The sequence below is a fragment of the Lycium barbarum genome, chromosome 11 (genome assembly GCF_019175385.1).
Source record: "Lycium barbarum isolate Lr01 chromosome 11, ASM1917538v2, whole genome shotgun sequence".
In the NCBI taxonomy this organism is placed as follows: Eukaryota; Viridiplantae; Streptophyta; class Magnoliopsida; order Solanales; family Solanaceae; genus Lycium; species Lycium barbarum.
The window spans coordinates 64,297,318-64,369,406 of record NC_083347.1 but is presented as its reverse complement, the minus strand read 5'-3'; the positions used below and the strand labels follow the sequence as shown (position 1 = coordinate 64,369,406).

At 38.6% G+C, this 72,089-nt stretch overlaps 1 protein-coding gene across 6 annotated transcripts; it reads right to left on the bottom strand.

Moving 5' to 3' along the window:
- Nucleotides 1–20,779: 20,779 nt before the first annotated feature.
- On the bottom strand, nt 20,780–42,305 carry LOC132616920 (ABC transporter B family member 26, chloroplastic). 6 transcript variants are annotated; one of them, XR_009573481.1, is made up of 19 exons: nt 41,537–42,303; nt 40,779–40,906; nt 40,050–40,092; nt 39,570–39,614; nt 39,313–39,435; nt 39,135–39,238; nt 37,556–37,610; nt 37,402–37,472; nt 37,159–37,261; nt 29,642–29,852; nt 28,350–28,423; nt 27,457–27,513; nt 22,968–23,042; nt 22,520–22,594; nt 22,160–22,441; nt 22,020–22,084; nt 21,887–21,947; nt 21,258–21,419; nt 20,780–21,164 (listed from the first exon to the last, which is right to left on the bottom strand). XR_009573481.1 is itself a non-coding variant. In XM_060331688.1 (18 exons), the coding sequence occupies exons 1-18, from the start codon at nt 41,942–41,944 to the stop codon at nt 21,339–21,341; spliced, it is 2,061 nt and encodes a 686-aa protein (XP_060187671.1). In that variant the 5' UTR covers nt 41,945–42,303; the 3' UTR covers nt 20,780–21,338. The 6 variants fall into 6 exon arrangements, 2 of the variants coding, with proteins under 2 accessions (XP_060187671.1, XP_060187672.1); XR_009573479.1 differs by having other exon boundaries at nt 20,780–21,123; XR_009573482.1 differs by having other exon boundaries at nt 21,262–21,419.
- Nucleotides 42,306–72,089: the final 29,784 nt, after the last annotated feature.

Here is a 72,089-nt window from a genome sequence, read left to right as displayed (position 1 = left end):
GAAACGTGCAGCCAGATCCATACATATATTATATTGCTGCGGAATGTGCAGCCCGATCCATATATTTATTATATTGCTGCGGAACGTGCAGCCCGATCCATATATATTATATTATTGCCGACATCATATATCAGAAGAAACACAGAGGGTAAGTAGCTTATCCAGAATATCAGAATGCTTACTTTTTGAAACACAAATGATGCATATCAAAGTCATGCATAGGGCACAGGAACATGGTCGCCACTCCTGTCTCTGGCGCCATAACACATCATACTCCAGAAGATTTCATATCTCCGAACATCTCCGTCACATACCACATCATAGCATATACACGGTACCCGGGACATACCATACTCCGGGGAACCGGACACATCATACTTCGTAACATATACACGGTACCCGGGAACCGGACATATATACACGGTACCCCGGAACCGGACACATCATACTCCGGAATATATATATGGAACCCGGCCCTCAAGCAAGGGACTCGGCGAACCATACGCACGATACATACCGGCCCAGGACTCGGTGAAGGAGGCAATGACACATGCACGAGCAGAGTAGTGAGAAACTATATGCATATAAATCAATTCTGAGACTCGATGGAGAAGTACACTTACCGACACCTGAAGGCTCAGAAACAGGTTTCGGATCAATCCGATTTAGTATAAGAAAGTTATGAGCGTTTGAAGTACAGAACCTTCTATGAACGTTTCAGAAGCCGTTTTTGGAAAATCAAAGCAACAACCATATCAAGTACCTTTCGGATATCGTTATGGATCAAATCAAATATAACTTTTGGAACCATATGTACGTGAAAGTTACGGACATTTTTACCACAGAACTTTTACGAACATTTCAAAGCAAATCCGAGATCTTTTACGAAAGTTAGGGACATTAAAACATACAGAACTCTTTTAGAAACACAATTCTTTATGCTTATCTCGTTATTCAATCATACAATAAGCTCGATCATATCAGACATACTTATATCAGAAGTGAATCAGAATCATAGACAACCTCGAAAACATATCAAACAGAGCTTCGGATTCATGGATACATATCAAAACCATATGAAGTAGCTTATTTATTTATTAATCATACAATAGACTCAACCATACGAAACATGCTCATGACAAAAGAGAATAAGCATCATAACCGAGCTCGGAATCAAAGAGTAGAGTTACCCCAAGGCGCGTGTCAGGTCATACCTTAATTAGCTCTAGGACATGCCAAAAGAAAGAAGGGGTAAGCCTTACATACCTGTTCGACCGCTTATAAGCTACGCTTATTCGTCCAAGCTTGTAAGTCTACATTTAAAAGGAATTTATGCTAATGTTAGCCTTTTCATCGCACATTTGTACCATATTTCAAATCATACTATTTTATATTCTGCCGAAAATCGGGCAGCATCTCCCCTGTTTATATGCCTAGCCCGAATTCTCAATTCAGCAACCAACAACAACAACAACAATACCAACACTAATCATAATATTTCCAATACCAACGTATGCCATAAAACAGCCCACACATTATTTTCTAAATTCCTCAACCAACCAAATTTGCGATATAACTATTTAATAATTTTATTTCCGTAAGGGAGTCGAAATTAATACTAACAACATCAATAACGACATCCTCCACATTCTACAAGTTGAATACATTTATTTTCATTCAAAATTCTCTTCAAATCTCATTCCATAATTCACAACGCCAACAAACGAATTTATCACACTATTTTCTCCGTTCTAGTTCGGTAGAACTCTAAATAAACTTATTAGCAATGAAAAGGAACCTTAATCTTACCTCAAGTGTGCATCCACCACGTCCACCCCCTTCTTTTTAGTTGATTTTTAGCTCAAATTGGAGGCAACGCAACGTAGAACACTTTTCTCTTCACGGACTTCGGGATTCGGGGCTCAGATTTTGGTCAAAATTGATCTTTTCTCTCTAAGCTCTCTTCTCTCTTTTTCTCCAGAATTTTCTGGGTGTTGTCCTGAAAAATGAGGAGAAAAGGCTGATATATCACTTAAATAAACATGGGTCATGGGTGTCACGACCCAACCCCGTAGGCCGTGACTAGTGCCCGATCTGGGCACCCAAACCCATCTATCAAACGTATTCAAATGTATAGCAGAAGCCGACAAGGCTATATTCCAATTACAGATAATTTCCAGAAAAATTTCGGCAGAGTTTCCTTTGTTTTTCGGACTAACCAGAGTAACCCTGTACACAGCAAACACCAACAGAGGCCACACAGGGCTAATCAAAGCAATGCACAAACATATGCGGACCGGCCACCTCGGCGTATGGGATCGCCCAAACAACATATACACATAAGCATACAGACTGATCATAACCCACAAACATGTCCACAGACCTCTAAACTGACCGACAGAATCATATGACGGGACAGGGCCCCGTCGTACCCAAATAGTCAGATATGCAGAAATATATACATGGCAGAAGATATATATATATACCAAAAGTGGACTCCGAATCAAGGGAGTACTCCGAAATAGCAGAAGTGGAGCCTACAGTGGTGGATCACCGGCGTCTGTACCTGCGGGCATGAAACGCAGCCCCCGAAGAAAGGGGGTCAGTACGAAAGATGTACTGAGTATGTAAAGCATGGAGTACAAAAATATAGGCCACAACTGAAAGCAAACAGAATGCAAAAGAGAGAAATGCCGAACAGTATATCAAAATGTTTATCAAAATCATATATACATAATGCAAACAGAATCATGCAAAGCTCAGGAACGTGGTCACCACTCCGACGCTGGTGCCACACACAGCATAACACCAGAAGGTTCAAATCTCCGTACATCCCCGAACACACACATATGAGCGTATCACACCACAGCCATATCACAGCATAACTCCAAACGGAACCCGACCCTATGGCGAGGCCTCGGGGAACCGTAACACAGCATACGGCCGAATCATCATAGAGCGCACGAATCCTAACCGGCCCGGGAACCGGTGAACGAAATCGTAATAAGGCACGAGCGGAGTCGTGAGCAAACAATGCAATTTGTATATCAAAATGGCCTTTCAAAACTTGATTACTTCATAAGTCAGTTCATTAACCAAAATAGTCAAATAATTAGTTGGTACGAAAGTTCATTTCACAAAATGTTTCCAAAGTGGTACGTATGGCTCAAAACATAGTTTGTTACATCATAGTGTTCCGAACATTATTTCATAGAGGACAATTTCAAAATCGAAGATTCTTTGTCGAAGCTTATCCAAAAAGAGAGCCTAGTAGGACAAATAAGGCATCTCGGGGTTAGCGGGCCCACCCCGGGTCAAGTCGAGGTGGCGAACATAATTTATGAACATTTCGGGTCTATAAGATCATACATAAAGATTTCAAAGTAATCCGATTGCATTTGCATAAGTTTCGGACGTTTGATTGCTTTCTAGCCAAAATAGGAACATTAGGCTTCAATTGAATTGAATGAATAGTAGCCATTTTCTAGATCGGATTTCGAGGAGCAGAATTGCTCCCGGGGTTCCGATATCAACCTAACATACTAAGACATGCCAAAGGAAGAAGTGGGAAGCATTACATACCTTAGAAACGTCTTATGCTCACCCCAAAATCAAATCCCGTTTCGTCCAGAATCTGCAAATGGTCAAAGTTACCTATTAGAGATTCTTAAGCTTAAAAATTCCATTAACTTCATTTCTGCCTACCGAAATTTCGGCAGCACTTCCACTATATATCTAACACCCCCGAGACTTAGCTCGGCTCAATAAACATCAACAACAACAACCCAAACGTCACAAACAACATAAACCACAACTAAATCATTCTAACTTCAATATTCTTCTTTACTATAAAAGTTGGCAACTTTCATTCAAACTTCACAATTCCAAACTTATGTCCACATTATTGTATTCATTCAATCATTCAAGATTATTCAATCACATCCCAATTATGTTCCAACATTATACATAAATTCAAGAAGTTCGTCACTTTCCATATTCCTTTCAAAACGTCAACAATTCCGACGAACATACTAACTTGCATTATTTCATTCCGAATTCATTAACAACGACCATAAGTCATATTTAAAGCCTTAATATCATGGATATACAATGATATACACAAATATACCAAAGGTATATACTTTCCCATAATGTTCCGAAATCATTTTCCAACACCAATTCGATTCATTAAACATTCATTTACGTTATAAAGGTCACAACAACGCAACAAACAACTACACAAGATTAAATTCACATGGCTTTGCACTTCCCATAGGTCACGGCTACAACACCAAACACACACACACACACGGCTTTGCACACACATCAAAACTACGGGATTCTCGTCTATTCTCCATCCTTAACACATTCATATCAATTCCATAACATTAGAATAGCAAAATTCATACCTTTACTTGAATTTCCGACTTGCCGCAAACGCGCTCCTTTCACCAAACTAATTGTATCCCGTCGGAGAGCGTCTTGAGGACTCTACAAATATGGGAAAACAAAGATCTTTGAGCCACAAACAAAAGCTAGGAAAAAAAAAATTTTGTTCTTGAAGAGGTTTCGGCCGAGAGGTTTTTGAGGTGCTTTCTTATATTTTTTTTTTTTTTGTTTTGATTCACTTTCTTGAAAATTCCAATGGAGTTATGGATATATATCATGATCAAGGGTCATGTGATAATCACATGACCACTTAAAATGGATCTTGGGCCAAGCCTTGGCCGGCTACCCTTTGACACTTGGGCTCAAATTTTTTGTTCCAATTTTTCTTGGCCCAATTCGTTAAAAATCCTGTTTTGTAATTCCCGAAACTAATTTCCGAAATTCCAAATTTACCCTCGGCCTTCCCCAATGTTTTAGCACCAATGATTTCATAACCAACATCGTCATATCAACTAGAATCAAAATATTTCCTCATAACACACAAGTCTTAATTATTTCTCGATTTCCAATTATGCGAAAACACGGGACATAACAATGGGCCTAACCCGGTTGGGCCCGGGTTGGGCCTAACCCACTGACCTTTCGGCCTTAAAACGTCCATATATCCTTATCCCGACGTATCCTGTGGACTCACGACCTATGGTTGGAAAGCTAATTCAATTATCTACAACTTCTATTTCTTGGTATGTTTCCAAATTCCAAACTTATAATACCGTTTTTTCCCCTCGAAGTCAGATCACCCGAAAACGTTACTTAAAAATATTTGTTTGGAGGACTTTCACGTTGATTTGGCTCAAGGGTCCTTCTTGAGTTGTGTTTGAATTCACATATGTGATTCATATAACTTGTCACGTGTTCCTAAAAAATCTCGATGTGTGGGCCCCACCTCCGCTTACGAATAATCCGACGTACAAAAAATACGAAATATAATACTATCAACGTGAGTTTAAATTATGTAGTAACAACGTGATTGTCAATGTTTGAGGAAGCACATGTCACGCTCAGGCTCTGAAAATGCAGGGTATAACATTAGTATCAGAGCTTAGGTTATTCCTGTGACTGATGGAGCACATGTTAGTAGTAGAATCCCATTGAGGGTTTTGTCGGAGATTCACATAATCGTAATTCTTTGAGGGTGTGATAGGATGTGTCTTTTCTTTCTTTCTTATTCCTCTTTACATGTGTGACGTTTAGGACCAACTAGATGAATCAAACATTATTTATCTTGGTAACCAAATGGCTAACACTCGATCATCTTCTAGCGAAGCTAGGACAGTTGTTCGCAAGAACCTAATGCCACCTCAGTTAGCTTCCACCGCAAGGAGAAGTGGCAGAGCTCACAGACGGGGCTAAGGTAGGAGCCACGGTACCACCACGAGGAATACAAGTGAGCCCACTCCTGAAATGAGTGCTAGCCCACCTCCACCATCGTATGAGGCCATCACTGCTGAGGCGTTTATCTCTACGCAGAGAGTTATAGAGGGCTTTGCAGACATAATGGATAGACAAGAGAGGGTTCAGCAGCAGAATACTACACCTGCACAGACACAAGTACATTCTCAGGCACCTTTATAGACTTAGACTTTTAGGAATAAAGAGGTATCCTTGCAAGAGTTCCTGAAGTTGAAATCACCAAAATTCACAGGTTCTGATAGTTCGATAGATCTTCAAGGATTCTTGGATGGCACACTCAAGGAGCTACGCGCTCTCAGATGTTATAGTGAGAGAGTTATGGAGCTTGCAGCATACAAACTAGAGGACATGGCCAATACCTGGTATGAAATTGTATTGCAGGCATGCAAGAGCAGCACCACCGATATGGTACGATTTCACTAAGTAGTTCACAGATCATTTTCTTCCTGACAATATGGGGCAGAAATAAGCTAGAGAGTTTGAGAGATTAATTAAGACTCCAGATATGGATGTGTCCAAATATAACACCCTGTTATAGCCCGTATTTTGTACGTTCGGATATTTCAAGGAAGTTGTGGTAAGTAAAGGGCAAGACCATTGTCCAAAATTATTTTAATGTACAAGTTGGTTATGAATATTATTTATGAACATTAGTAGTATGGAAATATTGAGAAAGGCTAAGGGCAAAAAGGGAAATTCGCAAAATGGTTCATGGTAATATTGTGGAAGGCTAGGGGCAAAGTGGGAATTTCACAAAAAGTTCAAGAGAGTTCTTGGAGAACCCCTTTGGCCGTGTATATATATATATATATATATATATATATATATATATATATATATATATATATATATAGAAAAAGTGATGACAAAAATAAAATAATTAGTCATCTTATTTTTAATATTAAGAAACTTCAAGAAAGAGACGTGTTTATATGGTATTGGAAGGAGCAATGTATATATATATGGGAGAGAGAGCTTACCAAACAAGACTTACTCTTCACAAAAAAATTCAAGAAACTTGAAAGAGAGAAGCACAAGGCATTCGGCCAAGGGTTGGCCGAATTTGGCCATGGAAAAATTTGGTCAAGAAAAATTATATCCTTCTAGAATTTCAACTAATTGGGAGGTCCTCTTTAACATGGAGTGGTGGTTGAAGCAAGCAAACCATGTATTTGTGCAACTTCAATCCTAGCCGAGAAAGGAGATGAGTTGAAAGAGGTATGTGTCCAATCTTCTTTTATATATGTTATGGATGGTTTATGTATGTTGTTGTATGTAGAAATGGATGGAATTCATGAAATATGTAAGTGTATGGTTGTGGCCGTGTAAGTGGTGGAGGTGTAGAAGTGATGAATTAATTTTATTTAGTAGTTTGATTGTTGTGTTGTGGATTCCATGATGTAAAATGAGGATTTAATGGCTTGAAATGAAGTTGTAATCGTTGTGGTGTCGTTGTGGAAGTTAATGTGACACTAGCATGAATTCTTATATTTGTATGAATGAAGTTGTTAATGTAAAATGTTGGTGGAATTCATTAATTTGGAAGTGAGACATTTGTTTGGAAGATTGTAAGTTGGGTTGTTGTGATTGAATTTGAAAGAAGGAAATGGGTTGTTATTGTTCTTGTTGGAATTGGAAGGTTTCGGGTGAAGTAGTATGTTGAATGAGTCGTTTTGAATGTTATGTGAATTGAATTGAATATAAATGAAATGTCGTTAAATTGTATGACAAAGGTTGTTAATGTTAGAATGCGTCTTGAATTGATTGTTGATGTTATTGGTGTGATTGATGGTATTGTTGTTGATAGTTTGGCCGAGTTGAATTCTCGGATTTTTGATTGATGATTTGGGCCGAGTTAGATTCTCGGGGATGGTGTATTTACAGGGGAGATGTTGCCGAAATTTCGGCAGATCATAAGTGAATTTATTTGAAAGATTAAGATAAGTGTGTGTGACGATGAACCTAATGACTATGTAAATCTTCTTGAATGTAGACTAGCTGTCACACCCTAATTCCGCTAGGGTGTGATGGGCACCCGACCCTTACCTAGGGCCGAGCGAACCCTCAGACTCTTGCTGCACATAAAATCACGTCAAACTTTTCAAATCAAATGAGATGAAATACATCGTAAATTTTTTTTTTCAGAAATATTCTTCCACGTAGCTTCCAAGCATAACAAATCTATAATCATACAAAATTCAGTACATAACGCAGACCGACATTTCGGCTGACGGAGCCGCTTACAGACTGACAACCAATACCCACGACGTTGTCTGCAAAGTCTCTAACGTAATCCAGAAAGCATAACATACCAACTCTGACTCGGCAGCACTCCGGGAACAAATGGAGCTTGCCATCTGCACTGGAACATCTTCTATACTGTCTTCAACTCACCTGGGAATACCTGCGCGGCATGAAACGCAGCCCCCGAAGAAAGGGGGTCAGTACGAAATATGTACTGAGTATGCAAAGCATGAAGTACAGAAAACGAAGTCATAACCGAAGTAAAATGTACAGAAGGTGAGCACAATAACCAGAATACCAAAGTGTTGCATTTGACGTACAAATCATACATAGGAGGTTCCGGAAGACAAATACGGCAATCAAAATGCCAAAATGCTTGCTTTCCTTTGAAAAACATTTCCATCTCATACACGCAGAAAACCAGACACACAATTACCGCGACCAAAAGTCCAGTGGTCACTGTCACATAGTGCTGCATACCGCGGTCAGGAGTCCAGCGGTCAATGTCGCACACACCGCAGTCAAGAATCCAGCGGTCAACATCACAAATGCGGCATACCGCGGTCAAGAATCCAGCGGCCAATGTCGCACACACCGCGGTCAAGAATCCAGCGGTCAACATCACAAATGCGGCATACCGCGGTCAAGAATCCAGCGGTCAATGTCGCACACACCGCAGTCAAGAATCCAGCGGTCAATAACCAAATTTATTACTTTCCAAACATAAATCACATATGTCAGAATCAGGCATTACACATACATACAACATGCCCCGGCCCTCGGTGAGGGACTCGGTGATTAGATTCATGTATGCCAAAATCGTATATCAGAAAAATACAGAAGGTAAGTAGCTTATCCAGAACATCAGAACACTTACTTTTCAATCACAAAGGATACATATCAAGGTCATGCAAAGGGCACAGGAACATGGTCGTCACTCCCGTCTCTGGCGCCATAACACACCATACTCCAGAAGATTCCATAACATGTACACGGTATCTCGGGAACCGGACATATAACACGAGAACCTGGGAACCAGTCACATCATAATCCATATACACAGTAACTGGGGACGGACATATACCACAGTACCCCAGAGCCGGATACATCATAGTTCGAAAATTACATACATGGAACCCGACTCCTAAACAAGGTACTCGGCGAACCATACGCACGATACATACCGGCCCGGAACTCGGTGAAAGGGATCATAGCATATATACGAGCGGAGTAGTAAGAAATTAGGTGCACATAAATCAAAACCCGGTAAAAGAATCGAATTTATTATCAGGATATTCACATTAAGGAGCTTTCCAATGACTTATGGAACGAATCAAACGGAGTCTTAGATTCATAGACGAAAGTCTTACTTTCATATCATACAAGGATAGCTCAAGTGAGACAAACGAAGGAAGTTTCGGAACTTGTGGGCCCACCTCGGGTCAAGTCGAGGTGGCGAATATAAATTACAAACATTGGACTCTATGGAGTCATCCAAGAAAGTTTCAAAGCAATCCGAATACGCTTGTGGAAGTTATGGATGTTTAGACACCTTTCCAACAAAACATAAGAATTATAGTTCAATTACATTGAACGAATAGTATTCAAAATCAAACTTGGGTTTCGATGGACAGAATTGTTCCCGAGGCTCAAGTCTTGACCTAGTATACATAGGACATGCCAAAAGAAGGAAATGGTGAGCTTTACATACCTCACTTGCGCCTTACGCTCGTCCGAACTCAATCCCCGTGTCGTCCAAAATCTACAATTGGTCATAGTTGCCAAATGTAAGTTTCAAGCTTAAATTCATATTGTCTACCGAAATTTCGGCAGCATTTCCCCTGTAAATTCAACGTCCCCGAGAATCATCTCGGCCCAAAATATCAACAACAACAACCCAACAACAATACCAATAACATCAACGATCGAATTGAAACACATTCTAACATATGTTGTCTTCTTTTCTACATAACATATCAACTTCCAATCCGACTTCACACTTTCAAATCGATATCAACATTTTTGCATTCATACACTAATTTAAGATTATTCAAACATAGGCCAAGAACATTTCAAGCAATCGATTCAATATTCAACAATTCCATCCCATATGCTATGCCACCCGAATTCTTCCAAATGGAATCACAACAACAACAACATATTTTCTTTCTCCAAGTTCATGAATTATGCTAACAATTCATACCTTAACAACATTATTGTCTATATGTATACAAGCAATAATACTCTAGTCACATAGGCTTCCATGACTACTCTCCAACACTTGTAACTTCAACTAAAACCATCACACTTTCATTATCAACATAGAACCCACAACAACAACAACTAAAACACTAAATAAACAATTAAATCATTGTTCTTGCAAACCACCCATACACACGGCCACATACACCTAACACACATTATCTTTCATGATTATCATGCATTTCTACACACCACAACATTCCCAAGCATCCATAACATAGAAAGGAAGGTTAAATTATTACCTTTTTCCTTAAACTTCCCTCTTGGCTAAGGTTGCTAAATTGATGAAACGAACGTCTTATCTTTCGAAATAACTACACCACGTTGTAGAGGGCCCTTGAATTAGTAGAAATACAACAAGAAAATAATTTTTGGGGCATGATTTCATGGGGGGAAAATCCCCCTACCTTGGCCGAAATATGCTTGTTTTTTTTTTTTTTGTTCTTCATCTTCTTTCTCTTTCTTTCTTTCTCCCACTTTCTTGAATGTTCCAAATGGCCATGTGATGAATTTTCATCCATGTGCCATATATTAAAAGATGACATGGGACATGGCCCACACCCATGTGCATGGCACATGCCCCTTAGTTTTTCATTTCCTTTCTTTCTTTTTTTTTTCATGAACAAATAATTCGCCAATTCCAATTTTGCCCTTGGCCTTTCACAATATTTCCTTGAGCCACTTTGTGAATTTTCTTCTTTTTTTTTCTACCCCTAACCTTTTCTCATATTTCCACATCCAAAATTTTCATAAACAATTTATGTATCAAACAAGATCAAAACGCAGCCTTGTCTTTAACTTGTCAGAATTATTTCAAATTTTCCGAATACGCAAAAATACGGGATATAACACTAGCGATAGCGAGCTTGGACAATTAAGCGTAGCTAATAGGACGTGGAACAAGTATGTTAAGGCTCGTCCCTTATCTTTCAAGGCATGATCCCGATGTTATGATCTCATAATTGTTTCCGTATCTTTCTTGTTTTCAAAAGTTAGATGTCTATGATTTCAAGGCATAATTCTCTTCCCGATAACTCGTAAATGTCTTTTTCCAAAAGTGCCCGTATTCTACCAAAACAGAGGTTTATGATTTTGTGAGATCTTATGACAATAAAGATGAATATGTTTTACAATGACGTGGATGATGTCAAAGATGAGAATGTTTCTATGAGTTCATGGTTAAAGGTACTTGGTGTGATTATTTCTTTGATTTTCCAAAAATAGCTTCTGAAACGTTCATAGAAGGTTTTGTACTTCAAACGCTCATAACTTTCTTATACTAAGTCGGATTGACCCAAAACTTGTTTCTGAGCCTTCAAGTGTCGATTTATGTACGTACCCATCGAGTCTTAAAAATTTGTTCTATGAGCATAGGTATATGAAGCGGCGCCTTACGAGATTTATGATCTTATCCCATGTTTTCTTAACGATGTTATTCGTTGCTAGTCTCATCTTATAATAATTGTTCCTTCAAGGTGAGACAAGCCATGATGATTATTCCATAATATAATCGGAGGTTACCGACCTTACGTCACTCCGATAGACTTATAGCTTTTCTTGGGCTCTCCTGCATGCTGCTTACATGATATATGTATATGATATATGTATATGTATATGGGGAATATGGGAAAAAGGGCCAGAGCGCTATAGACGTTGGTATATGTACATGATACATGCATATGTATATGGGGAAGATGGGAAAGAGGGCCAGAGCGCTATAGACGCTGGTATATGTACATGATACATGCATATGTATATGGGGAAGATGGGAAAGAGGGCCAGAGCGCTATAGACGCTGGTATTATATGACATGATGTCATCCCGGACGCGGGATATATGTGGTTAAATGGATCGGCTGCTGACGCCTCGGCAATATGATATGTTCTATTTTCTATATATATGAAAAGAAATGTTTTCAAAGAAAGTAAAGTATGATATATATATATGAAATGGGCTGCACGTTCCGCAGCACTAAGCATCCATGGTACCTGCCTAAAAGGCACTCATATGTACAGGTTGCTCTTCTATCTCATGATATGCTCTATATTTTCTTTATGTCGTTATTCATGCTATGTATCCCTCGTATGTTACTATTCATGCCTTACATACTCAGTACATTACTCGTACTGACCCTCTTTTCTTCGGGGGCTGCGTTTCATGCCGCAGGTACACCCAGATGAGTAGAAGCTATGATAGAAGACGTTCCAGCGGAGTTGGCAAGCTCCATTTGGCCCTGGAGTGTTGCCGAGTCAGAGTACTATGCTATGATGTCTTGGTTGAAGTTAGAGACTTTGCAGACAGAGTCGTAGGTGTAGTATGTCAGTCTTGAAAGCGGCTTCGCCAGCCGATGTGTTTTTATATATTATGTTACAGATCCCACATGGCCACAGATTTTGTTTGATTTGAGAACAAAGAAAAAGAATATTTCTGGAAGCCTTACTATGTATTTCATGTTTACATGATTTAAAGGTCCAAAGAGGTTACGTGTGTATTAAGAGTCAGAGGGTTCGCTCGGCTCTACGTAAGGGTCGGGTGCCCATCACACCCTAGTAAGATCAGGGTGTGACACACCCAGTCCTGTAAGTTGGCTAGATGTGCTCCTTACTTAGTGCTAGATGAAGTAGCTCGAGGTCAAAGGTTTGTTAATGAGTTGGTTAGTCGTCTGTAAAATGCGGTAGTCCTACAGATGAAGACGTTGATCTACTTTGATGATGTTGATCTTGCTAGAAAGATTGAAAACAAGGGACGTGATGAATGTGCATCCAATTATTTACATAAGAAGGCCAAGACATGGGATCATTAAGTGGTGGCTTTAGTGTTAATTGAAAAGCATAGAATCAGAGAAAGCAACAAGAGTGTTCTCAGACAGATTTGGCCCACATCATAGACAGGGTACCAAGGGGCCATCATAATCATCTGATATCATATTTTCAGGCAGATGTACACCACTACTCCATCCCGCTAGACCTGTGGCAGACCACATCTGGGCCACTGTCGTGTTTTGGCTGGAGGGTGTTATCGGTACAGTCAGTTGGGACATCACATGAGGGACTTCCCTCAACCTCTTCCAGCCAGGCTTTTGTTCTGTTAGTTACGCCTACTCAGGCTACTCGTAATATTTCAAGTACTGCTGGTAAGGGAAAGAAAGGTCGAGGTGCTGGAGATCATGCTACTAGGAATCAGGGACAGGGGAATGCTGGTAGAGGATAGGTGAGAGTTTTTGCACATAATAGACAGGATGTTCGGGCTTCAAATGTCGCGGTTACCAGTATTCTTTTGGTATGTTCATTTGATGCACCTGCCTTGATTGATTCGAGATCTACTCACTCCTACGTGTCCCCATACTTTGCTTTGAGGTTTAATAGATAGCCAGAGATGTTAAATGATCCTTTTCTTGTTGCTAATCCTATAGGAGATTCTCTATTAGTTGAATATGTGTTTGGTGCTTGTCAAATTCAAGTTAAGGGTAGGGATATTCTAGCTGACCTAATTGTACTTGATATGATTGAATTTAATGTGTTGATGGCCATGAGTTGGTTATCTCCTTGCTATGCTATTGTCGATTTCCATGCCAAAATAGTGAAGTTTGAGATACCCAATGAGCCGACCTTTTTATTAAAAGGGGGTCAAGTTCCAGAGGTTGGTAAAGTTATATCTTTTATGCAAGGCTCAACGATTACTGAAGAAAGGTTGCATAGCTATGATAAGGGATACAAGAGAGGAAACAGTTAGCTTGCAGAATGTACCAGCAATAAACAAATTTTCTGATGTATTTCCTGAGGATTTGCGAGGACTAACTCCAGTACGAGAAATAGACTTCGGTATTGATTTGACACCTGACACATTACCAATATCTAAACCCCCATATCGTATGGCGCCAGCGGAGCTGAGGGAGCTAAAACAACAGTTGCAGGACTTACCAGACAAGATTTTTATCAGACCGAGTGTATCACAATGGAGTGCACCAGTATTGTTCGTAAAGAAGAAAAACAGTTCTCTAAGAATGTGCATCGACTATAGGCAACTGAACAAGGTAATGATACGCAATAACTATCATTTGCCTCGTATAGATGACCTGTTTGATCAGTTACAGGGAGCTATCCACTTCTTAAAGATTGATCTTCGGTTTGGTTATCATCATCTTAGAATCAAAGAGGAAGATATTTCAAAGACAGCATTCAGAACTCAATACGGGCATTACGAATTCCTTGTGATGCCTTTCGGATTGACCAATGCTCCAACTGCATTCATGGACTTAATGAATAGGGTGTTCAAGTAGTTTCTGTTTAAATTTGTGATAGTCTTTATTGATGATAAAGACATTGAGGACCGTGTTACAGACATTGCAAGAACATAAGCTTTATGCTAAGTTCTGAAAGTGCAAATTTTGGTTAGACTTAAATGGACGTGAAAACAACCTTCTTAAATGGAGATTGGAGGAAGAAATCTACGTGGATCAACCCAAAGGGTTTGCAGTTCCCAAAAAAGAAAAGAAGGTGTGTCGACTTGTTAAGTCACTTTATGGACTTACACAAGCACCCAAACAACGGCATGTGAAACTTGACGAAACAATATTGGCAAATGAATTTAAAATTAATGAGTGTGATAAATGTGTTTACATTAAGAACAATCCAAATCACAGTCATTGTTTCCTTATATGCTGATGATATGTTCATAACAAGCAAAGACATAGCCGACATAAATGCTACTAAGTGTATGCTTGCTAAAAATTTTGATATGAAAAACTTAGGAGTTGCTGATTAAATATTATGAATTAAAATCCATAGGACTCCTCAAGGTCTAGCATTGTCTCAAACTCATTATGTTAAAATGGTACTTGAAAAATTCAAGTATTTGAATTTTAGAGTTGCAAAGACTCTGATTGCAGTAAACCTTGCTCTTACAAAGAACCAAGGTCAAATCAAGACTTAGTTGGCTATGCTCGAGTGCTGGAAAGTTTGATGTACATCATGAACTTTAAATGACCAGCTATAGCTTGTGCAATAAGAAAATTGAGTCGTTACACAAGTAATCCTGACCAAACTCATTGGATGGCGATGAAATGAGTTTTGGAGTATTTATAATACACCCAAGACTATGCTTTGAACTATAATAAATATCTTGCTGTAATTGAAGGATATAGAGATGCAAATTGGATCACTGGATCATTTGAAGTTAAATCCATAATCAGATACGTTTTCAGAATCGGAGGAGGAGAAGGGTCTTGGGAATCATCTAGACGGACATGCATCTCTCGCTATACAATGGAGTCTTAATTTATAGCTTTGGATAAAGTTGGTGAGGAAGCAGAATGGCTTCGGAATTTCTTGGAAGATATTCCCTTTTGGCCTAAACCAGCGGCACCTATATGCATATATTATGATAGTCAAGCTACAATAGGAAGGGCTAGAAGCTATGTATAATGAAAAATCTCGTCACATACGATGAACACATAATACTGTTAGACAGTCACTCTATTGTGGAATTATCACGATTGACTGAAAATTCAAAGAATAATGTGTCGGATCCACTTACAAAAGGTTGAACTAGAGAGGTGGTTGATAAATCATCAAAGGGAATAGGATTATGTGTCACGCCCCAAATCCAGGGAGGCGTGGCCGGCACCCGATGCCTTACTTGACCGAGCATACCAACCTGTAACACATGAACTTGAGCACATACAAGCAATCTAGACCGACGAGGCCGACCTGTACACCAATTAACAATATATCAGACCGACAAGGCCATACTAAGAATAATCTGTGAATAACAACTGTAGCAACTAAAATGGGATCACCCCAAAGATATAAACATATATATATATATATATATATATATATATATATATATATATATATACATATATATATGGGCCGACAAGGCCACCATGAGTGTCTACAATCAGATCCAAAAGAAACATATACAAGGGCCGACGAGGACACCAGGATACTATCTGAACAAGTGTGTGTGTGTGTCTATATATATAGATAGATAGATAGATAGATAGATAGATAGATAGATAGATAGATAATAATCTGAGAGTGTGCTTACCTATTTCTGAATCATATCATATAAGTAATACAATAGTATACTACCCGACCATATATAGGGCTCGGTATGTATCTACCCAATTATATTAGTCTTGGTATGTAACTATCTATCTGGCCCTTCTAGGCTCCGCGTGAATCTACCCGCCCACTTATGGCTCGGTAAGTATCTACTCGGCCTTATTAGGCTCAGTGACATATAGTAATACTGTAAATGGCACATGTATACTTTTTACTTCTCAACCAGAAATGGAAAAACACTAAGCTAAAACAAATGGATAGCTACCGCATAAACAAATGGAATACATAAACATGAGATTTCTATGTAGGACACTTCTTTTATACGCTTTGTCAGGAAACTTTCTTAATTATGGACTCATGCCATCAAAAGAAGGGAAATAGCTTTTACATATACCTTAACATCAAGATCTTACTACTAACGGGAACAATATCCCCTACGCTTCAATCTATAATGAATGATAAAAACACTAACCTCAAGCTATGATCGATACAACATTCTTATATCGAGCAACAAGCTCGATTTGTAAATAATCGGACAACACATCCCTTGTTTCTTTTACACTTCCCCAAGTTCATAGCATCACAAAAACACACAAAACATCATCAATATCCCATTTCCAGCACTACAACAACACAAGAACTATCCCAACAATCCAACACAACAATATCCAACACTAGTTACAACTTCTAGTTGCTATTCCATATATTTTCATACAACTAATATATCTATAACTTGTACAACCTCATATACATCAAGAATAGAAGATTCCTTACCTTAGATACAAGAATTATATCCTTCTACAACTTGAGACCAATCTTCAACTTCTCAACACACTAAAGAGACGAGTTTAACAAGCACCATTGACTTTCCCCAAGGTAGATTGGTATCAAGACCTTATTAATATTTACTTAACTGATTGTTAAATGCTTGGGGAGCCTTTAGGGGGCTTAGGGATATTTAGAAGTGAGAATGATGAAAAATGGGGCCTCAACCGATTTAAACACCTCTTGGACCGCCTTACCGCTTTCGGATGCGGTGGCACTTGCGGCCGCATTTTCCACTTGCTGCACCACAAAGTGCACGGCACCTGTGAACTAGAAACTTCCCAATTTACCACTCAAATTCAGCCAGGATGCGGCGGGGCATTCCCGTTATGCGGCCGCATCCTGCCCCTCACCGATGGACTTTGTCGAAACGTGTTTTCTTCAATTTGTCCAACCTCCAATCCTTCCAATATATCCTAAACCTTATTTTAAACACTTCAACCTTAAGAATGACATTTCTCGCCCAGCTTACGTCGACTTACTTGCGACACAACTTAATGTACGAAAATACGGGATATAACATTATGGCAAGAACAAGTCATCATAATGGTAACTCCACCTAGCTAACTGGAGATCCCAAGATCTAGGTTCAAGGAGATCAAAAAGAGTTATGAATGATGGTTCAACATTGTCATCAAACTCAATCAATTCTCATGATAAGACAATGTCAGGAACAAGGATGAATCACTAAGGATTTTTAATGATTTCTAAGTTTGACATGAAATGAGCAAACAGTGTATCTATGGGTTACATGTTTAAGAATCACCTATGTGAGTGTGAAGTGTAAACCACTACAAGAAGAATTAGTGTAAGGCAAGTTCTCTACACACTCATGATACTAGGTGGTGTTCATGGCTGAAACAAACACAACAATGAGAACCAAGAATGGTTAAGGGTTAATTGTGTGGCATATGTTGTCTAGATATACATCAGAGCTCGACGGTTCAAGGATATCAAATATATCGATTGATCAAGTATATCTGATGTATGTTCACTATGAAAAGTTCAAAGGAAAATCTATTTAACCAGTTATGATTAACTCTTACTTGTAACTCACACAGTTTTTTCATGCATTTTTTTTTTCAAGTATAGCCATCACCCATTCTTGTGGGGAATTGTTGGGATTTAAAGACATTAAGTGGTAGGTTTTAAAGATGAAATGTGAATTTTTTTATTTTTTTTTTTGCGCGGATTGCCCTTGATACAGACTGGTCTCTAATTTTTGCCCCTCAAGTCGCTGGTCTTTAAATTTTTTTTCTCATTTAATGAACACTTGTGGGCCAAAGTACCCTTATCCGCTAGTCTACAAAATCAGAGATTCTGGGTTCCATCCCTAATAAAGGCAATGAATTCAATTTTTTCTTACCAAAAAAATTTCGTAAGGCATAAGTTTAGAGAGCCTTTGCCTTGTCGGGCATAAGTTCTGTAGGAATTAAATTATCCGGCATAAGTTATGTAGTAACTAATTCACAAGGCATAAGTTTAGAGAACATTTTCCTTGTCCGGCATAAATTCTGTAGGAATTAAATTATACAACATAAGTTGTGTAGTAACTAATACGCTCGGTACTACACAACTTATGCCGAAAAATTTATTTCCGATAGTAAGTATCCTAGATAAGGAAGAGTTTCTATAAACTTATGCCTTGAGAAATTAGGTCATAGATAAGGGTAGAACGAATTTTTCTTTTTTGTTTTTTCGATGTCAGGGGTATTTTCGGTCACTTTTTTGTAAATTAAAGTGTCGAAGGGCAAAAATTAAAGACCGCGATTTGAGGGGTAAAAATTAAATACCACCCCAAGATAGGGGCATTCGTGCGAATGACCCGTGTGAATTGGGAAATGGAGGGAAATGAAATTTGAAAAATTACTTTTTCAATTGATCTTTCTCCCACATTGGTGGTGGAAACTAACATTGTGTGCTTATATGTAGACGCACGTCTTCCAGCTCATCAAGAGTTGAGAAGAGGATCTCCCCTCGCAATGTCGTCGCTCGTCTTGGCTTCGGGTTCGGATTAGGATTTGAATTTGGTCAAATCATTTGATTGATAGTCTTTTGAACCAAATTTATTTTCCATTTTCATTATTTAATTTCCTTGTCATTCACATGGAATTTAATTATTTTATTTAATTCACAGAATCATTTTTCCCAACGTGCATTTTACGAACTTAAAATTCGCGACCAAACAAACAGTCACCTTCTTTCCGAACAGGTACCTTTGCACCTGTTAGATGGTTATAAAAATTTTAGAGGCTTCGCCTCATTTCACACACTCAAATCACGAAATATTTACTCTCTGAAAATCAATCTTCTTCATCCCCTCTTCTTGCATCGTTTTCAGAGAGAAAAGTAAGGGTCGTGTGATTTACTGCAGTTTGTTGAGTTTGCTGAAGTCCTGCAATTTCGATTGTCAGTATTGCAGAATAGAGTTTCGTTCTATCCTGGAAGGAGTTAATCCAAACCTTGAGCAATTGTGAAGGGATTAAATTTCTTAAGGAAACACAGTCTTCTGTGGGCTCGAAACTACAATCTTGTTTTAGACGTTTTCTGTTTTACAGTCTATAGTTTGAATAAGAGATAACAAATGGAAATATAAACATAATCTTAAAGTACTAAGTTATGCTAACATAAGTATGACTGATAAGTACTATTAATTAGATGTAAAGAAAAAAATAAAACTAAGTTATACATTTTCATTGTCTAAATCAATGCAAAAATAAAATGTAGATATCCAACACTATTAATATTCCTACTGTTGAATTGAATTTCTTTTTTATAACATTACTGTTTATTTATTTTTAATGTGAGCTTTATATGAGTTACTAACATTTATGAGCTATAAGTTTATGCTTGCAATAATATCTTAAATGACAAAAATTATGAAAAAGTTTAATATTTGTAAATTACATTACAATAAATATTTTTATGTGTAAAATACTTTTAAAACTTGTATACATATAATGTCGAGTTGGTTTGATTTCGGTTTGACTTTATTTTTTAAAAAATCAAATCAAACCAAACCAATTTCAGTTTGGTGTGATTTCTCGGTTTTCTTTGTACACTCCTAAATTGAAGAACGAAGAAGCACTAGGAGAAGCAATGTCAGCCGAGAGCTCCAAGTTGTGCGAGGAACACTTTCGATGGAAGAGTATGTTGAAAGAGAAAGTAGGACAGTGTTTATTTTGAGAACAGTATCTTAATTATAAAATAGATATACGAATTAGATCAAACCAGGTAAATTGTGCATAATTGGACAAAAAATTGTGTTAGATGGAGATTTGGGACCAAACGGGTGTAAGTAGTGATCTACAAGCAGTAACCTGTTACTTTTTTGGTTCGTAACTGCATTTTCCTTGTGTTTTCTGAATAAAAAGCACCTAGTTAACAAAATTACTTTAATATGGTTCAAGAAATAGTTTCACAATCATGCTCAAACAGTTTCTTTCAAAAATGATGATTGGAACTTTGATTTGGAAACGGCAGAATATGCCAACATTTTTAGCTCTTGCACCAAAATGTGCAACACAGAGTAAATTGTTTTTTTTTTTTTTTTAATTTAACCAATAAACCATCCTCAAGTGTAATTAAGAATATCTAATACAATCATACAGTAAACAAATACGCTTCTCTATCATGAGAAGAGCTTGTATTTCCTTTCAGCTTCAGCTCAAGTAGATTGAACCAGACTGACATGGTTTTGAGTTATTTACATGGATCAACAGTATCTGCTCTTTGTCGAAAAAGTCCCTTTGAACAGGTTATAATCACTCGCACCCCTTGAATATGTTATACATCAATCTTTGTCAAAACTCAAAATGTTTATAGCTTTGGCCGGTGTTGCAGCAAGATCTTTGAAGCCAACCTGCTCACGTGAGGAAATTTGAGATGGTCGAACTGCAAGATCTGCAACTAATCTTATATTGCCTTCTTCATTCAAAAGCCTATATCTAATCTAGTGTATAGACATTGCTAAATTTTCTCTGGAAGAAAACATACCAACCTATCTGCAGTATCCAATCAGGAACTTAATAGGCCAAATAATCAATCAGTACCATTATGCCAGTCAACTGCAAGAGTTCATTCCACAGCATCAGCCTGTCTTCTGGTTAATCGAGCATACAAGCCATCCTTGAGGAGAAGATCTTTGTGGCTACCCATCTGAATGTAGCAAAAGTAAGATCAGAGGTTGATCATCCAAGTCAGATTACTAGAGTGATTAAAGCCAGAAGACATGCTATATGACCGAAACTTAATTGAGCGTTAGGGAGCTCTTTTTCTGATAAGATTAAGGTAGATATAAATAAGAATGCAAACCTCCAGATTGCAAGATTCCACGCTTCAGTTTCAACCTGATAGATACTATATGGACAACTATAGCCTAATAGCCCTTTTTGTTTACAAGTACACAAACTTTGGCGTTGTAAACCAAGCCCAGATTGGACCACTCCCATGATGGTAAATGCACTAGTCTTATTGGTGGCTTAATGTAATGATGTAATGCTGCTATGTTAGAACTGCACAGGTTGAATCAGACAGCATAGAACTATCGTAACAAGAAAGGAGACTGAATGACGATGTTTATTAGCTACTCTCCCTCTCATAAGTTTAAAAGCCATAATATCTACCTCAACAACTTTTCCGCTTTCCATCACAACTATTCTGTCAGCAGCTTGGATTGTCGAAAGCCTGTAGATAGCAGCTTGCCCATATTACAAGCTAGTACTTGGTTCTGTTGAGAAAAGAACAAAGGCCACTTACCGGTGTGCAATTACTATGACAGTTCTGTTTGAGTTCAGTTCTCTTCTGACAGCACGAAGCACACCCTATGGGGATTGAAAATGCATATTTATTGGCCAATACAACAATTCTATCCGTTAAATGACTTTTAGAAGACCTACCTTAACGTTTTGTTCACTCTCTGCATCTAGAGCACTAGTGGCTTCATCAAGTACTAAAATATCTGGATCCCTGAGAATGGCTCTAGCAATTGCGATTCGCTGCTTCTGGCCTCCACTGAGCAAATCATCATCAACAACTGTGTGGTAGCCATTGGGAAAAGATGAAATGAAGTCATGGGCAGCAGCCTCCTTGGCAGCCCATTCCACATCTTGTTGATTAACATTTCTACTACAGCCGTATCTTATGTTTGAGCTGATATCCATGCAGAAGAGTCTAGGTTCCTGTTCAAGATATCTTAGTGACATGATATAATAAAGCCATACCAAACTCAAATTAGGATAATAACGTATGCGCCTAACCTGTCCCACATATCCGATTCTTTCCCTCAACCACTTGATGTCCAAATCTCTAATCGGGTAGCCATCAATGAATATCTTCAGATCCAAAACAAGTTGTTAGGAAAAGAAGTTCTTTTTGTGAGAGAAAGCAAGGTGGAACCAAAGGTCACTCTGCTTTTCTCAAGGCTTCTTAAAGTATGATGTCAGTTTCTACAATTTCCTCAAGATGGGTTGTCTTTTAAGAAGGGCAGCCCGATGCACGAAGCATCCCGAGTTCATGCAGGGTATGGGAAAGGGTGTGACGTAGGCAGCCTACCCTGATACAAGCATCAATAGCTAATTCCACAACTCGAACCCATGACCAATAGGATACATGGAGACAACTTTACCATTGCTCCAAAGCTCCCCTTTTGTTTTATATTTTCATAATTCAACAATATATTATTATATTGAACATTACAAGAGTTACCTGCCCACTTGTTGGCTCATAAAGCCGAAGGAAAAGGTTCACCAGAGTGCTTTTCCCACTACCACTTAGACCAACCTAAACAACAGATGACAATCATTTCTCAGTCATTGTTTCAAATTGATGAACAATGAAATAAATATATACACAAATCTATATCCATAAAAAAGTTGGACAATATCAACAATTCTCTTTTATTTCTAAAGGCGAACATATTTGGGTCTATTCTAAATCCTATCCTTTACTTGTTTTTATTTGCTTCCGTTTATTCGATTGTGCATATGGAGAAGTACTTTAGAGAGTAAGGCTTTTAGGATAAGTAGAAGTAGAACTGAGCACATGTAATACACGTTTAGACATCACGGAAAGAGCAAAGTTGAGGTGAGACAAGAGAACATTGCGGTGCAAAAATGCAAACGAATTTAGATATCTAGACTCCTTGTTTCAAGAGAATGGAATGATAGAGGACGATGTTATCCATAGAATTAGAACATGACGAAAGAAATGGAGGAGAAGTGCTAATAGGGTGTTATGTGCTAGAAGGATACCTACCAAAGTGAAATATAAGTTCCACCGAACGGTTATAAGATCGACAATGTTATATGGTAGTGAATGTTGGACCGGTAAAGTCCAACATATCCATGAGATGAGTGTTGCATAGATGCGGATGCTAAGATGGATTTGTGGTCATACAGGATTCGTAAAAGGCGCAAGTAGCACAGATTGAGGATAAAATGAGAGTTCGCTTGACGTTTGGTCATATCTTGCATTGACCTATAGATGCACTGGTCTGTAGGTTTACACTATGGTAAGTGAAGGTGTTAAAAGAAGTTGAAGTAGACCTATAATTACATAGAAGTAAGTTGTCTTACAAGACCCACAATTTCTTGGCAATGGAGAATTAGCTAAAGATAAGGCACAATGAAAGAAAACGATTTGTATGGGTGATAATTTGTTATGGATCTTAGGCCTAACTGTAGCCAAAAGCTTACTCAAGGCATATAAAGACACCACTCATCCCTTTGTCATCAAATGAGGAACTTCTTCACCACGCACCCCCCACCCCCCGATTTGGGATAGGTCTTGCTCGGATACCATGTAAAGAAATAGATATTGTGCCTAACTCAACCTCAAATACTAGCTCAAGGGGTGAGGATTACCTAAGACATATAAAGAGACCACTCATTCCGTTTTCATCCGATGTGGGACTTCTTCACAATATCTACTAGTTGGGAAATAGGTTTGAGTTTTGTTAGTATGTTATTTTTAAACCTATTTCTTTTCTACAAGTATTTTGACCTTATCATACATTTATATGCCAGTAAAAATATGGAAAAACTTTAATATAATTGTTACAATTATTTACATATATTTAATTTAATTTTACTTTTTAGTTTTATTTGGTATGATGATATGAGTTGAATTTTAAATGGAAAAACATGATCAGTGAGGATTCATATAGCTAACTCCAACTTGTTTGGGATAGAGTGTAATTGTTGTTGTTGTTATTCTGTTGATGTAAGATAAACAATAAAAAAAAAAAAAAAAAAAGACTTCAGGACGCATGCTTGGACCCTTTTCCAAGATTAGTGATTTGAACTAGTAACTTCAAAGTTACTCTACAAACCGCAACCATTTCGTGCCACGCCCTTGTGGACATTTGTTACACCTCGGAAAAATTTCATGTCGTCATATGATAGATAGGCTAATGCAGGGTGAGACGAATACGATATTTCTATAAGTAAGAAAGGTTATTTAACGATCCTAGATAAGATTTCAAAGATGTTGGAAGTAAGAGGAGAAAGTTCTTTAAGAAGGGCAAAGTATATGTTGTGTTTTGGAAAAATTTCGTAAAGTACCGAGCTAATGTTGACTTAATGATGTCTTAAAGAAGAGTTGTAACTCTCCTTAGATTGGTAATGAAGTGTTAAACAAGTGTTAAGAAGGTTCCATAAGGATTGGAGATCAAACGAAACGACGGAAATCATTTCAGGGAAGTGGAGTTATACGACCGCTTATACGGTCCGTATAACTTTATACGGTCCATATAAGGGGTCCGGATAACCCCCAACAGGAAGATGTTTTTCATGATGGTGAACCACGGCCACTTATACGAACCGTACAATGTTATACGAACCATATAAGTGTCCGTATAACACCCAACGGGCTGAGTTATTTTCAAGTATATAAATGTGATCCCACTTCATTATTTTCATTTTTCACTTCTCCACTTCTCTCCAACTCTCTAGAACATTTCATATACAAGAATCCAAGGGAAATCAAAGGCTCTTATCATTAATCCAAGGGAATCAAGTATAAAGAAGCTCTTTGGGGTTGCTAGAGTCAAGAAAACTTTATGGATTGAAGCTAGGGTTTTTCTTCAAGTGAAGTATTTCCATCCAAAGGTTATTCCTACTCAATCAAAGGTAAGTTTTATGATCATTTGGACTATGGAGAGGTTGAAAGACTTGGGTAGAAGAAGAAAGTAGAAAATGAGGTCTAAATGTAACTTTTGTGATGTTTTTAAGTAGTGAGCTAACTTGAGTCATGATTTCTAGTATAATATGGATATAATCTTGTTATGGAAGGTAATAATGGTGATGAAGAAGCATTATATGAAAATGTGCTAAAATGGGTATGAAGTTGCTAGTACGAGTTGAACATGAGGGTGAATATTGAAGGCTTAGTGTAATGTGATTACTTGATTTGGATATTATGAGTGTATTATGGATGTTATTGTGGTTGTTGGGAGTTGTTTTGTGATATGGTGGAAGTTGACGAAATAGGGGAAATGCTGCCTAATTTTCATTAGACTATGAATTATTCTGGTTTGAATTTAAGAGTATCATTAAGGCTTAACCATGGTATGAATCCTTCTAAATGTAGATTATTCAAGCTTCAACAGTGAACGTTAGATAGTTAAGAAGACAAAGAGGTATGTAAGGCTAACCCTTCTTTTAATAAGGCATGGTTCCTTGGCTATATATATATCCTTTCATGAGTTCCATAATGTCCTCCAAATGATTCTATCTCTAAAGCTACTAAAGCTCATGATCCTCGATACTTTCATGATTCCATTGCATCCTTTATATGATAGTTGATCCTCCAAGGATAGACGTAACAAAAACGATAATGGTAATGATGTTGATGATGCTTACGGACTCTTAAGTGTACGTGTCTAAGTATGTATGACTATTATGTAACACCGAGCTTATATGGCCGGGTATGATACCTATTGCGCGCACACCACTGCAGTTGGGTACGGATACCACTGAGCCTTGGTAGGGCCAGGTATGTATAATCATCGAGCCTTGTCATGGTCGGGTATGCGAAACACCGAACCTTCATGGTCGGGTATGGTATGGATACGAATATGAATACGAACACGAATGTATATGTATGTATGTACACGAGCACGCTTTAGAAATGGAAGGTCCCTATGAAAGACAAGTAAGTAATGATGATGATGGCTTTACTATCTCCCGATTCTCCCATCTTATGCTGCTTTTCTTATGCTGTCTCTTATGCTCCTATTATGATGTTGATTATGCTTTACATACTCAGTACGATATTCGTACTGACGTCTTTTTGTTTGTGGACGCTGCGTCATGCTCGCAGGTGGCCATGAAGACAGGCTTGATCCATAGCTTTCCTATTCAGGGACTACTTAGAGGAGCTCCATTTCATCCGGAGCTACAGCTTTTGGTATTATTCTTTTGTGTACATACATGGGCACGGCGGGGTCCTGCCCCGCCTATATGATGTTACCTACTCTTCTTAGAGACTCGTAGACAGTTGTATATGGTTAGATGTCTTTAGCCTTGTCGGTTTATATTTTGTATATCATTTTGATAGCCACGTCAGCTTATGTACATTGATATGGGCATAGTGGTTGATGGTGATATAAATGTATTGTTGCCCAAGGAGATTAGTATGAATGATGGATAGAAAGTATGATTAAGATATGTGGCTCACCTAGATGTAAATGTGAATGTACGATAAGAGGTGCCCGGGTGGGTTAGCACCGGGTACCCATCACGGCCCTCCGGTCAGGTCGTGACAACATTATAGATAAAATACCTGCTTCTCGAGAAATTGTAAAGGAGCAATTTAATCATGAGGATCATAGAGGGAAGTAGTTCCATAACTCCAAAGGAAGGGCAAAAAATGATAATCCCTCCGTCCCATTTTGTGTGATGGTGTTTGAGTGAAAACAAAGTTTACAAAAGAAAGACTTTTGACACTTGTAGCCTTAAACATGTCATAAAAAAATTGCGGCCATTAAATCTCATTAATAAGCATAAAATGAGAAGTTTAAAGCTAAATTATTTTTAAATATAGAATTTTCTGTTTTCTGGAACAGATTATAATGGAAAGTGTGTCACATAAAATGAGACATAGAGAGTACGTCATTTAGAAGTTGCATGCATAAATATGGAATCTAGTAGCTAGAATAAATTTTAGATTGGCAGCTCGAAATTAAAGAACTCACAAGTGCTACTACTTCACCAGGATGCACCACGAAGTTAATATGCTGAAGTACCGGCACCTGTTCAGTAGGTCAAGTGTAAGCTTTTCTAATTGTAGCCTCAAAATTCTGTTTTCTAGAATAACTAAAAAGTATATAGATGAAATCAACAAGAAAATGAAACTATAAAGAAGATTGTTCCACAATCAAAATATCAACAGCTTCATACTCCAAATCTTCAAGTGATCATAGTATAGTCTGAGTCAAGGCAATCGCGTATACAAACATTCTTAGATAGGGTAGGCAGTGTCAACATAACTCCATATCAGCACCGAAATTCTTTAAGTTCATGTGTGCATGCATGATGACAACCTATATAAGAACTGCTGGATGAAAAATCAACTTCTCTTTTTTTTTTTTTTTTTTTTGATGAAATAATTGTTAATGAAAAATCAACTTCAATGGGCTATAAAAGATGCTTCACAAGATAGAAATGAATAAAGGAATGGGAGATTTATGGGTAATCATACACTTCCAATACCAGTAAGCATTAAGTGACCAACAGTGTAAACCTTACATAGCATCACTAATCTCTCAGAAAAGATGATGGTTTTGTGGTCCTTTACAAATTTTTGTTTTTAGTTTTGTGTTCTTTTTACAAGAGATCTTCATTTTTACACATAAGAGATCTGAAAAAGGTCATTTTCCTCTATTCAAATTTGTAAATGGCCATAGGAGACCATTTCCTCCTTATAGAGTCAAAGACGGAAAACGGGAACATTTTAACCTATTAGCATATAAAAAGTTCTACTAATCAGAAAAGGTTTAAAGTGTTAGAACGGTGTATTTGAGTCTCATCAAGAGGAATAGTTGCAGATAATGAACCACATGCTGTGAGATCAAAAAGATAAGTATACCTTCACTCTTGAAGGATAGTAGAAACTAACATTCACAAATTCAATGCGTCCTGCTAATCCTTCCAACTTGGCTCCTACAACAATCCGCAGGGCAGGATGAGAATTTGCAGCATTTGGGAAACATTTCTTTTCAGAGTATGTGTCAAACAAATGGAGCTATTCCAGCTGATATAAGTTTACTCCATGCTGCACTTGAAAGGCAATATACATTTCCCATCAAAAGTTCTTTATTTTAGGTCCGCAGTACGCTAAACGGTCAGCAATAATGTTTGATGGAACTTTGCATCAAAGAGCAACTAAAGTCCTTTATGAGCAGAAATAAAGTGATTGTACACCCTCTCCATCTGTAGTTGCGAACATTTGCTCTTATGAACACCGAAACATGCCTCCCCCTTCACCACCGATAATATACACACCATCTTGTACCATTTAAATTTCAACTAAACAACAAACAATTGAGCCACCTTTTGCAAAACATCTTCCATAAAGTCGAGTCTCAAAAAGATGGACAATTTCATAAAGCTTCTCTAAGAAACTTAAGCATAGAGAGAGGGAACTTATGGTATCTGTTAGGACTGATACCTCAAAAGTATTCCCTTTGCAGGATTGGAAAAAATTTCCTATAACTGAATCATAAAATCGTTCTTTGACATGAATGGACCCTTTGGAGAAAGCCAAAGTATGAATGCACACCGACACTGGTGAATCTACTTTGTGCCTAGTTTCAGTTTAACATATAATTCGGGCATTAGAAGATTCAGTTCGCCTGAGGGATATGCAGTACACAAAAAGTACAGATAAAACCAAGTAATAGCTAAATTTTGTAACTGAGACAATATAGCCAACAGATTATCAGCAACCAAAGGAGTAAAAAGGGCAAGCATAACAAATGAATAACAAACATTGGAAATTCCAATCCAAGTGTGCGAAAGTGACTTGTTTTACAATAACCATAGTAAAAAAATTCATTTTCAAATTGCACATCGTAGTTCATCTTTTGAACCATCTCAAGATAATGTCCCTTTGACTGAACGGAATCAATTATTACTTTCTTTTTAATGCTATATCAACTGAAAAGTAAAATTCTCATCACGCCTATTTGTTCAAACATACAGGGCTTTCCAAAATCTGAACAACTAAGTACAAAAAGGATTGTACATTTCTTTCTTGCAAACATTAAAAAATGCATTTAAACTCTTATTGGGTGAATATGCCATGTCCCACCAAGATACTCGATATAAACACAGGGAGTAGATAAGTGAAACAAGAGGCTAGTTGGAAAATGCTTTTACCTTTGTCAATGAATTGACCGCTAGGACTGAGATCCATTAATTGAAAGACCTTCTCACTTGCCCCAATAGATTGCATCAATGATGATAAATTGTCCCCCACCCACCATGTAGAATAAATCAGCCATTCACTGTATAATATGAATTTTGTAAGTTGTTCTGCTGTAATATGACCAGCCAGGATAGATATTCCTCCTAGCAGCACAGCAATAACCTATAAAATTCAAAGCATGAAATTGGAGTTCACTTTAAATGATTAAATGAAAAACCTTCTTTCGTGTTTCAAAACAATTAGCATTGAAGACTATTATATCTTGTCCTGATCTAAAGATCAAGAGCGGAATCTGCAGATGATGAGTAAGTTTCTAATTGAAAATTAGAAGGATCTATCTCTTTCTATCCAAAACCATTGAGATGAAATGGTTGTGTATGCTTCATTAGATGACTTTGTAAATTCCAGAAGCTTCTGAAGGGAAGGTCGTGGAAGTGCTAAAGGATTTAAGGATGTATTTTCATGGAGTACTTGAGATGCTGTTAGCATTAGCAATATATGTCATTTACGAGGTTGCACAGATAAGAATATGAGTGTCATACACAGCAGGGTTGTATTTGACAATCCACACACTGACAATTCACCAACCCCTTATTTTTGGTGAAAACGCTCAATTATGTAATTGAAACTTTCTACAGATCATATTGACAATTTAGGATTTGCTTGGGTGGTTTTGGCTCGGCCCCAAGGGGTTCGGATAGGGTTTGAGTAGCAAAAATCAGATCTAGATTGTGTAGGATTTTATTTTTTCTGGGCGCAGAAGGAATTTTCGCGCCATTGGAGAACCATCGCCCTAGAGTGAGGCAGGCCCGCGCTATCGCGTACGGCTGCGCATTCACACACAACGCATGCCAGGCACAAGAGGCGCAATTGCGCTGGTGTCATAACACAGAGTAATTTGTCCCGCGCCCAGCGCTATCGTGCACATTGAGCGCGATAGCGCTAATACCTATGTCATGTACGAATATGATCAGAAACGTGATTTTAAGCTTATTTCAACATTGTTGGATATTGGGCGCTCAGCATAGCTTGAATCAAAGTAGGATTTCATTTACAAGCTTGGGTAAGTGATCTAAACTCGTCCTTGGTTAAATAGTGTAGTTACCCGCTTGAATTTAAACTTAAATCATGAGACTTTAAGGTAGAAAGTGGGGATTTTGCCTAAGATTTAAGAGAGTAAAAGTTAAGAATTTGAGGATCGATTTGCTGTCGGATTTATAATTTTATAATGGTAGATTTGGACACGCAGGGTTACGGGTAACCCAGAAGCATACTCAATTTTGGATTTTAATCACAGTGCTCGGGTTTGACTTTTTCGTTGACTTCAACTTAGTCTAGAATTCAATATGGGTATCATTGGGCTCATTTAACCTTTAAAGTATTCTTTTTAATAGATTGAGCTTGTGTGATCAATTTGAAGCGAGGAAAGGCGGTTCAAGAGGACTAGAGTTGCCTCATAACTGAAGTAAGTTAAGGTTTTGAGCTTAACAAGGGAATTTTTCCCAAATTGACTTGTTTGCTGTACGTATATGGAGATAGCGTATATGCAAAGTGATGAGGGTATATGCGAATACCGGGGTTACATGTTGGGGTTACTACGATATCCCATGTCTTTTTCCTGTGCATTACTTGTTGCATGACTATCTGAGCATCTTTTCAAGCTAGATATAATGTTATAGGCATCAATCCCATACTAGAGTAACACTATGAACTACATATTGATTACTTGTTAGTTGTTGTCACGCATGATACATATGCATATAATTTGCTTATTAGATTTCACATGTAGTTGTGTTTGAGGCACGTGAGTTGTCCGTGCGGATTATGATACGGGAGCTGTCAATGTGGCGTGTGGATATGGAGTTGTCTCTCTAGAGTCAGTGTACTTTCTTGGGCACCCCAGGCAGTGTGCGCGCAAATATGTTGGAGCACCGATTATGGATAAAAGTGGAATATTAGTGCATTTGATTCTGACCGTGTTACGTGCTTGTATATACTGATTAAGGACTCTCACTCATCATGTAATCTTAAAGGCTAAGGTTTATGTCCTCCTCCGAGCCTACTTTTGGATCGATAAATAAACAGGTAGCGGTCATGCCAAACCCCACATCAGCGTTGGTTAGGTGAACCAAACGATGGATTAAAATAAGAAAACATCTAGATATTATGTTATCTGTACAGGCTGAGTAAGTAAGTATTTTGAGCCAACCCTTGCCACTACTTTGTTGGGGACAAGCTGTTACACCTCGGAAATTTCCCCGTGAACGTACAACGAATAGACTAACGAAGAATACGGGTATAGGATGTTTTAATAGGAAGGGAACGATGTTTGACGACCCCGAGTAAGATTTCAAAGGTAATTGCAATAAGAGATAGGTTATGCCCCACAATGACTAATCATAGATTTTGAAAATGTGAAAAGTTGCAGATTTGCATTTTGGCCCAGTTGGTCGTAAAATGAAATACGGACCGTAAAGTGGTATACGGCCCGTAAACTCCCATGTCGTATTTCAACTTACAAACTTCAACTTTCTGCCAAATGTTCAAATGGTTAATTACGACTTGGAATACGGACCGTAAATTGAAATACGACCCCGTAAACTGCGATCGTAAATCACCATGACCTCCAGCATACCTTTCTGGTTCTGTTATGCTTAAATACGACCACGAAATACGGCCCGTAAACTGGAATACGGACCGTAAACTGGGTTTACGACCACTGTACACTTCAACTACTGTTCATTCCGGATCAGATTTTAAGTTATTAAAAAGGAGACCCAAGCTCATTAATTCATTTCATTTCCACGATACTTCTCTCTAGAAACCTCTAGAATACTCACCACTCTTCACCTACAAGAAAACAAAGGAAATCAAAGATCAATATCAAGAACCCAAGTGAACCAAGTGTATGAAACGCATCAAAGCTCATACAAGTTAAGGAATTTCAAGAGAAGTAAGCTAGGGTTTTGGGTGCAAGAAGAACAATACCACTCGGGGCTTGTTCCTACAACATCTAAGGTAAGTTTTATGGTATTTACATGTTATTTAGGGTACGGGGGAGTTGAAACACTTGAATTATAGAAGGATGTAAGAAATGGGTCATGAAAGTGTGAATAGTAGCATTGTTGAGTAAAAGGTTGAATTGAGCCATGATCATTGATAAGTTGTGATTATAAAAATGTTATGAATGACATTTAGAACATGAGATGAGTATTATACACGAGGAAAACGCGATAGTAAACTATAACCATAAATGTGGAGAAATAGAAGAGAAATGGTGGATTGTGGCCAATGTATATAAATGATGATTGTTGATTGCAGTATTGTGGATGTTATTGTGAGCGTTTGGGAGTTGATATAGAATATGGGAAAAGTGGTATAAATAAAGGAAGCGCTGCCCAATTTTCCCTAGAATTAGTAACGCGTTCTTATAGTCGATTAACTAACGATAGTGCGAATTCTCTCTTGAAGGTAGAAACGTGATATCGAAGGAGAACAAGCAAGCGCTAGCTTAGTTAAACGTCAAAGTTATGTAAGGCTTATCCCTTCCTTCAAAGGCATGAATCTTTCAAGCTTTCCATGATCCTCCTATACGATGGAACTTATGAGTCCTTAAATATACTGAACTACATTCGAGCATGATAATGATGATGAGCTAGAGTATAGAGATCCGATGGTTCATGATACAACGCTAATGATGTCATTATTGTTAACACTCACCTTATGTACTATTTCCTTCGAGGTGAGGCAGGATACTCATAAATGTTCATTATATAATCGGGGGTTTACGACCTTACGTCACCCCGACGTAGTTATGGTTGTCTTCAAAGCCTAATCTATGCTTCTAACGATGAATGTGAAATAATGCTAAGTCATGATATGTCTATAAGATAATGAATAGTGCTAGCTTATAATATGCCTATGTTATGTATGGAAGTTGTCGAGCTATGATAAGATTATGATACGTTCATGAGATGTGTAATAGTGATGGGTTATGATTGATTATGTGATGATATGATTCCACCGCGCCAAAATGGCCGGGCATGTCACCGCTAAGGCGGGCTGCATACGGTTCCACCGAGCCAAAATGGTCGGGCATGTCACCGCTAAGGCGGGCTGTGATGTTACACCGAGCCTAGAGGGTCGGGCATGATCACCACTAGTGGACGGCATATGATGGTTACCCGGACGCGGGTTAACGATGGGGATTGTGATGTGACGAGACATGTGATGTGATGACATATGTACCATGATGATGTAAAATGTGATATATGTACAAAATGCATTTGCTTATGACACTCTTGCAGGTTGTATCTTTCTCTTATGGCTCACGATCCTTCTATTATATTTATTTCACTCTTGTCTTACATACTCAGTACAATGTTCGTACTGACGTCCGTTTTCTTTGGACGCTGTGTTCATGCCCACAAGTAGACAGGGAGGCGAGCTTGAGCCAGACTCGTAGGAGCTGTTAGCTGATTGAAAGCACTCCTTTGTTCCGGAGGTGCTAGATTATTCTTTTGTGTATATTTGTATATGTTGGGCATAACGGGGTCCTGTCCCGTCTACATGTCTAGTACTCCAGTAGAGGCTCGTAGATACACAGTGTGGGTTATGTGGTGTCACGAGGTTGCCGTTATGTATATGTATACATCTATTATTTTGATAGCCTAATGACTTATGTATGTAAAAGAGTGTTTTTATGTTCCCAAATGAAAAGATGATTTTCTTACGTCCTCAGCATAAATTGATAAAGAAAGGTCGGATGAGTAATGAGTAGTAGAACGAGTGGTGCTCGGTGGTTAGCCCCAGGTACCCGTCACGGCCCCTAGCTGGGTCGTGACACAAGCGATGGCCGTTTATGACTTTTAAACTTTGATTCTGATTCACTACTTGCTTTCAAAAATTATACTGTCTTTTTGTAATTGAAAATGGACATTGCTTGATAACAGGTTCGCCTGACGGGTTGGAATTAGGTTCATTTGCGGCTTAGACAATTTGGGCCATGACATATAAAAAAACCTTTAATTTTAACTTCAACACAATTTCCCAGATGCGTTTAGAGGAGCAAGATGATTTGCTTATGTTTCTACGAACATCAAAGGTAACATTATGTGATGTCCATGACGAAGGGGCTCTGCTGAGGATTGAGGACCGGTCAAGGAGAACGACTGATAGGCCTCTAGGCTGGCTAGCTTTTTAAGAAGGGTGTATATGAATGACACCTTAGGCAAATCTCACATCCGAAAGAGAGAGAATAGTAAAGTGTTATATAAGACAGCACAAGATCACATAGTATGCGTGCTCTTTGCCTCGAGGATTGTGTAACTCGATGGACAAATCTATGAGGTGTTGTTCAGGAAAAACGAATAATACGTGTTATTGCCTTGGGCAGTGATAAATTTAGTATCAGTGTCAGCCTCCCACAAAAAAATAGTGGGGAAAATCTCTATGAGGACATTGTGTCTCTAGGTGGGGGGTATATATGATGCCTGTGAAGGAGGGTGTGCTGATGATGGCGAGTCAAAGAGAAGGTGAGACAGGTTTCTAGGCTGGCAAGCTTCTGAAGGAGTCCATATGATACCTTAAGACAAATCTGACATAGGACAAAGGACAAGTTCAAATGGTACGTGCTCTTTTGGGCTTGATGATGCCGTACCTTGAGGGACAAATTCGTGAAGTCTGTTGGGTCAAAGCGTACAATATGTGTCATGTGCTTGGACCGTGACTCATAGGTCCACAAAGAGGAGTTGATGCAATAATAGAAAGGGCATGGTCAGAGAAATGAAGGTAAGACTTACAATTGCAAGTACAAGGTTTAAGTTTTACAGGGAGAATGTATCAACAAAGAGAAAAAGCAGTTGATAGCAAGAACACTGGTCAAACAATCAGCACCCCTCTAGAAAAGTAACTAAGCAATAGGGCAAATTTATCACTCAAGAAACACAAAGGAATGCAGGTTAGCAAGGTGTCACCCAGTGATATTCGAATAGTTATTTAACATTTGGGATTTCAGATGCTGCATAAATATTTTCTTTCGATAATTGATGCTGCATAAATACTTTTAAGTAATGTGTATGGCCGAGTAATGTCTACATGTTGGAAAGCAAGGGCCATATGTTCCATGTAATAGATCTCTCTAAAATTCATCGATCATTTTCCTTCTATAAAATGATGTTGGAAAAGCATTTCTTTATGTTTACTTCACTAGCTTCTATTTGACATTTGTTTTTGTTAGAATCCCATGAATATTTTAGAATAAGCGCAAGTATAGTAGGTAGATTTACTCCTACTGCAATTATGTAACAATTTTCTTTCCTTTTTAGAGCATGTAAACATAGTTATTTAAACCCCAATAGCTTGAGGGAACAATCAATTCTCTTATTTAATGTCCTTTTCACATGGTATCAGAGTCTGGTTGAGACCAGAAACACATAGGAAGAGAATTCCTTTGTCATTCCATTTTTCGACGACTTCCACGGCTGTCCGAGGTTACCTTGTTTCTACAAGTGTTGCGATCAAATCAACATTACTACAGCAACCAGGACATCTGTGCGACCAAAACCCAGCATTCTGCCGTCGTCTGAACCCCAACGCGCTGTCATGTTCCAATCAGAGGGGTATCTTTTGGGGATCTGCTCACTCGCTGGTGCGTGAATCGTCCTCCGACCACTTTCAGTGAGTTTTTTTCTTAAGTAGGACACTCACCTTGATTCCAACATTACTCATCCAGGTTACACTGCATTCAGACCACAGGCAGCCAACTTCTGGTGGACTTTTTATCTGTTTTTGGCATGTCTGTTCTGTCCCGGGCTACTTTAAGCATTTCTGAACATTATTATTCTCTGGTAATAGTCTCTTATTCATAATTTGAGGTTACTTCATCTAATATATGGAAGTATCACTTGCATCGGATGTTTTCGGTTCTAAAACCATGATTTCCAGCAATTCAAACTATTCTATCACTACTGAAACCTTGATAGATAGGGCAAATAATTTATCTTGGTCTTCTTCAATTCAACAATGGTGTACGGGACAAATGTGTTCAAGATTACTTAATTAAAAAGGCTAAGGATATTAATGAAAAGGATAGGGGACAATGGGAAACGATTGATGCTCATTTGTGTAGTCTATTGTACGAGTCTATTGATTCGAAGTTGAATTCGAAGTAAATCAAGCTATCTACTATATTTCAAAAACTCCTATTGTAATTATGTAGTGATTTTCTTTCCTTTTAAGCGCCTATAACCATAGTTATTTAAAATTAACAGCTTGAGGGGAATAATCAAGCCGTGTTCTCTCTTATTTCTCTTCCTTTTCACAATTTTCAGAACTTAGCACCCTGATATTTGAAATGTTTTTCTGCCAAAAAAAAAAGTTCCTCATTTATTAACTCAAGGAAAAAAGGTGGAAGGTACGAAGGGAGAAGAAAGATACTCCAGTGTTAAACAATGGATAAGAGTTTGACCTGTGTTGAGTGATAGAGTGTGTTGAAGCTAAAGTTCCAATATCCATAAGCAGCACTTTGACGCAAGGCTATATCAGCTAAGTTCCCCATCCACCGTGCATACCTGCTCTAGAAAATGGTATTGTCGAGTTCTTGTTAATACTGAGTAGCTGCGTATAATTATATTTTGCATATGTTTATATGCTTACTCCTGACAGTATTAAACAAAACACGAAAAAAAAGATCCCTTCTTCTAGTAGTTACCTTCGCAGTTCTTGTTCCTCGGTTCCATATACTCGTACAGTCCTCATGAGAGAGAATGTCTCTTGGGCAACCTATATCACATCAAAGGATATAATTGAAAATTTAACTTACAGCATATAGGGAGAAAATGGACCAATTAACTTCTTAAAATTACCTCATTGGCACAAGCAGTGTACTCCTGAGTTAGTTTAGCTGCTCTCTTCTGGTATCTATGAAAAGAAGCAGGCACAGAGAGAGAGGGTTAGAAGAAGTAGAAATCATAAATTGCAATAAGTCTCAAGTATAAGTTTTCTTCACCTACTTGAACAAAGTATTCTGGTACCCTCATTTGCTACTAAGATAAGATAGCATAATATAGAGACTATTTTAAAGGTACTTATTGTGGAAGAAGAGCTCAAGTCTTGTGGAGAGGAGTTGGCTAAGTGCTACACTTATTTTATGGTCTACGTCCACCTTCAAGATGAGGTAGATTGGGGACCAATAACTAGCGAAGAAGGCCCTATATTAGGCGCCTAAATCAGCCCACAAAGGGGCCAACTTCGCACCCAAAATCAGTCAAAAAGGATAGGAGGATTCACCCCCAAGACATGGAAAGGAGGAGTTAAAGTTTCCCAGTTTTGTTCCTAGTTAGCTATGGACAAGTTACATGCTTTCCTAGTTTACTAGTCAAAGTTACCTTATTTCTTTTTAGGTGTTATTTACATGCTTTCTTAGTTTACTAGTCAAAGTTCCCTTATTTCTTTTCCTAGTTAGATTTCATTACTTCTCCTTTTCCCAAGGACTTGTTATCCAAAGTAGTATAGGATTTGAATCACAACCCTTTTGGAAGAGCTTCTACACGCTCCACCCTAATGTAAGCAGGACGTCGTTCATTATTTTTGCTACCCATTATTATCGATACAATTTTGAAAGTTTCTCCTCTTTAAAACCTGTGTATGTTGGCTACTTGATTTTCTTGCAACCTTACAAGAGATCCTTAAAAGGTAGATTAATTCTTTAAACTTGATATCTTTGGTTCTAATTAAAGAAGGTAACTAGTCTTATATTAATTATTGTCTCTAATTATTCAATTAGGGGTCTAGATCACTTTTGCTATCTAAGTGCTTGAATTAAAATCCATTAGTAACATAATTAGTCGTAATCCGCTAATTTTTATTTACTATGATCAATTAGGATTCTTAGCCTATCATCTTCAAAATTCTATTCTTCTATCTTTATTTTCTTGTCTTTAATTTCAAAATTAAAGGTTCCACATATTTATTCTAGTCTCTTCATCTTATTCTCGCAACTAACTCGATTCTTATCAATCCCTTATTTCCAGCTTCAAAATCCGATGAATAACGGGCTCACCCCTCTACCTTCTCTATTTAAGTATAATACCTGGTTCACCAGCAAGGATTCTGCAGTTACCACACATCTCGTGTTATAGTACCTTTGCTATTAGACCAGAGCCCTGGGGCTCAGAGGCTACCTTGGCCGTTGTCACGATTTGTTTAATTTCCTGAAGTAAGAGTTTCGTTCACCTCTTACTCTAAATAAGTTGGTCCTTACATTAACTCAGAAGAGTAGTGACCAAAAGTCTTCAGTAGGAACAGTTATCCTTGGAGCTTCTCATTTATAATAGATGATTAAAACCATGCACGATTTACTGATTGCCTATGTCCATCTGGTAAATAAGATTCTAAGTTATTATACATCTGATCCATACAAGTAAAACACTGAGGAAAACGTACTGGCCGTATAATAGCATTATCGTGAATAGTGCACAGCAGATAGCCAATGTGCACAATCCCAGTGGCCAGGACAAAATCAACAAATAAACTAATGCACCTGTTCCCTGAAAAGGATAAAAGTAAATTACCAACTCAAAAATGAATATCTGAAAACATTAGACATCTTAGGAAATCTTACCTGGAGAACATTGCGTAAAATCAGATTTAGGTCATTTCCAATTACACGAGACACTTGTTGACAATCTGCCCCTAGCCTACTTGTCAAATCACCAACTGTTTCAGAATCAAAAAAGGATATATCCTACAAAAAAAAGGTAAAGACAGGAATACATAAGGATCTGTTTTCACATAGAAGTGATCTCACTTCTTTCTAAGACAAGAAAAATAATGGTTTATTCATGTTTAAGCGAAATAACCAAATAGAGTTTCCTGAACCTGAAGAAGAAGAGTGGAATATAATTTTTCCCTCATTCGTTTGACCTGCAAATGAAGATCAAGTACAAGGCAATTAAAGAGTCTTCTTTCCTTGAATACATTAACCTTAAAAAAGATTATTAATTATACTGATTTTTTCGTTCTGGTAAAATCAATGATCCTCTTCAGGTCAAAAGCCACATTTGGTGATATCAAAGTTTTTTTTTTTTTTTTTTTTTTTGTTGGATATTGAAGATTTCAAAGGAGTAGTTGGCCTCTCGACGTTGGAAATAGGAAGGCAAGCCTATTTGGTTGGACAGTCATGAGATACAGTATTAGCTATCTTGGCCAATTCTTGACAGACTGTAATCAAAACCAGTATTACTAGGATAACCCCAATAAAAAGACAATATAATAACTGAATTCATCTCTTCTTCTTTTTCTGTTTTCTTGGACTCGTGTTCATACAAACAAAAATCTAAAAAGTGATATAAGACTCACCAGGATCATATTTGCGAGCCCAAAAAAGCAACCTCGCACACCACTGTTTGCTCAAATTGGAGAGGGAGACGAACAAATATGTTAGAATGCTCATAAAAGCTGGCAGAACATAGCGTAAGGAGGTTGGAAAAAGATTACAAAACCAAGGATGACAGAAGCAGCGATAATGCACAATAAGTACATTAAGTCTTTAGTTCAACGCTCTATCTACAGAGGAGAACTTTGATCATGCAACCTGACAATTTCTTTTTCCTATTTTATTGATTAAATGATCATGCAACTTGATAATTTAAAACAAAATTTTCAAATGAGTAAATATAAACATTATTTATCGGAAGAAAATGAAAAGAAATTAATCCCGATCCATGTCGTAACATTATTTTTCATCCATTCAATTTGAATTTGTGAAGGGGAGCCTTGGAGCAACGGTAAAGTTGTATCTGTGAGACTTATAGGTCATGGGTTCGAGCCGTGGAAGCAACCATAATGCTTGCATTAGGGGTAGGCTGTCTGCATCACACCCTTTAGGGTGTAGCCCTTCCCCGAACCTGCTAACGCGGGATGATTTGTGCATCGGGCTGCCCCCTTTATTCAATTTGAATTGGTATTTTCTCCATCACAGTTTATTTGTCAAAATGTATGTATAGCCAAAACTGTGACTGCTCCTCAAAATCAGATTAAGTTATACTTGTTCAAGTTGACTTGACAATGATACAAGAAGATATGGACCTGCATATTCCTGAAATGATGCATAGCACAACCAAGATTCGCACATTCCGGTGGAACACTGGGATACTGCTACTTTGTGCCGAAAAGATGGATGCTGTCAGAAAATGTGGGATAGATATTTCTGATAACTGATGCATAGCAAAGTAATTTCCAGTTAGCAATTTCACAATATAACATAGTAGTACTCCCTTTGTCCCAATTTAATTGTCTTGCTTTCCTTTTTGGTATGTCCCAAGAGGAGTGCATTTTTCTATATTTAGTAAGTTGACAATTCAAACATCCTATATCGCAAGTTTAAAACCACAGATTTAAAGGACATTTTAGTACATTATACACATTTTTAGTTTAGGACTACAAGACTCGAAAGTCTCTTTTTATTCCTTAAGCTTTGTGTCCAATCAAACTAAGATACTTAAATTGGGATGAAGGGAGTAATTTTCAGTTAGCAATTTCACAATACAACATAGTACCATTTTTGTTTCAATTTAATTGTCTTACTTTCCTTTTTAGTCCGTTAAAAAAAGAATGTCTTTTCCTTTTTTGACAACTCTTTAATTCCAACTTTCCACATTGCATGTTTGTAACCACAAAAACAAATGGTATTTTGGTATATTCTCTCTCTATATATATATATATTTAATTTAAGACCACATGGTTCAAAAGTCTTATTTACTCTGTTAAATTCCGTGCCGAGTTAAACTAGACAAACATATTGAAATGGAGGGAGTATGATATAAGTGGGGATATGGAGAACGTACAGCGGTAACAATGAGTGCAGTAAAAGCAGCAAAAATGAGTAAACTATCTTCAGCTATCAATTCCCACATTCTTTGAAGAGCACGGAGTACAGTCACAGGCTTTGCTGTTGCTCCAATGTCTACATCTTCTGATGAAAGCCTCCACCAATTTCCACCTGGAATTACATTTCGAATAAATTCCATCCATTTAACCACACTCTCCCTCAATGAATCAGCTTCAGGATATTCTTGTACGGAAAATCCATTAATTGAAGCCGAATTCAGGGACCGAAAAGAGAATTGGGTTTTGGATTTTGGGTAAAATTGAGACCTTTTGTAAAGAATGTTCCCTGGATTTTGCCTTTTTTGTACAGAATGTAGAATTCTTAGTGAAGGTTGAAATTGCACACTTGACAGAAGTAATGCCATAGCAATAGTGATATATTAACAGAGCAGAGGAACTTAATTTTGGTAAATTTTGTGGGAAATTGGTGTCTCATGGATGGAATTGGAGACTATCATTCATTCAGAAAGAGATTTTACATGTGAGGCTATGGTCTTCGCAAAACTTATATTTAACGGCTGTGTTTGCTTTTGAAAAGAAGGGACCCACACTTCTATCGGCAACTGACTACGTAATTGTTTCTTGCACACTGAGGATGGTTAAAGGAGTTGCTTACAAACATTGTTGGTTTGTCGTGTCGTGTTTGATTCTGAGCCGTGTATGACTTCTTCCTGCTCATCCACCGTGGAAAAAAGTGGAGCATCCGTTAATCTAACGCAAGGCTCGTGCCGTGAGAAAACTCAATGCTGGCAGGAATTTTATAAGCCATGTTAATCATACTTTAGTTTTTAGTCTATCTCAAATAAAATATCAGATTTCCATATTTTTAAATAATTTAATTTTATAACATGATTTACAACTACACAAAAATCTAACATTTGTTTCGGACCAAAAATTTCAAAAGTCTTTCTTTTTTTCATAAAATCTGTGTCAAGTCAAATGGTGTCATATAAATTGGGAAGGAGGGAGTAGTAGTTTCTAGAGAAGATTCGAAGCATTTAACTCATATGTTAGTCATACATCAAGGTTGGAAGTATTGCTATTACACCCCGGAAATTTTCCGTTAACGTACAGTGAGTAGACTAACGAAGGACATGACGTATATGATGTTTAAATAAGTTTGATGATTTTAAATAAGTTTTCAAAGACATTCGAGGTAGGAGACGAAAGTTGTTAAGAAAAGCAAAGTATATGTTGTGTGTCGGGCAAGATTTAAGAGTATCGAATTAATGATGTTTTGGAGAAGAGTTATAATGTCCTTTAGATGGTTAACGAAGTGTTAAATAAGTACCAAGAAGGTTCCATGATCAAACGAAGTGACGAGAACCAAAATCAGAGAAGAGGTAGATTATACGATCGATTATACGGTCTGTGTAATAGTCTGCATAATCGTCACAGTGAAGGTCCCTCACTGATGGGATTATACGGTCACTTATACGGACCGTATAATGTGTCGTATAATGGTCACAGAATGAGTTGTTGATAGGGTGAATTGACGGTCACTTATACGGACCGTATAAAATTATACGGACCGTATAATATGTCGTATAATTGGCACATAAAGAGATCGTTGCTGAAGAGATTTCACGGTTTATACGGACCGTATAAGTTTATACGGACTGTATAAGTGTCCCTATAATTTCGTCGGGACAGATTTTTAAGTTTTAAATAAAGGACCCCAAGTTCATTATTTTCATTCTCCACGACTCAAGACATTTCTAGAACCTTCCACACACTTCATATACAAGAACCCAAGAGAATTGATGATCAAATTCATCAAACCAACAAAATTAAGTGTAAGAAACACATTAAAGTTCATCCAAGTCAAGAAACTCCATGGGAAGTGGAACTAGGGTATTGCTCAAGTGAAGTATTTCCACTTAAAACTCATTCTCACACTATCAAAGGTAAGTTTTATGGTATTTACATGTTATTTAAAGTGTTGAAAAGTTGAAACACTTGGATTGTGGAAGGGTATAGGAAATGGGTCATGAAAGTGGGAATAGTGTCATTTTTGAGTAGTAGTTTGGAGTGAATCATGAATATTGATATGTTGTGATTGTACTTACGTTATGAATGATGCTAAGAGCATGATAGAAACATTAGATGAGAATGAATGTAATGTTGTGCTATGATCATGATTATGGATGACCTTGAGAGGAAATTGTGGGGATTGGATAATGATGAATTTGATAAAAGTTATTGATAATGACATTATGAATGTTGTTATTGAGGTTTGGGAGTGGATATATGATATGGAGAAAATAGTATAATAAAGGAGATGCTGCTCAATTTTCTCTAGCTTCAGTTCAAACACGCTTATGTTATCGATTATCTAATATGAGTATGAACTCTCTTGAAGGTAGAAACGTGAATATTGGAGAGGAACGTTCAAGTGATAGAGTAGCTAAACGAAAGAGGTATGTAAGGCTAATCCTTTCCTTCTAAGGCATGAATCTTCCTAATTTTCCATAATCTTCCTAAATGAAGGAAATCTTGAGTCCATGACTATAGAAAGCTACTTACGCACATGATAAAGAAAGGAGATACGATACGAGCATGATAATGATGGTGATGAATATAAGTATGAAGAATCCTAGAGTAATATAAAATGTCCATGAAGCTAATGATCCTAAGTAGAGTTCCATTAATGATTTTCCTTGTATACACTCACCTTAAAATGCTAGTCCCTCCAAGGTGAGATATGACAATTGTGATCACTCCATAATGTAGTCGGGGGTTCACGACCTCATGTCACCCTGACATACCCATGGTTACCTTCAAGTTTTAATGTAAGATTAATGATGAATGTGTGATGATGTTAAGTTATGATAAGACTATGATATGTCTATGCTATGTATGATAATGATAAGTTTATGTTGACTATATGACGGTACGATCCCACCGCGCCTAATTGGCCGGACATGTCACCGCTAAGGCGGGCTGCTTGTTATTCCACCGTGCCCAAATGGTCGGACATGTCACCGCTAAGGCGGGCTGCTTATGATTCCACCGCGCCTAGAAGGCCGAACATGATCACCACTAGTGGGCGGCATATGATGGTTACCCGGACGCGGGTTAACGATGATGATATATGTGTATACGCGATATGGTAATGAATGTGCTATGACGGTATACGTACTACGATTATGTATATGATATGTGTATGAAATGTATCCCTCCTTGGAATTTACGCAGGTTACGACTTCATCTTATGACTTATGATTCTTCTATTATGTTCATTCATGTCTTACTTACTCAGTACAATGTTCATACTGACGTCCGTTTTCTTTGGACGTTGTGTTCATGCCCACAGGTAGACAGGGAGGTGATCCAGACTCGTAGAAGTTATCAGCAGATTTACAGGAGCAATCCACTATTCCGGAGGTGCTATTTGGTTTATTCTTTTGTGTATATATATATATATATATGTATTTTGGGTACGACGGGGTCCTGTCCCGTCCATATGTTTAGTACTCTAGTAGAGGCTCGTAGATACGCATGTGTGGGTCATATGGTCTCACGATGTCCTCATTGTATATATATGTATTATTTTGATAGCCGAAGGGCTTATGTATATTAAGGTAGTTATGTTTCCAAATGAAAAATGGTTTTCTTATGATTATGAGCACATGAATAGTAAAGAAGTGTATAATGAGTATGATGAGTAATAGAATGAGTGGTGCTCGGTGGTTAGCCCCGGGTACCCGTCATGGCCCCTAGTCGGGTCGTGACAAAAGTGATATCAGAGCAGTTCAGTCCTAGGAAGTGTCGACGAGCCGTGTCTAGTAGAGTCTTGTTTATGGTGTGTTGCGCGCCACACTAATAAATAGGAGGCTACAGGGCATTTAGGAAAAATGACCATCTTTCATCTTAAGAGATTGTGCGATACAGCTGTGTTATAAGATTTTCTCCTCCTTAATAGTGTGCTATGATTTCAGAGATGCCGCCAAACGGAAAGGCTATAGCCGCCCAGAAGGGCAAGACTACGATGAAAAGGCAGGTAGAAAGAGAGCCGCCAATGAATATAGAAGAGGGCGAATCACATAATGAGGCTCCATCTAATACTTCCTCCGCTTCGCCTATTATAAAAGAACGAGAAGGGGCTTCGGTTCCAGCTCCTATGCCTCCAGTTCCTCCACCAGCTACTTCGGGTCAACAAGTGACCGAGGCTATTCATCTATTGACGCAGTTAGTTGCCGCCCAGGCACAGCGGCAGAATGCGAGTCCAAGTGATCGGGAAACTAGTACCAGAGCCCGTGATTTCATGAGTTTGAATCCTCCGGAGTTTTTCGGGTCAAAGCCGAATGAAGACCCGCAAAGTTTTATTGATGAAATGTTGAGGACGTTGAAGATTATTCATGCCTCCGAAACTGAATCTGTGGAGTTGGCATCCTATAGACTCCGAGATGTGGCGGTATTATGGTACAATAATTGGATATCGTCAAGGAAAGAGAATGCGCCTCCTCCCATTTGGCAAGAATTTGTAGACGCTTTCATCCGCCATTATTTGCCACCCGAGGTCCGCAGAGCCAGAGCGGATAGGTTCTTAAATTTGAAACAAGAAAATATGAGTGCTCGGGAGTATAGCCTTCAGTTTAATTCATTGGCTAGATATGCCCCGACTATGGTGGTCGATATGGGAGATAGAGTGCACCGATTCGTGAGCGGCTTAGGGCCACATTTATTTAAGGATTGTTTGACGGCTTCGTTGCAAGATGGGGTGGATATTTCCCGCATTCAAGCCCATACCCAGAATCTAGAAGGACAACAACATCCACAAAGGGGTGATCGTGATACTGATAGAAGGCAAAGCAAGAGGGCTAGATCTATGGGGGCAGGTAGTGATTACAGAGGGGGATCGAGGCAGACATATTCTAGACATTCAGGCCAGTCGGCGACTAGTGCGCCTCCACGATTTGCAGATAGGAGATTTGATCGCTCCTTTCCTTCAGGACAGGGTCAGAGTTCGAGAGCTTCAGGTTCCTAGTTTGGGGGTGATTATAGTCAGAGGAGACTACCAGTTCCACGATGTAACCAGTGCAGAAAATTACACTCGGGGCCATATCTCCAGGGCACAGATGCTTGCTATGTTTGTGGACAGACTGGCATTTGATGCGTGATTGCCCCTCGAGGTATGGTAGAGGTGAGGCTCAGCCCACAGAATCAGCAGCTGGTTCCTCTTCAGTGCGCCCGGTAGGGCAGACTCTCCAAATTCTAGCAGGTCGAGGTAGAGGCAGAGGGGGAGCATCTACTTCAAGTGCCACTCAGCCCCGTATGTATGCTTTAGCTGGACGACAAGATCTTGAGTCCTCCCCGGATGTGGTTACAGGTACATTATCCATATTTTCCCATAATGTGTATGCATTGATAGATCTGGGTTCTATCCTATCTTATATTACCCCGTATGTTGCTGGTCGTATTGGGGTGAAACCCGAGCCAATCAAACCTTTTGAGGTATCTACTTCAGTTGGTGATCCTGTGATAGCTAAACAAGTGTATAAAAATTGTGTAATTGTGATATGCGACCGCCAGACTAAAGCTGATTTAATTGAGCTAGAAATGTTAGATTTCGATGTGATTATGGGTATGGATTGGTTGGCCTCATGTTATGCTAATGTTGACTGCCGAATGAAAGTAGTTCGATTTCAATTTCCGGGAGAGCCTGTGTTTGAATGGAAGGGTAACACAGCCTCTCCAAAGGGTAGGTTTATTTCCTACCTTAAGGCAAGAAAGATGATAGCTAAGGGCTCTATATTTATAACTTAGTCCGAGTTCATGATACCGAAGCAAAGTCGCCAACTTTCCAATCCGTTCCGGTAGTGAGTGAATTTCCGGATGTATTTTCAGATGAACTTCCAGGCCTTCCTTTGGAAAGAGAGATTGATTTCGCTATTGATGTGTTGCCGGACACCAAGCCTATTTCTATTCCTCCTTACCGAATGGCTCCGGCAGAATTGAAAGAATTAAAGGCACAGTTGAAAGATTTGCTTGAGAAGGGATTTATTAGACCCAGTTCATCACTGTGGGGAGCACCAGTCCTATTTGTGAGGAAGAAAGATGGTTCCCTACGGATGTGCATTGATTATAGGCAGTTGAATAAGGTGACGATAAAGAACAAATATCCTCTCCCAAGGATTGATGATTTATTTGATCAACTACAGGGTGCCAAGTGGCTCTCCAAAATAGACTTAAGGTCAGGTTATCACCAAGTGAGAGTTAAAGAAGAAGATATTCCCAAAACAGCTTTCAGAACGAGATATGGCCATTATGAATTCCGGGTGATGTCATTTGGGTTAACTAATGCTCCGGCAGGGTTCATGAATTTGATGAATAATTTATTCAGGCCTCTCTTGGATTTATTCGTAATAGTATTCATTGACGATATTCTGGTATACTCTCGCGCAGAATCAGAACATGCAGATCATTTACGTATTGTCCTTGGAATTCTTTGAACTCGAGAATTGTGTGCAAAATTTTCAAAGTGCGAGTTTTGGCTTAATTCTGTGACATTTCTGGGTCATGTTATTTCAGATGATGGTATTCAAGTTGATATTCAGAAAATTGAAGCTGCGAAGACTTGGCCAAGGCCTACGACGCCTACAAAAGTCCGTAGTTTTCTGGGATTGGCAGGGTACTACAGAAGGTTCGTAGAAGGATTTTCCTCTATTTCAGCCCCATTGATGAAGCTAACCCAAAAGTCAGCTAAGTTTCAGTGGAATGATGCTTGTGAACGCAGCTTCCAAGAGTTGAAGGACAGATTAACCTCAGCCCCAGTCTTGACACTCCCAGAAGGGCCAGATGGCTATGTTGTATACTGTGATGATTCCGGTGTTGGATTAGGATGTGTGTTAATGCAGCACGGTAAAGTCATCGCTTATGCTTCGAGACAACTGCGGAAACATGAAAAGAACTACCCAACTCATGATCTTGAATTGGCTGCAGTTATTCATGCATTAAAGATGTGGAGACATTACTTGTATGGCGTGCATGTTGACATTTATACAGATCACAAGAGTCTTCAGTACATTTTCGAACAGAAGGAATTGAATCTGCGGCATAGGCGGTGGTTAGAATTATTGAAAGATTATGATGTGAGTATTTTATACCACCCCAGAAAAGCAAATGTAGTAGCTGATGTGCTTAGCCGCCGATCAATGGGCAGCCTATGTAAAATTCCTCCGAAAAAGAAAGAGTTGATTCATGAGCTCCACCAATTAGCTAATCTTGGAGTACGTCTAATTGATTCAGGTAGTGCAGGAATTGGTATTAATGATCCCACAGTTTCGTCCCTGAATATGGAAGTGAAAGAGCGTCAGTATAAAGATCCTTATTTGTGCCGTTATAGAGACACACTTCATGAAAAAAAGAAGTCTCCATTTGAAACTTCTATGGATGGGATTCTTAGATACCAAGGTAGGTTATGTGTTCCGAATGTTGCAGAATTGCGCCGTCGAATTCTAGAAGAAGCTCATTATTCTTGGTATTCTATTCACCCAGATGCAACGAAGATGTATCACGATCTCAAGTGGATATATTGGTGGGATGGCATGAAGAGGGACATAGCAGAATTTGTAGCTCAATGTCCACATTGCCAGCAAGTGAAAATCGAACATCAAAAGCCAGGAGGGTTATTGCAAGCAATGGAAATCCCTACTTGGAAATGGGAAGTGATCAACATGGATTTTATTATGGGGTTACCTCGTTCCCGAGGAAAGTATGATTCCGTATGGGTGATTGTGGATAGATTGATGAAAGTAGCTCATTTTCTTCCAGTCAGAACTACATACTCAGCAGAAGATTATGCAAGGTTGTATCTCAAGGAGATTGTGCGACTCCATGGTATTCCGATATCCATTATCATAGATAGAGGAGCGCAATTTACAGCTAAGTTCTAGAAATCTTTTCAAGAAGGTCTAGGTACTCAAGTAAAGCTCAGCACGGCATTCCATCCGCAAACTGATGGGCAAGCCGATCGTACCATTCAGACCTTGGAAGATATGCTACGAGCATGCGTACTCGATTTCGGTGGTAGTTGGGATGATCATTTACCTCTAATCGAGTTTGCATACAACAATAGCTACCATTCTAGTATCCAAATGGCTCAGTATGAAGCTTTATATGGAAGGAAATGTAGATCCCCAATTGAATGGTTTGAAATAGGAGAAGTACAGCTAATAGGCCCTGAGTTGATTCAACAAGCGGTAGAAAAACTCAAGGTGATCCGAGATCAATTATTGACAGCCCAAAGTCGCCAAAAATCTTATGCGGACAACCGCCGGCGAGACTTAGAATTCCAACTTGATGATTGGGTATTCTTAAAGGTGTCACCAATGAAAGGTGTGATGAGATTTGACAAGAAAGGAAAGTTAAGTCCTCGATACATTGGACCCTATAAGATTATCCGCAAGGTGGGTCAAGTAGCTTATAAATTAGACTTGCTTCCAGAACTTGAATCAGTCCATCCAGTTTTCCATGTTTCAATGCTTCGCAAGTGTGTTGGAGATCCTACGAGGATTGTCCCAATAGATGATGTTCAAGTGATAGAAAAGCTAGTCTATGAAGAAGTGCCCATTGCCATATTAGACAGGCAAGTACGGAGACTTAGAAATAAGGAAGTGGCCTCAGTTAAAGTCTTGTGGCGAAACAACAACCTAGAAGAAATGACTTGGGAAGTAGAAGAGAGTATGAAATCTAAATACCCGCATTTATTTCAGCCCCCAGAAGAGATCCACGATGAAACACCAAGACTATGAGGTATGTATGCTTTCTCCTTATGCATATGGGTCGTGTGTGGCCAAACTTACATTACAATTGTGTTGTGGCCCTGTGAAGCAATGTTATTATGGGCTGTTGTGACGAGATGGTAGTGCCATATTATAAGGGAAACTATGGCGAAATTTTCGTAGAATTCCTGAGTGCTTAACATTCGAGGACGAATGTTCCAAAAGGGAGGAAGAATGTTACACCCCGGAAATTTTCCGTTAACGTACAATGAGTAGACTAACGAAGGGCATGACATATATGATGTTTTAATAAGCAAGAAATAACATTTGATGATTTTAAATAAGTTTTCAAAGACATTTGAGGTAGGAGACGAAAGTTGTTAAGAAAAACAAGGTATATGTTGTGTGTCGGACAGGATTTACGAGTATCGAATTAATGATGTTTTGGAGAAGAGTTATAATGTCCTTTAGATGGTTAACGAAGTGTTAAATAAGTACCAAGAAGGTTCCATGACCAAACAAAGTGACGAGAACCAAAATCAGAGAAGAGGTAGATTATACGACCGATTATACGGTCCGTATAATATTATACGGTCCGTATAATGGTCCGCATAATCGTCACAGTGAAGGTCCCTCACTGATGGGAATATACGGTCACTTATACGGACCGTATAAAATTATACGGACCGTATAATGTGCCGTATAATGGTCATAGAATGAGTTGTTGATGGGGTGAATTGACGGTCACTTATACGGACCGTATAATGTGCGGTATAATTGACACAGAAAGAGATAGTTGCTGAAGCGATTTCACGGTCACTTATACTGACCGTATAAGTTTATACGGACCGTATAAGTGTCCGTATAATTTCGTCGGGACAGATTTTTAAGTTTTAAATAAAGGACCCCAAGTTCATTATTTTCATTTCATTTTCATTCTCCACGACTCAAGACATTTCTAGAACCTTCCACACACTTCATATACAAGAACCCAAGAGAATTGATGATCAAATTCATCAAACCAACAAAATTAAGTGTAAGAAACACATTAAAGTTCATCCAAGTCAAGAAATTCCATGGGAAGTGGAACTAGGGTTTTGCTCAAGTGAAGTATTTCCACTTAAAGCTCATTCCCACACTATAAAATGTAAGTTTTATGGTATTTACATGTTATTTAAAGTGTTGAAAAGTTGAAACACTTGGATTGTGGAAGGGTATAGGAAATGGGTCATGAAAGTGGGAATAGTGTCATTTTTGAGTAGTAGTTTGGAGTGAATCATGAATATTGATATGTTGTGATTGTAATTACGTTATGAATGATGCTAAGAGCAAGATCGAAACATTAGATAAGAATGAATGTAATGTTGTGCTATGATCAGGATTATGGATGACCTTGAGAGGAAATTGTGGGGATTGGATAATGATGAATTTGATAAAAGTTATTGATAATGATATTATAAATATTGTTATTGAGGTTTGGGAGTGGATATATGATATGGATAAAGTAGTATAATAAAGGAGATGCTGCTCAATTTTCTCTAGCTTCAGTTCAAATACGCTTATGTTATCGATTATCTAATATGAGTATGAACTCTCTTGAAGGTAGAAACGTGAATATTGGAGAGGAACGTTCAAGTGATAGAGTAGCTAAACGAAAGAGGTATGTAAGGCTAATCCTTTCCTTCTAAGGCATGAATCTTCCTAATTTTCCATAATCTTCCTAAATGAAGGAAATCTTGAGTCCATGACTATAGAAAGCTACTTACGCACATGATAAAGAAAGGAGATACGATACGAGCATGATAATGATGATGATGAATATAAGTATGAATAATCCTAGAGTAATATAAAATGTCCATGAAGCTAATTGTTACACCTTGGAAATTCCATGTCATCGCATAGTGAATGAACCAATGCTAGCTTGAGGGTAACTGTCACGACCCGACTTGGGGCTGCGACGAGCACCCGGTGCTAGCCCACCCGGGCACCCTCTTAGCTTACTCTTACGCTTTCATCTAGGTGAGCCACATAATTATACATGCATTTCCATTCATTCGTCAACTAGTCCCATTTGGACATCAACACATTTATATCATCGTGGGCATCTATGTCACATCAATGTACATGGGCCGACGTGGCCGACAAAATGATATACAAAACATAGGCCGACAAGGCCAACACATCTACCCACACACACACACATGTCTACGAGCCTCTAAGAGTATAACATATCACATTAGCGGGACAGGACCCCGCTATGCCCATAATTATATACACAAAAGAATGAGTACCCAAAAGATATGGCTCCAAAGGAAATGGAGCTCTCTATGTAATCTCCGAATAGGCAGCTATGGATCATGTATGTCTCCCTGTGCACCTGCGGGCATGACGCAGCGTCCACAAACAAAAAGGACGTCAGTACGAAGAATGTACTGAGTATGTAAAGCATGATCAACATCGATATGTAAGCATAATGAACAACATATGAAATAGCATAGGAGGGGAGGCAATAATATCATCGTCACAGTACTTACCTGCCTTTCGTAGGACTTCCCATTTTTATCGTACGTATTAGTACACCTACGTCATCATCCGTATTCCATAATCGTACTCGTACCACACTTGTGCTCATATTCGTATACATGTCCTTATTCATCTCCTTATACGTAGTCTTATCACATTCATATTCATATACATAGCATTTACATAGCATACCCGACCTCATGGGATCGGTGTTTCATACATACTTGGCCAACCAAGGCTCAAGGTTACTCATACCTGGCCCTACCAAGGCTTCAGGGTTATCCATACCATCTGCAGATGTGTGCGCAAGTTTCGTAATCGTATACATACTTTATACATATTCATATACATATATCCTACCCGGCGTTATAAGCTTGGGGTGTCATTATAGCCCTTCATAGGCACATGTAAATATAATAGCCCGTAGGCACCTTTAGCATCATTATTATTATCATCGTCTTCACTATCATCATCATTTTCGCTACATCTATATCTTATGCTTACTCGTCATATGGGGTGCGTAGTACAATCGTAGCACAATATCGAGGATCGTGAGCTTATGAGCTCGGAGTGTCAATCATTTGAATACAACATACTCATATAGAGGATTTAAGAGTGTAGCCAAGGAACCATGCCTTATGAAAGAAGGGTTAGCCTTACATACCTCTTCGTCGAACTATTCTACACTTGCGCGTACTCCTTCGATGCTGAAGTTCTACCTTTATTAATATAATAACGATAGCCATTAGTCATTCACATTATCCACATTATTTAGATTCCTTAATTTGCCTCTAATTCACCCATATTCATGGTCATAACATCCAACTTCGTCCATTCGTCTAAAGTGTCTAGTTCATGATCTTGGTACCATTTATAATGCATTCATATCACAATACAACAACATTCATGATTCAATTCAAACTATTCCTCAAAATGTCACTATTCATCATTCATGACCTACTTGACCATATTTTCTACAATCCATGTATTTCAACTCTTCAATACCTTAAACATCATGTAAAAATCATGAATCTTACCTTGGAAGTTGTAGGAACAAGCTTTGATTGATAATACTTCACTTTGAGCAAAACCCTAGTTTTTCTCCATTTGCATTTCTTGACTTGAATGGTATTTAATGGCTTGCTTACACTTGATTCACTTGTTTATGTTGTTGGTGACTTATAATCCTTGAAAACTTATGAAATAAATGTAGAGAGATGATTCTAGAGAGAAGTGGTGTAATGTAGAAATGAAATAAAACAAGTCTTGGTCCTCATATTTAATGAATTGAAAATCTGTGCTGAGGTGAACAGTGGTCGTCCATGGAGGTTTACGGTCCGTATTCCAGTTTACGGACCGTCCCTCGTGGTCGTCTTTAACCATAACAGAACCAGAAAACTCAGGCTGCCAACATGGTGATTTACGATCATGGTTTACGGGCCGTAAATCACTTTACGGTCCGTCCTCCTGGTCGTATTTTACCACTTCTCAACTGGGCAGAAAGTTGAAACCTTGCATGGCAATTTACGACTGCCAGTTTACGGACCGTATTCCATTTTACGGTCCGTATTTTGCACTTTACGACCACTGGGCAGTTTTGCCAACTTTCAACTTTTCACATTTCTCGACTTTTCATTTTAATCATTCTCGTCCATTTACGCACCTTGCTCATGAAACATTATACACTCGCACTCCTCGCACACATCGCTAGTTCGTTTACTTGCGTACCAACGGGAAATTTTCCGAGGTGTAACAGTAACAGGAAGTTTTTAAGACCATAAGACGAATATTTGGTGGTCTTAGAATGCGTACGTTAAGATCTTGAAGCTATATGAATTGATGGAATAGGATTGATAAGGATAAGTGGAGTATCAGTGAGGTTTAGGAAAGGTTTCATGAATTATTGCATTAAGAATTGTTTGGCAAGGCCTTGAGGGTGAGTTATAGGGATGTTTAGATCATAATGAAGTATTAAACAAGTGTCAAGAAGGTTGTATAAGGATTGGAGATCAAACGAAACGACGAGAACGACTTCGGAAAAACTGTGAGTTACACGACCACATTATACGGCCCGTGGAATGTTATACGGACCGTATAACCCAACAGCAACTAAGTGTTCCATGGTCGTGAACCACGGACACTTATACGGCTCGTGAAATGTTATATGGACCGTATAATTGGTCCGTATAAGTCCCGACGGACTGATTTAGTTGCAATTATAAATACATGTTCCCACTTTATTTTCTCATTCTTTTCAACTTCTTCACTTCTCTCCAAGCTTCTAGAGTATTCCATACACATCTTCAGCATAAAAATCAAGGCAAACCAAATATCAAAACACCAATATTCAAGGGAAATCAAGCATATGGAAGCTTGCTAGGGTTAAGGAAGTTAGAAATCCCTTGGAAGCTAAAGCTAGGGTTTTCTCCAAGTGAAGTATTGTCAACCAAAACCCCTTCCTACGCATTCAAAGGTGAGTTTCATAATTATTCCATGTTGTTTAAGGTAAGGAAAAGTTGAAACACTTGGATTACGGAAGAAAATGGAAGACGGATTACAAAAGATGAGATTAGTGGCAATTGTGAATAGTAGATTAATATGAATCATGAATATGGATATGTTGTGATTGTAATTACGTTACGAATGATGTTAAGAGCATGAGAGAAACATTAGATGAGAATGAATGTAACGTTGTAGTATCAATGATGAATTTGACTAAAGTCATTGATGATGATACTATGAATGTTATTATTGACGTTTGGGAGTTGAAATGTGATATGGGGAAAAGTTGTATAAACAAAGGAAATGCTGCCCAATTTTCTTTAGCTTTAGTAAGCACGTTTAAGTAACCGATTAACTAATGTTCATGCGACTTCTCTTGAAGGTAGAACCGCGGGCATTGAAGGGGAACAAGCAAGCGATAGATTAGTTAAACGGAAAAGGTATGTGAGGCTAGTCCTTTCTTTCTATGGCATGAATCCGATGGCATGATTTCTCCTTCCTCTCCATGAATTCTCTATACCCCAGAAATCCAAGAGTCTACGATCATGAATAGCCAAATGAGATAAGAGATATGTTATGAATTCAATAATGATGATGATGAGTTAAGTATAAAGATTCTAGGGTTCATGACATGATGTTCCTATAACGTTAATGATGTCATTTATTGTGTCCACTCACCTTATATATTGTTTCCTTCAAGGTGAGGCAGAAGATCATAAAGTTGATGATGTCGTTTATTGTATACACTCACCTTAGGTACTATTCCCTTCAAGGTGAGGCAAAATACTTATAGATGTCCATAATGGAATCGGGGGTTCACGACCTTATGTCACCTCGATAAAGCATAGCTATCTTTGATAAGACATGCGTTATGATGAGTATATGTTGATGATATTACACCATGCCTATATGGACGGGCAGACACACACACCACTGCAGTGGGCAGCTTATTCCCCGGACGCGGGAGGCCTGGACGCAGGTTAATTATTATCACACCGTACCGATATGGACGGGCAGCTTATACGTTTATGCATATATGATATGATGACGATTATGAAGTAAGCCAGTATGTATTATTTCTTTTATCAGCGACAGTCGGATACAGTTGCTCCTTATTTGATGCTTCCTTATTCTCATTGATGTATTATTATTATATTACTTATGCCTCTCGTACTCAGTACAATGTTCGTACTGACGTCCGTTTTCTTTGGACGTTGTGTTCATGCCCACAGGTAGACAGGGAGGTGAGCTTGATCCAGACTCGTAGGGGCTGTTAGCTGACTTGAGAGCACTCCATTGTTCCGAAGGTGCCGTGACTATTCTTTTGTGTATACATATATTTTGGGCACGACGGGGTCCCATCCCGTCCCGATGTTTAGTATTCTAGTAGAGGCTCGTAGATACACAGTTGTGGGTTATATGGTCTCACGAGGTCACTAATATATGTATATTATCATTTTGATAGCCGAAGGGCTTATGTATATAAAAGTATTTATGTTCTCAAATGAAAAATGATTTGAGTATGATTTGAGTATGAATTTGATAAAAGAAGGCTTAATGAGTATGATGAGTAGCAGAATGAGTGGTGCTTGGTGGTTAGCCCCGGGTACCCGTCACGGCCTATAGTCGGGTCATGACACTAATGATCCTAAGTATAGTTCCATTAATGATTTTCCTTGTATACATTCACCTTAAAATGCTAGTCCCTCCAAGGTGATATATGACAATTGTGATCACTCCATAATGTAGTCGGGGGTTCACGACCTCATGTCACCCCGACATACCCATGGTTACCTTCAAGTTTTAATATAAGATTAATGATGAATGTATGATGATGTTAAGTTATGATAAGGCTGTGATATGTCTTGGTATGTATGATAATGATAAGTTTATGTTGACTACATGACGGTACGATCCCACCGCGCCTAATTGGCCGGACATGTCACCGCTAAGGCGGGCTGCTTGTTATTCCACCGTGCCTAAATGGCCGGACATGTCACTGCTAAGGCGAGCTGCTTATGATTCCACCGCGCCTAGAAGGCCGGACATGATCACCACTAGTGGGCGGCATATGATGGTTACCCGGACGCGGGTTAATGATGATGATATATTTGTATACGCGATATGGTAATGTATGTGCTATGACAGTATACGTACTACGATTATGTATATGATATATGTATGAAATATATCCCTCCATGGAATTTACGCAGGTTACAACTTCATCTTATGACTTATGATTCTTCTATTATGTTCATTCATGCCTTACATACTCAGTACAATGTTCTTACTGACATCCGCTTTCTTTGGACGCTGTGTTCATGCCCACAGGGAGGTGATCCAGACTCGTAGAAGTTATCAGCAGATTTACAAGAGCACTCCACTATTCCGGAGGTGCTATTTAGTTTATTCTTTTGTGTATATATATATATATATGTATGTATTTTGGGTACGACGGGGTCCTGTCTCGTCCATATGTTTATTACTCTAGTAGAGGCTCGTAGATACGCATGTGTGGGTCATATGGTCTCACGACGTCCTCATTGTATATATATGTATTATTTTGATAGCCGAAGGGCTTATGTATATTAAGGTATTTATGTTTCCAAATGAAAAATGGTTTTCTTATGATTATGAGCACATGAATAGTAAAAAAGTGTATAATGAGTATGATGAGTAATAGAATGAGTGGTGCTCGGGGGTTAGCCCCGGGTACCAGTCATGGCCCCTAGTCGAGTCGTGACAATTGCGATAGAGAAGTCAACTAAGGTTCGTCAAGTGTTCAGATTTCAAATCCATTAGTATTTGGGTCAGTTTCCTCTAATTGAAGGTCTATGAGTCTAGTTTCCAACGCTGCAAACCGTTTGTCAATACGACGTCGGAGTAAAACGTTATGAGCATTTCATAACGAACTATTCGGACCGAAAAGGGACCTCACGACGCGAGCTCCATGGCATCCATGTTGGTCACAATGGCAGTCATGCCGCAAGCTAAGGAAGGCGGTTGCAACATTATATATTGAAAAGATTAGATTTTAGAGGTCATTTTCCATAAGTTCCTACTCGAAGTTGAGAGCAAATCGTGCATAGAGTTCCTATCTCTATCAAAGTAAGTCTAAGATAAGTAATTTCACCTTCAATATGATGATTTCCTTCCATGAATCTATGGTTTTAGCCTCGGTTTCCTCCAAATCTTAGCAAGTCGATGATTGATGTCTAGACATACATGTTTTTAGCCATCTGACTCCATGTTTTTAGCCATCTGACTCCTCTCATTTATTACTTTTTCCTTGTGTTTTAAGTACATTTCGACAGCTCAACACTTGATATATGTGTTTATTGTGTAAAGGTGATAACTTGATGTGAAGCTCATGTTTTGATGCGAGAAGAGATGAAATACGGCTTTGGAGTCTGAATAGAAGTTAGTTTGAAGCATACAGAACAAGCTAAGCACCCAACCATCCTTCTCAAGTATTTTTAAATTCTTTTTTATTATCATGACACATTCTTTCTAAGAGATCTTTTCATCACTTTGTAGCAAGCATTAGTCACTTTTTTACACCCGAACATCCCTTTTTTCCAGATTTATCAATTTTATCTCAGTCTAAATTACAACGCTCAAGGAAGCTGGGTGCAAAAACTAGGAATTCAACAAAAGGATTAGGGGAAAAATACGGCTACCAAATGTGAGGCTACAGGCTCAACGGGCTAACTAGTGGTAACAATATCTGGAATGCTAAAATTCAGAAGACATCAAAGAAAGCCTATTATTCTTCTAAGCATAGCAACACTTTTATTTTGCTTCAGTAACAACATGGCAAGTTGTAGAGTAAGATGCAAAATATGAAATATATGCAGGAAATTTTCACCACACATGGCACAAGTCTCAATTAAGATGGATCAATATACTCCAAGACAAACAAGGTCATCACAAACTACAAAAGAGAGTTGTATACAGAGTCACAACTCTAAGCCTGGGTATCAGAAATATTGCTATTTTATTAATTACTCAAGAATTCATAGGAAAGTATTGGCTAGGATGCACATTGCAATTGTGTCAAGATATAGTTGTTGTACAAATCCACAAAAGGAGACAATGGGGCATTTGTTTCTTGCTGGAGAATTTGCAATTAAGGTGTGGCAATATTTTACCAATGGTGCAGGATTGCAGGGTCTTTTTGTACATGTAACAAACAGTTATTAAGTGGTGGGAAGCTAAGGTTAATGTTAAGTTAAAAACTGTATATCAAACTATTCATGTAGTTATTTTATGGAATATAGGGAAGAGAAGGAATACTGTAATATATAGAGGCTCGTGTTCTTATTGTAAAGTGATACGTTATATTAATCACACCATATATATCTTTACTTAGTGTAGATACCCTTGGTTGAAGAATATATACACCATGCTACTAGCCACAGATGGTACAAAAGTTGGAGGGTTATAGGCCATAGATTGAATGCAAAGTGATTTACTGGTGTAAACCTCTTGTAGGGTGGTTTAAATGTAACAGTGATGGTGCATCAAAGGACAATCCTGGACCTAGTTCAGCAACATTTTGTATTAGGAACTCAGAGGGAGATTGATATATGCAAGTGATAGACAAATTCTAGATACTACAAACATTACTGTTGAAGCTACTGCTATCAAAGAGTGACTGCAATACTATGTAATGAATCAGTTGTTCCATGTTATTATGGAAACTGATTCATTGTCACGACCCAACCAGGGGGCCATGACGGGCACCCGGAGCTAACCTACCGAGCACCTCTTAACATATCCTCATAATCACATCTAGGTGAGCACCATGGTTAACTCATAATTACCATGCGCCAAATAACACGAATCTTCATCGGAAGTAGGCGCCTTTATATAAACATCACTAACAGTGCCCATATACACAAAAGTCGGCAAGGCTATCAAAATGATATAAAAAATATGAGCCGACAAGGCTGGGGGATATTTAGCTATACACATCTATCTACGAACCTCTACGAAGAGTATGTAATATCATAAAGACAGGACAGGACCCCGCCATGCCCATGTATGTACACAAAAGAATAATACCAACTACTGCAGCTCCAGATCAAATGGGTGCCTGTTATGCAATCTCTGACGAAGCAGCCTAGGGGTCAAGTCTGTCTCCTTGTCTACCTGCAGGCATGAACGCAGCATCCACAAACAAAAGGATGTCTGTACAAATAATGTACTGAGTATGTAAAGCATGAGTAATAACATGATAAAAGTATAAAGGATAACATAAGATAGGAGGCCCATTTATACCTCTTGAGATGTTCATCCTGCTTACTTAACCTTCTTCTAAAGAAAACTTTTCATACATAAACATATACATATAATGATATCATACCCGACCATGTAGGTTCGGTGTTATCCGTACCCGGCCATGACAAAGCCCGGTGTTGTCTGTACCCAACTGCAGTGGTGTACGCGCAATAGATATCATATCCGGCTATATAGGCTCGGTGTCACAACATAGCTTTGTGTATATATATTTACACATAAGAATACATAAGTAAAAGCAACGTCATCATCATCATTATCACTATATCTTTCCTTAAAGGATCAACTATCATAGGATGAGATCAATGATATCATGAGAGTATCAAGAGCTATGACCTTTAGCACTTCTAGGAATGGATTCATCATGGAAGGCATTATGAATTTCATGTATAGGTTCATAACAATGGAATCATGCCTTAAGAAAGAAGGGTTAGCCTTACATACCTTTACGTCTTCTTAAATACTTAACGCTCTTCTCCAAAGTCCGAAAAATCTACATTTAAGAGGATTCATATCAAGGTTAGGTCTCAAAGACACTCTTAAGTTCAAGCTAGTATAATTTTTGAGCTAGCGAAAATTGGGCAGCATTTCCCCTATTTCATCTACTTCTACTAAATTCCCAAACAACTCCCAATCAACAATGACATTATCAGCAATACTATAATTAAGAGACTTCATTCAAGTTATGCTCTATTCAATCCCTAAAACTCCTTTTCATAATCAACCCATAATAATAATTTCAACACACTCTATCTACACTTGTATACAATGCTTCCTCATCATCACTATTACCACTCATAACAAGATTATACTCACGACATGCCAAAAATTATAACTCAAGATATTTTATAGCTCAAAATATCTTCAAACTCATTTTTGAACTCTCTTTCCATTTTTCCTTCTTCAACCAAGTTGTATAACAATCAAACAACCTTAACTACATGCAACAGATGTGAAAGCTTACCTTAATCCCACAAGAACAAGCCTTGGATCAATTTACTCCACTAGAGTGAAACCTCCAACTTCAACACCAAAGGAATTCTTGAGCTCCACAAACCCTAATAAGCTTTCTAGCACTTGAATCTCTTAATCCTTTTGGGTTTGGTGTGGATTAGTACATAAACTTGGGGAGAGGGTTTTGGAGAGCTCTAAGGTCTGAAATGGGGAAATAATAAAGCCAAATGGGGAAAAACGAAATATATAAAGCTTCACTTAAAATCCCGCTAGTAACTTTGACGGCCATTTTGACGGACCGTCAAACATCCTGCGGTCCGTCAAATGGACCGTCAAATAGCCCAACCAAACAGGCCTCTCTGTGACCATTTCTCGGTGGTGGCTCCACCATTTGACGGGCCGTCAAATGGGTCGTCAAAATGCCCTTCCGATAATTTGCTTTCTTTGATTCGTTTTAACCTCTAATTCTTCCAATACTCACTAAGCATAAACTTAACTCTTCCCATACATAACATGAACATGTTTAGTGTCATATAACCTCAAAGGTAATCCCAGTCCAAGACTAGAATGACTAACATACTACAATTCTTAACATACGGAACTATGAGGTAAAACATTCATTAACTATGAAGAATATATTGGAAGGAAGGTGGGAACTGCCTTGGAACATAGCTACGGATGTGAATGGAATTCACGGATTGAAGAGGGACAAGGCAGTGCCATTTGCACATGTAATGAGAGAAGGCAACACTGCAGCGAATTTTTTCACTAACTTGGTTTTTAATTTTGCAGGTACTTTTCAGTTTTCATCTTTTCAGGAGTTAACAACTGAAGCAAAGAAAATTCTCAACTTGGATAAGGCTTCAGCACCTTAGATCAAGTCAATGACAATCAGAACGAAGAAACTACAACAACAATAACTAGTGAAGAATGAGAGAATACACCTTGACTACTCAACAAGTTTATAGTGCATTGAGTTTGGTCTGAGAAATCTAACTTTAGATCTCTGTCAAAATGTGGTATTAACATCTCAGATGTTCATTCTATTGACTATGAACTAATGATGGAGTTGGATGGCTAATCTCAGATCAGCAGCTGAAGTTGTTTAAGGTGTTCCACGGTTTACAGGAGTTGAATGTGGTTGTTGAAGATCATATCCTTTCCCTGAAAATAATCATGTGGTTTGATTCCATAGAACCTGGTCAGATCTGTGGAGGTGTTCACATATGGCATCAAACCAACACAATTGATCTTTCTGCAATTTCCTAGTTTCAGCAACTTGCATTTCCCTTTGTTTTTTCCAGTTTTGTTGTATTTTGGGACGGTTTTTCCAAAATGCTGCTTACTTTTTCCTGTATTATGTTGTTTTTAAATCTTCAGTGGATATTCCATGATTGATTTTGCATTTTACAGACTTAATTTGATTTAATAAATTTGTCACTAATCACTGATTAGTGGTTTTGATTTAAAAAATCAACTACTACTCAAGCTCAAGCATACATATGCAAGTACGAACAAGTCTAAAGGCATTTCTTCTCTCTTTTACTACTCCTTAAGGAAAAAAAATACAAAAATCTAAAAATTAAAAAAAAAATTACCCGATTCGAGTTACACCCCTCAGAAAAGAACTGATGCACAAAATACCTGAGAGGAATTATTAATTACTACGATGATTGAACAGGAAGTATCTTCCCACCCCATACTTAACATTGTGCATTTGTTACACCTCGTACTCGTCGTAAGTTAACCGACGTAGACTTGGAGAGTGTGATTATCTTTGAGGTTATAAGTGATTAGTCATGTTAATCCTAAGAGTATAAAGGTTTAATACCATGTTTAGTAGGTATTGGAAGGTTTAGAGGTTAAACGAATCGAAAAGAATACGTTTCGTCGAATGTCAGATTTGTGGAGAGGTTTTACGGTCCATAAATTGATCTACGGATCGTATAATGGAGAACCCCCACCGTATAATTGAAACAATGTGTTGGATTGGCTGCCTTAAATTTACGGTCCAAATATACGGACCGTATATCAATTTACGGTCCGCATATCATGATCGTACATTTGAGGCGGTGTACTTCATTTTTGAGTTTATAAATCATTGGACCCTCTTTATAACTTCATTATTCATTCACTTCAGACCCAAAACACCTCTAAACTCGCTCAAAAGGGTTTCATATGATCCAAGGGTAAGATCAAGGTAAAACAATATGAATCTAGCATAAAGAATCCCGTGCTTCTTCTTATAGCTGAGTTGGAAGATCCTTCCAAGTGAATTAATCTCTTGTTTGGAGTTGTTTTATGTTTTGAAGGTAAGGTTACCCTCCTCTTCATGTATTTGAGCTTATTCATGTTTTAGTTAACATGTTTAATGGAGATCTTGTGGTATAGAAGGTGTAAATCATGTTAAGATGATTGTAGTGTTGTGGACTCTTGTGGGATGTGTTCTTGAGCCATTTTGTGGCTGGAAATTATGGAGAATAGCTTGTGTTGTTGTTGATGTACTACATGTATATGAAGGAGAAGAATTGTATAGGATAGTCGGTATATTGTGTATATTGGGTTGTTTTGAATCTGTTCTTGAGTTGTTCATGATTGGAATCCTTAAGGTATAGCTTGATTATGTTCTGGTTGCTGTCTTGCAAGTTTTGTAAAGAAGAGAAAGCTGTATAAAATTGCTGGTTGTTGATGTAAGCCCAGCTTGTCGCTCAATATATCATATCCTAAGCCTTCTTGTGTTGATAGAAGTTCTATTGTTGTATTATTTTAGATTAAGGGATTGCGACTTGAGTTCGTGATTGTGTTCGGATAAACAACAAGAGGTATGTTAAGGCTATTCCCTTTCTTTCATTAGCATGAAACCATAACTAGATAGAGAGTCGAACAATCGTATAAGAGAAGTGTATATCGTAGAGTCCTTCTATTCATAAGTGTTTCACCTTTCCTATGTTCTATGTAGTCTTGTGAGAGTTATATTTTTTTTTGTTCATATTCCACATTGATGAAAGAGTAGAGGAACTCTATATACTATTGTACATTTTATTATATACAGAGATATACAGAGACGTTACATACCTGGCCTTATGGCTGGTGAGAACTCATATGCGCAGCCTAATGGTTGGTGAGAGATATTGTATGCCCGACCCTTGGCTGGTGAGAGATTGATGCAAGATTAAGAACGAAAACAACAAGAAAATGCAAGAAATAAAAGAGATAGATAATTTGACACAACTTAGACTCAATTTAGCAACTAAAGTTGTAGAAAACTAACACCTCTAAATTTAAGAACAAGAAGCAACCAAATTCTTAGGATGACCAAGAGGGATTAGATTCCCTAATAACCTGTCCTCTCAATAAACACCCACTCCAAGGCTAAGCAATCACTCAACTCTCAAGAGTTACAATATCCAAATATCAAGTAATAATAATCAAAATAGTCTAAGTCTTCCAAATGAAAGAAACTACTATTTGTACTAAAGCTCAAAAGAAGACAACTACATTATTACACTTTTACCCTTAATGAAGTAAGGGCCTTGATTGGGTGTCTTCTTTTGGGAACAAAGCTTGAATTTGCAAATCTTCAAGTAATAGCCACATTGCAAGTATGACCATCTTCAACCCTCTTCTCCAAACCATCCTCCCATGCTATCGTGAACACTTGAAATCCCCAGGAAGGTGCTAGAGTGTATTCAAGTATGTCCCTCCTCATGAACAATGCTTGCATAGCTTGAAGTTCCCTCGCTTGGCTCCTTGTAAAAGGTATTGATGCCACTCGAATTTTATCATTCTCCCTTTCTTGAAGAGAATTTGTCCTCAAATTTAAGGGATCATCATCTTGAACCACCATAGGAGAGAGATCACACACATTGAAGGTGTTATGAACTTGGTATTCGGGTGGAAGATCAATTTTGTATGCATTATCATTGAGTCGTTCAAGTACTTCAAATGGAACATCTCCTCTAGGCATCAACTTGGTCTTTCTTTTGTTGGGAAACCTTTCTTTCCGGAAATGTACCCAAACCCAATCACCCGGTTCAAGCACAACTCGTTTGCGGCCCTTGTTTGCTCTCTTGGCCGTTTCTTGATTCTTTTTCTCAAGGTGAAGCCTCACCTTCTCATGCAACTTCTTCATGGCCTCGGATCGTTTGTTGCCATCTAAACTCAACACAACATCTTGAGACAAAGGGGTTAGATCTAAAGGGGTTAGGGGGTTAAAACCATAAACCACTTCAAAAGGTGACATGCCAATAATGATATGAATGACTCTATTGTAAGCAAATTCAACCAAAGGCAATTGATCTTCCCAAGATGCTAGTTTCCCTTTAACCATGACCCTAAGCATAAAACCCAAGGTCTTATTGACAACTTCGGTTTGGCCATCGGTTTGTGGGTGACAAAAGGTAGAAAACAACAATTTAGTACCAAGTCGTCCCCACAATTCTTTCCAAAAGTGGCTAAGGAATCTGGGATCCCTATCGCTCACAATGGTTTTGGGAATACCATGCAACTTTACCACATGTTCAACAAACAAAGATGCAACATGAGAAGCATCATAAACTTTATGACAAGCAATGAAATGAGCCATTTTAGAAAATCGATCAACCACAACAAAGATGCTATCTTTACCCCTTTTGGTTCTAGGCAAACCCAACACAAAATCCATCGAAATATCAACCCAAGGTGGTTGAGGGTTGGGAAGAGGGGTATACAAACCATAGGGAAGGAGTCTAGACTCTGCGCCACGACACTCAATGCATTGGCCACAAATTTTAGCCACATCCCTCCGCATATGAGGCCAATAAAATTGCTCCTCAAGAATCCCCAAAGTCTTATCAATCCCAAAATGTCCCATCAATCCCCCATTGTGTGCCTCCCTCACAAATAATTCCCTCCAAGAGCTCATGGGCACACACAAACGCTTGTTTTTGAACAAGAAACCATCAAACCTAGAATAGGGAGTAGAAGACCTATCCCTAATCCACCTCTCCTTTTCCCACTCTTCGCAATCTAGAAAGATTTTGGCAAAGACGGGGTCCTCGGGATACAATGTCTTCAAGCTTTCAAAACCCATCAATTTGGAAGACAAGGTATTAATCAAAACATGTTTCCTTGATAGGGCATCCGCCAGTACATTATCCTTTCCCTTTTTGTATTGGATTATATAAGGGAAGGTTTCAAGGAATTCAACCCATTTAGCATGCCTTTTGTTCAACTTTCCTTGGGCCTTGAGTTGTTTTAAGGACTCATGGTCGGTCCTAATCACAAACTCTTTAGGCCACAAGTAGTTTTGCCAATTACCCAAAGCTCTAATCAAAGCATACAATTCAAGATCATAGGTGGAGTAGTTCAACATCGCACCCTTAAGCTTTTTACTAAAATAGGCAATGGGTTTTTGGTCTTGCATCAAAATGGCGCCAATACCTACTATGCTATCACATTCAATTTCAAAGATTTTGTCAAAATTGGGTAATTGAAACAACGGGGCGGAGCTAAGCATTTGTTTTAGAGTTTCAAAAGCCTTTACTTGCTCCACACCCCAAGAAAAATGTTTATCCTTTCGGATTACCTCTGTCACGACCCAGCTAGGGGCCGCGACGGGTACCCGGAGCTAGTTACCGAGCACCGTTCACTCTACTACTTAGCTTGCTCATTTAATACTCTTTTATCAATTTTACATACCAATTGCAGGAAAATCATATTTAATCGAAACATAAATACTTTATATACATTTGCCTCTTGGCCTTCAAAATAATATACATACATATGAAAACATCTTGTGAGACCATCTAACCCACACTGCGTATCTACGAGCCTCTACTAACATAATGAATACATAGACGGAACAAGACTCCGTCATGCCTAAAATATGCATATGTGAATGTACATCAAAAGAATAGCCATAAGCACCTCCGAACAATGGAGTGCTATCTATCAGCTGACAGCTACTGAGGACCTGGACCAAGCTCTCCTCCCTATCTACCTGTGGGCATGAACACAGCGTCCGAAGAAAGGACGTCAGTACGAATATTGTACCGAGTATGAGGGGCATACATGTATGCATCATATGCAAGCTGCCCGTCCATGTCGGAACAGTGTGATAATCAATAATATTAGCCCGCGTCCAGGCCTCCCGCGTCCGGGGTACCATCTCATGCCGCCCACTAGTGGTGTCTGCCCACGCCCGTAGGTCGTGGTGTATCCGTATCGCCGCCCGCCGAAGCGGTGTCTGCCCGACCAACTAGGCCCGGTGTGAATGCAATCATGACATGCTTAATGTAAATACTCATAGTAATATGCTTATCATAAAATACTTATCTTATCATAATGCGTATATAAGACTCATGATCAACTTTACTCTATCGGGGTGACGTAAGGTCGTGGTCCCCCGATTACATTATGGAACCATCATGGACATTCTGCCTCACCTTGAAAGGACTAGTACATAAGGTGAGTGTAGGCAAGGAATAACATCATCATCATTCTAGTGTCATCATATCGTATAACTTGTCTCATATAGACATTCATGAGAGGGATAGGGATTCAAGCTAAAAGATTCATGCCATTAGAAAGAAGGACTAGCCTCACATACCTTGGTCGTTTAGCTAAGATATCGCTCACTTGTTCTCCGTCGATACCACGTCGTTACCTTCATAAGAGAATTCGTATCAACATTAGTAAACTAACTACAAGAACACATCGCTAATTCTAGGAAAAGTCGGACAACGCTTCCTTCGCTCATACCATTTTTCTCATGTTTTATATCAACTCCCAACATTCATAATATTACTCGCAATATCATCATCGACAATCGTCATTTACGTACATTTGGCAAAATCCACCATTTTCCTCCAATTTTCCCTTATTTCTACTTCTAGCTCATCCTTGCGTTTTCCTGCATTTAATGCTTGTTTCATGATATAAACATCATTTATAACGTATTAGTACTCACAACACTTAAATATTCATAGTTCAATTCCACTATCATTCATTTATGTCACTATTCACTCAATAATGACCCATTTCTATGTTCTTCTACATTTCAAGTGTCTAAGCTTTCCAATACTTCAAACAACATGGAATAATCATGAAACTTACCTTGGATGATGGTTGAACAATCCTTAAGTGGAAATACTTCAATTAGCCAAAACTCTAGTTCCACCTTCTTGGGAATTTCTTGACTTAGAAGATCCTTTAATGTGTTCTTACACTTATTTTTATGAATTTGGTGTTGATAATCTTGATATCTCCTTTGATTCTCTTGAATTCTTGTGGAGGAAATATTGGGAGAGTTCTAGAAGTCTCTTGAGTTGTGTGGAAGGAAATGACGTGAATTGAGGCTTAAGTTCTCTTTTAATAATTCAAAATCTGGTCTTTAATGAATTCTTGTCGGGATGAACAGTGGTCGTAAATTGCAGTTTACGGACCGTATTGTGGTTTACGGTCCATCCTCCATGGTTGTTTTTAATCATTTCAAAAACAGAAAGTTTTGGTTGATGGACATGGCAGTTTACGACTGAGGTTTACGGTCCGTAAACCAGTTTACGGGCCGTCCTCCAAGTCGTTTTTAACCATTTTCACAATTTACAGAAAGTTGAGATTTTGGACAAGCTGGAGGACCATTGCACTATACGGTCCGTAAATCACTTTACGGGCCGTATAGTGCCATATACGACCATTGGGCTGAAAATTTTTCCGCGACTTTCTTATTTCCAAAATTTCTTAATTAGCCATTCCCGACTTAATAAAACATCATTCACTCAACTTTTCATCATTCCACTCATCATACAAGTACGGAGAAATTTTCGAGGTGTAACAACCTCGGTCAAAGGTGCGGCTATGGCACTAAAGCCCTTAACAAACCGCCTATAAAAACTAGCCAATCCATGAAAGCTTCTAATATCACCAATGGATTTAGGAGTTGGCCAATTCTTAATAGCGTCTATTTTGGATTCATCAACCTCAATTCCCCTTGAACTCACAACAAAGCCCAAGAAAACAACTTCATCAACACAAAAAGAGCATTTAGCTGCATTAGCATAAAGTTGTTCTTTTCTAAGCACTTCAAACACACATTTCAAGTGAATAACATGCTCATCCATGGTTTTTCTATACACCAAAATATCATCAAAGTAAACAACCACGAATTTGCCAATAAAAGGTTTCATGACATGATTCATCAAACGCATGAAAGTACTAGGAGCGTTAGTGAGACCAAAAGGCATCACCAACCATTCATATAGACCAAACTTGGTCTTGAATGCGGTTTTTCACTCATCACCGGGTTTCATCCGGATTTGATGATACCCACTCCTAAGATCCACCTTAGAGAATATACATGAACTATTCAACTCATCAAGCATGTCGTCAAGACGAGGTATGGGATGGCGATACTTTACTGTTATCTTGTTGATGGCTCGACAATCAACATACATGCGCCATGATCCATCTTTCTTTGGCACCAAGATCACTGGCACGGCACAAGGACTCATACTTTCTCTCACAACTCCCTTTTCAAGGAGCTCATCCACTTGCCTTTGAAGCTCCTTAGTTTCATACGGGTTGGCTCTATAAGCCGGTTTGTTTGGCAATTGAGACCCCGGGACAAAGTCAATTTGGTGTTCAATTCCCCTCAAGGGCTGTAACCCCTTTGGGAGTTCCGTTGGGAACACATCATCAAATTCCTACAAAAGAGAAGAAATGAGCTAGGAAAAGAAGGGTTTAGTTCATTAGTGTGCAATGCATAGTCCCTATGCATGAGGAGAATCACTGGTTGACGCTCCCCCAATTCCTCCCTAATTTCCCCACAATTTGTCAAAAGAGACACCTTGTTTTTTCCTCTAAGCTCTCCTTTCTTTCACCTCACCCCCTGAGAACTACTCTCCTCTACTCCCTCTTCCCCCACATTCTTCTTTTGTAATGCACTATGACCCTTCTCCTTCAACTCCCTCATTTTGTTATAGATCTCACCCACTTGGGAGGGGGTCATGGGATTCAAGACATGTTTGACACCATTGTGGACAAGGGTGTATTGGTTAGTTCTCCCATTATGGTTGACGGATCTATCATATTGCCATGGTCGGCCAAGTAGAAGATGACACGCTTGCATGGGAACAACATCACATAACACCTCATCGTGATACTTCCCAACCGTGAATTTTATGATAGCTTGCCGAGTCACCTTCAATTCACCACATTCATTGGTGGTGGGAAGTTTCAAGAAATCAACAAGGGTGGTACTAGCAACATTGGCACAACTCCCACTATCAACGATCATGATGCTAGTGTTTTGGTTAATGATGCACTTGGAATGGAAGAGATTTTCCCGTTGACTTGGGTCATCCATTGGTTTGCTTATCATGATTCTTTGCACCACATAGAGAGCTACAATAGGCTCATCATCACCTTCAACACCATCCCCTTCACTATCATGTTGTTCATTCTCATGATCGCCCTCATCATCTCCTTCCTCACATTCTTCCTCATCCTCACTATAAGTGTCTCTCAAAATAAAGGCTCTACGATTAAGGCATTCGCTTGCTCTATGACCGAAGCCATGACATTTAAAGCATCGAATAGGAGTTTTCGTACCTCCTTTTGGAGCAAACTTCAGAGGTTGTTTGTCAACTTGCTTCTCAACTTGAGAATTCTTCACAAATGGTTTCTTGGGTTCTTGCATGGGGCCCTTATTCTTTTGCCAATTGGAGGAGGAGGCTCCTCGTTCTTTGTTATTGTTCCATGAACTCACATAGCCTCTTGAATTATTGATTTTGTCTTCCTTGAGACCCTCCTCTATTTCAATAGCCGCTTGAAGGGTTTCTTCAATGCTCCCATAGTTGTGGAGTCTCATTTGGGAGACAATGTCACTATTTAAACCGGCTCGGAACTGAGTCATAGTATTTAACTCATCCTCGTCAAAGTCGATTCTCATCTTCACAATTTGGAACTCATCATAATATTCTTCCACACTCTTTTTGTTTTGCCTTAAAGTATACACCTTCTTGAGTTGTTCTTGTTTGTAGCGTTCGGTGACATACTTAGGCCGCATGGCATCCTTCAATTCATCCCAAGTAGGTGTGCGCGAAAGTCCAATAATTCTTCTTGCTTTCACTTGAGTTTCCCACCATGTGGAGGTGTACCCTTCGAATTGAGAAATGGCATAAGATGCCTTCTTCACCTCGGACATGTCATTTGTCAAGAAGATTCTATCACAATGCATCACCCAATCAAGAAATGTATCGGGATCACTACTTCCTTTGAAGGTTGGGAGAGTAACCTTGATGGAATTGAGACTCGTGTCTCGCTCTCCTCCATTGTCACGACCCAACTAGGGCCGCGACGGGTACTCGGGGCTAACCACCGAGCACCGCTCATTCTATTGCTCATCTTACTCATTTATTGCCCTTTTTATCACATTTATACTCAAGCGTAGGAAATTCATATTTCTTATGAAAATATAAATACTCTTATATACATATGCCTTTTGGCTATCAAAATAGTGATACAT

Coding starts and splice junctions, on each gene's coding strand:
- LOC132616920 (XM_060331688.1), bottom strand. CDS start 41,944: ATGGCATTACTTCTGTCAAGTGTGCAATTTCAACCTTCACTAAGAATT. Junction 37,262..37,401: donor GAGGAACAAGAACTGCGAAG/GTAACTACTAGA, acceptor TTTCTAGAGCAG/GTATGCACGGTGGATGGGGA. Junction 28,424..29,641: donor CGGTCAATTCATTGACAAAG/GTAAAAGCATTT, acceptor GGATTGTTGTAG/GAGCCAAGTTGGAAGGATTA.